Below are 72,089 nucleotides of genomic sequence, written 5' to 3' on the forward strand. Positions count from 1 at the left end.
AGGACATCTGGATGTCCTCTCTGAAACTGTCAGGATCTTGTTTGTCAATTCTAAGGATGCTTGCTGCATCTTAAACTGGTTTTTTTAGAATAGAGTAGAGTTGAGTAGAATGGCAATAGCAATAGCACTTAGACTTATATATCGCTTTACAGTGATTTACAGCCCTCTCTAAGTGGTTTACAGAGTCAGCATATTGCCCGCAACAATTTGAGTCCTCATTTTACCCACCTCGGAAGGTGGTGAGATTTGAATTGCCAAATTGCAGACAGCCTGCAATCAGCAGGAGTAGCCTGCAGTACTGCACTCTAACCACTGTGCCACCGTGGCTTAGAATAGAATAGAATGGAAGGGAAGGGAAGGGAAGGGAAGGGATTGGTTGTCCAATCTCTTCTTAAAAACTTCCATTGTTGGAACATTCACAAATTCTGGAGGAAATTTATTCCACTGATTAATGGTTCTAACTAAAACTTTTTTTTATAAAAAAATAATTAAAAAAAATAAATAACAAAAATCAAAACTGCCCAGAATATCATTGGGCTCCAGCTACCAGCCCTGGACGACATCTTCGAATCTCGCTGTTTGAGGAAATTGCATAACATTCTCAGAGACTCTTCCCATCCTGCTTACAATCTTTTTGGACTGTTGCCTTCTGGCAGAAGATACAGGACAATTAAAACTCGGACCGCACGTCTTCTGAATAGTTTTTATCCCAGAGCTATAATTGCACTCAACAATGAACTAAAGGGCCACCATCAGTTAGCTGTTGGACAGCATTACTTGGTCTGTTGTGTGGATGTTTGGGTGGTTTAGGGGTGGGGAATTTGTGGTGGGTGGGAGTGTGTTTGGGGATTGTTATGTGTGTTGGGTCTGGTCTTTGGGTGTTAAGTGAATTTTGTTATATGGGTATACTGGGTATACACGTACAATGACAATAAATTATTATTATTATTATTAAGCTAACTAAATGTTCTTCAAAAAGTCTTCTACCAAAGTTTCATGCATTTCATGATAACATAATGTAAAGAAAATAATGTCTTCCCTCACAACCAGAATAACACAGCTGGAAGTGACCTTGGAAGTCTTCTAGTCCTCTGTCCTGCTCAAGCAGGAGACCCAATGTCACAGCAGACAAATGGTTATCCAATCTCTTTTTAAAAACCTCCAGTGTTGGAGCCCTCACCACTTCTGAAGGAAAGCCATTCCACTGGCTAATTTTTCTCACCATTAGGAAATTTCTCCTTAATTCTAGGTTGCTTCTCTCCTTGGTTAGTTTCCATCCATTGTTTCTTCTCCTGCCTTCAGGTGTTTCGGAGAATGGTTTGACCTCTTCTTCTCTGTGAGAGCCCCTCAAATATTGAAACATTGCTATCATGTCGTCCCTAGTCTTTTCACTAGACTAGACATACCCAATTCCTGCAACCATTCTTCATATTCCCTATGACTATCATTAAGTGTTGTACCTTATGATTCTTGATGTATGTGTCTTTTATTTTATGAACAGAGAGAGCATATGCACCAAGACAAATTCCTTGTTTGTCCAATCACACTTGGCCAATAAAGAATTCTATTCTATTCTATTCTATTCTATTCTATTTTCTATTCTACTCTACTCTACTCTACTCTACTCTACTCTACTCTACTCTACTCTACCCTACCCTACCCTACCCTACCCTACCCTACCCTACCCTACCCTATCCTATCCTATCCTATCCTATCCTATCCTATTCTATTTGTATGCTTTAACCTCCAGCCCCTTAATTATCTTTGTTGCTTTTCTCTGCACTCTTTGTAGACTGCAGAAAAGGTACATTTGAAACACAAAGTAGCCAGAAACCAATTATATCTGAAACACATAGATTTTATACAAAACTCTTTATTTACTCTCAAAACGCTTTCACTTCTATAAGCAATTTTTGAGGATTGTGGTTAAGATTATAAGATTCATGGGAGGAAGAAGAAGAAACAAAGAAAAATCCTTACATTGGTAAATCATACTGTATGAGAGACGGGTGTTCCTTAAAGTCAATTTCATTAAAATGGTAAAAAAACTGAGACATCATCCCCCCAATGATAAAATCACCAAGCTGGTACCACTCATGTGGAACAAGGAAAGCATCACTTGCAGGGCAGCTCAGGGTAATCTGTTTGTGCCCCCAAAATATCAGAAGGAACAACATTTTGACTCTTTAGTTATGGTGAAAATGTCCATCTCTTTTTATCAAATGCATAGGAAAGTAATCCAACGTTCGTCCAATGATTGAGCTAAGCTTTATATCTGAAAGTTCACCTAATGACAAAAATCCATCACTATCTATTTGACGATCCAAATGAGTGCATATTCATATCTTGGCTAGCACCAGGATATGAATAGATATTCTGGCATATCGGACATGTAGAAAGGACCCTATAGCAATGAATCCAACTGATCCATTTCCCCCTTTGTGACCATCTCCCTGTGGGTCAAGAGATACTTCATAAGCAAACAGATGCTTGCATCTTGATTGTTGTTGAATTTAAACATGCTTTTTCTCAGCAAGTCTGGGCCTAAGTAAGAAAATATCATAATTCCCGTAGGAAGCAATTATTTTGTTATTGGTGAGATCATAAGTGTCTGGTGCTTTGATATGGAGAAGATGCCAATAAAAATAAAAAATAAAAGAGAAGGATGATAAAAATAGGCTTCGTTGTTCAAATTCACGTTCATTCCTTATGAAAGGATTAGAGCACGTACAGAGTGTAACCTAACTTAGCTTTTTTTAAAAAAATTTACTTTACTTTACTTTTTTACTTTTATTTGATTTGTATACCGCCCTACTCCCGGAGGACTCAGGGCGGTGAACAGCCAACAATAAAATACATACATACAAAATTTAAAAAGCAGAAATAAAATCGAATTAAATAGTTTGGCCCAGACAGATTAAAACCCCAATTAATTTAAAACCAATTTAGACTTTAAGTATTAAAGATATGAAAAACGTTAAAATATTAAAATTGTTTAAAAATTTGATTTATATGCCGCCCTTCTCCAGAAACTCAGGGCGGCTTACAATGCGTTAAGCAATAAAAGCAATAAAGTTTTGATTCCCTGAGCTCCATAATGCGCTACCTGCAAAGATAAAACCTGCCAAGTAGCCTAGCTAAGTAACTTGTTGTGAAATGCAAAAGGTGAATTCTGCCTGTTTGCTGTAATGTAATGTGAGATAAAGGGACCTGGTGGCTCAGTGGCTAAGATGCTGAACTTTTCAATCGAAAGGTCGGCAGTTCAGCGGTTCGAATCCCTAGTGCTGCGTAATGGGGTGAGCTCCCGTTGCTTGTCCCAGCTTCTGCCAACCTAGCAGTTCGAAAGTACATAAAAAAATGCAAGTAGAAAAATAGGGACAACCTTTGGTGGGAAGGTAACAGCATTCCGTGCACCTTTGGCATTTAGTCATGCCGGCCACATGACCACGGAGATGTCTTCGGACAGCGTTGGCTCTTTGGCTTTGAAACAGAGATGAGCACCGCTCCCTAGAGTCAGGAACGACTAGCACATATGTGCAAGGGGAACCTTTACCTTTACCTTTAATGTGATATAATAATGCTAGCAAACTCGGCTATATGCCAGAAAATGTATTCTTTTCCCTTTCTGAGGTGCATTGTTATTAAGCACTGAGAAAATCATGAAAACAATGGATAGAAATTATGTTTTTAACACTACGACGATCTGTGCAAGCTGTGTAAACTATAAGAAGTTCGAGCAGAAGGTGTGTGGTTTTTTTTGGCACTCCTGCTTTTTCTCTCTCTGCCTGCTCTATTTAGGCAAGAGATTAAAAATGCCCAGTTTTGATCTTGATCAATAATAAAGCTGATTATCAATTGCTTCGTCTTCAGAGTTTCATTGGATTAATGGAGAAAATGCATTAATGAATTAATGCACAAAAACCTAGCACTTACAATGGAGCAGGACTCCCATTTACCATGTAAAATGAACAGATTTGTTTAATAGAGAAGACGAATTTTTTTTTTTTACCTATTAAGGAATGACAGTAAAACCAGATAGATATTTGGATGAGGAGTTCATCCACGTTTCCAGGCAGAGAATGCTAAGGTGAATCAACAGCAATACTGACATCATGGAATTAACACACACACCCAGACCCAGACACAATTTATTATTTTTTAAAATAATTCAGGGCATAGAACATATCAAACACACCTTCATCTTCCTATTTCCCCCCCCCCAAAGTGTGAGGTGGGTTGGGCTGAGAGAGAGAGAGACTGTCCTAAAGTCACCCAGTTGGCTTTCATGGTTAAACTGGGACTTGAACTCATTGTCTCCTGCTTTCTAGCCTGGTATGGTATTTTATTAGACATTGCATAATAGAAAGGGCTCAGTGGGATCCACAAGCTCAGCAATGGCTCAGTGGCTAAGACACTGAGCTTGTCGATCAAAAGGCCCACAGTTCAGCGGTTTGAATCCGTAGTTCCACATAATGGGGTGAGCTCCCGTTACTTGTCCCAGCTTCTGCCAACCTAGCAGTTCAAAAGCACATCAAAAATGCAAGTAGAAAAATAGGGACCACCTTTGGTGGGAAGGTAACAGCGTTCCGTGGGCCTTTGGCATTTAGTCATGCCCACTACATGACCATGGAGACGTCTTTGGACAGTGCTGGCTCTTCGGCTTTGAAACAGAGATAAGCACCACCCCCTAGAGTTGGGAATGACTAGCACATATGTGCGAGGGGAACCTTTACCTTTACCTTTTTAATGGAAAGGGTCTCGTCCAAAAGAGTAGTGGAAGACACACCCAAAACAAACCAAATTAAATCCAAAATTATTATGGCCAACGGCCAGCATATGCTTTTATTGGATTGTGTTAGATGGAAGACTATGTTTTACATAATACCTCTAAATTGCAACATTATTAAAATTGGATGATTAAGTACAGTAGAAAGACATTGGTGGATGGCGAATGAATGGTTTTGACCCTTTGTGAAAGCTTTTTCAAAAACACAGTTAAATGTATGTTAAATGTTCAAAAAAAAATTCTAACTTTTACATTTCAAAGAAGACCAATCAATTCAAAATGGATACCCTACAATACTGTGTTAAATACACATCCATAAAATATTCATTAGCTTTCCCCCATATTTATACAGTGGTTTATAAAGTGAAGCTATAAACACCATGAACTGAAAGCTGCAAACCTTTAGATATCCTTAAAGTAAAGAGCTCAAATCTCCTAAGAATATAAAGAGATAGATGCTCAAAATCTTGTTAGCTTGATGTATTCAAAAGAAAAAAGGATTAGGTTAAACAATTTTGGAGAATGTCTGAAAATGTAGCAAAATGAGTACTTCATTTGGAATAGGCAACAATATGTTTTAATAATAAACCCAATCCTACTGCTATATAAAATAATTATGTCTATAATTTCCTGTAGATAGCAGGCTCTCTACTCTTTTTTGTTAATCATTTTCCGTAGCCAGAAAGAACACATGATGTGCTAATTCCGCCTTATGAGTTGCTCTCTGTGGTTGAGGTCAGGCCGCAAAACAATGATGTAGCACTTTGGTAAGAATATGCATCCCAGTAATGCAGCACTGGAGGACAAGATGGAGAAGACCTCCACAGCTACCATGGCTTTGCCTTTTGTGCTCAGATAGGCTGGAAAGAAGGAGATCCACACACTGCAAAAGGCCAACATGCTGAAGGTGATGAACTTGGCTTCATTAAAGCTGTCAGGTAATTTACGGGCAAGGAAAGCCACAATAAAGCTGGAGATGGCCAAGATTCCCATGTAGGCCAAGACACAGTAGAAGAAAAAAGCTGACCCCTCATTGCATTGTAAAATCATTTCTTGGAGCTCTGAGTGCATGTCCAACTCAGGGAATGGAGGTGATGTTGACAACCAAAGTATACAAACACATACTTGTAAGAGAGAGCAGGAAAAGACAATAGAAAAAGGCAATCTTTTCCCCACCCATCTCCTCATCTGAGATCCTGGTTTAGTGGCCATGAAAGCCACAACCACAGTGATGGTTTTGGCTAGTACACTAGAAATGGCCACTGAGAAAGTGATGCCAAATGTTGGTTGTCGGAGAAGGCAGGTCACTTTGCCAGGTTGGCTGAGGAAAAGCAAAGAGGAGAGAAAACAGAGCAGAAGAGAGACAAGGAGGGTGTAGGTGAGCGACCGGTTGTTGGCTTTGACAATGGGAGTATCCCTGTGCTTCATAAATGTTCCAAGTATCCAAGATGTCAAGAAGAAGAAACAAAGAGCTGCGGAGACCAAGCTAATTCCTAAGGGTTCTTCGAAATTTAGAAAGACCAGCAGTTTCAGGATACATCCTTTCTTTCCTTTATTTGGATAATGATCTTGTGAACATTCAAAACAGTCATCCGCATCTGGAAAGAAAAGCCAATGAATTTATCACCTATCCATTTCATATTTTTGAAAAACTTAGCCTGAGTTCTTATTCTTTCCTATAATGTGCCTTTCTGATAAAGGGATATGATCGGTTGCCTGTATTTTATCCTGACTTTAGGAATCTTTTGTCATCTATGAGAGGAACATGTGTTGGTTTTCCAAATACCCACCCGGTGTGCCTTGGATGATGGAATAGCTGATCCATTCACAAGACTTCTTTTGTCTAGTGAAACTCCATTGCTTTCACATATTCTCAGGTTTTCACGGAAGTTAAAACTTGGAAAAAGGCAGATCATGTTGAAAAGAAATGTTGCATTTGTTACAGAACTGACCTTTATCAGTTTACAGAACCCAGATTGTTGTTTCTTTACCTTTACGCCACCATTTACTTAAAGTTTAAGTTGAAATTTAACTCAATTGTGCTTATTTCTATACTGTCTTTAAAAGAGGAGCTGATTTGCCCACAAATCAGTGGTGAAATCTGAACCAGTTTGCTACTGGTTCACTGGCCGTGCATGGGCGCTGCGCACCAAGCACATGCTGCACACACACATGCACAGTGTGTGCCATATGCGCACTGTGCGCACATGTGCAGTACACACCTAAAGAAGGTTTGGGAAGATAAGTAGAACAGTGAGGGGGAATCAGCTGTGCCGCATGATTTAGCTTTGCTATAAAGCACAATTTCCTGTTTTCAAACAAAGCTAAACTGCTCGGCACAGCTGTTCGTTGGAGATACCAGTTCGGAGGAACATGTAACTTTTTTTAACTACCGGTTCGACAGACCCGGTAGCTATTTTTTTTTAAACTTCTGGTTCGCCCAAACTGATAGTTTTTATCACTACTGGTTTGCCCGAACCGGGGCAAACCAGTAGCATTTCACCTCTGCCACAAGTCATACATTAATTCAGCCCAAAAGAACAGATCAAGGAATTTCTCAAGTAAGCCCATGCACCTAGATTCAAACAGATAGTGCCTTGGGCTTGGCTGCATGCCAGAACCCTTCCCTGGTTCCTGCTCCCATATCAATGGTCAGGCAACAGCAGCTCTCAGACCAAGGTATGTGTTTCCCCAGAGGTGTTGCTCTTCCTCAAGTGGTGGATGTCTCAAGTGCTGGACAAGGGCTGTCTCTTCCGGGAGCCCAGTCGCATCACGATAACATCAGATGCCAGCCTCTTTGGCTGGGGGGGCTCATCTTCAGGGCCACATGGCTCAGGTCCGCTGGACCCCAGCGGACCTGACCCACAACATTAATTGGCTGGAGCTTCAGGTGGCACACCTTGCCCTTCACCACTTCAAGACCCTAGTACAGGGCCAACACGTTTTCTCATTCTTACGGACAACATCACAGCCAAGGCACACATAAACCATCAAAGAGGCACTCATTCCAGGAGCCTCATGATGGAAGTGGAGCTCCAGGGGAGGTGGGGAGAAAAGCATTTGCTTTCCCTCAACGCGAAGCATATCGCGGGGGCGGCAAATACTCAGGCGGATTGCCTCAGCCGGTCCACAACAGGCCTAGTGGTCTTCTTTCTTGATAAGAATCAAATATTTCACTCATGTCTTTTTCCACCATTGGAAAGTCTACTCTGCTGGTCATATAATACGCTGGACATCTCCCACTCATAAACTGGCTAGATCAGACATGGCTTAGCTGGACTTATTAGTAGGTCGAGGCCCAACATATATTTCAGGAATCAACATCACAACACCCTGTGTACTGACCTGGCTCCCAAACATGACAAACCATCTGTAGTTAACTAAACATTCCTATATTAGGAGTGCCAGCAGCCCCAGTAAAAAGCTGACGGACGGCCCAGGTCCCACCTCTGTCTCTATCCCTGACAGCTCCACTCCCTCTTCTCCCTCAGAGCTCCAAGATTGCCTTGATGCTGGCCCCGACTCCCACACTGCCTCCTCATCTGATTCAGCTGCCGGAGGGGCTGGCGGTTGACATGGAAAATTCCTAGCATCCAAAGTTCATTAAAATAACAAATGACCATCGGTGTTCACAATATGTGTTACTGTTGCATGAGCACAGAAAACATAGGGACTAGAAGATTGATGCAAAGGAGAATGCAAGTGTGAACAAAAGCAACTTCTACTCTAATACAAAATAAGGTTTTTGTGATGACGGTGAGCTTGTTGATCGAAAGGTCAGCATTCAGTGGTTTGAATCCCTAATGCCGCATAATGGGGTGAGCTCTTTTTACGTGTCCCAGCTTCTGCCAACCTAGCTATTCTAAAGCATGTCAAAAATGCAAGTAGAAAAATAGGGACAACCTTTGGTGGGAAGGTAACGGCATTTTGTGTGGCTTTGGCATTTAATCATGCTGGCCACATGACCACAGAGACGTCTTCGGGCAGCGCTGGTTCTTCGGCTTTGAAACAGAGATGAGCACCACCCCCTAGATTCAGGAATGACTAGCACATATGTGCAAGGGGAACCTTTACCTTTACCTTAAGATCTGCCTGCCTGCCTGTTTTATGTTTAATTTAAGAAATAACAACGTGTTAAAGAAAAATATATATGGTGAAACTGATAACCTACCAGTTTGATTAGAAATCTTTCCTTCTGGGCATGGAACACAGTCATAGCAACAGAACTGACTGCCTTCAGCCCCTCTCTTCCAGTATCCAAGGAAACAGTGGTCATTACACAAAGAAACAGGAAGAACCTACAGATATAAACATAGACATTGATTTGAAAGAATCCCGTTTAGACTATGGAAATGGTCTACATTGAATTATGCAAATGACCTTTAACATTGCTAACATTTTACAGAGGGAATGTGTTCCTTTGTATGTGAACAAGATTGAGCCATGGTGGTGCAGTGGTTAGAATGCAGTATTGCAGGCTAACTCTGCCCATTGCCAGGAGTTCAATCCTCACCGGCTCAAAGTTCCATCCTTCCATCCTTCCGGGGGCATTAAAATGGAAACCCAGATTGTTGGGGGCAATATGCTGACTGTGTAAACCACTTTGAGAATGCTATAAAGCTTTATGAACACTAGTGGGTTCCTCTTATCTTCGCTACAGTTCGGAACCGGGAGCGCATGTGGGGGGGTTTCACTTCGCTCGTGCATGGAAGTTCTGCACATGCGCACAATCTTCTGTGTATGTGCAGAGTGTCCGTGGTGACATCCAGGCAGGTGGGTGGAGCCTCCTGCCACCGCCACTACCGGTTCGCCAGAATTGAGGCGAACCGGTAGAAACCCACCACTGATTATGAAGTGATACATACCATATTTTTTGGAGTATAAGATGCACCTTTTTCCCTAAAAGAAGTGGGCAAAAATCTGGGTGCGTCTTATACTCCGAATGTAGCCCTGTCCAGATTTTCAAATGGAGGTTTCAGAGGCTGAAAAAAGCATCAGAAACAGAGCTTCAGAAAAGCCTCCAAACAGAGCTTCAGAAAAAAAGCCTCCAGACAGAGCTTCAGAAAAAAAGCCTCCAACAAAGCCTCGGAAACAGAGCTTCAGAGGCTTTTTTTCTGAAGCTCTGTTTCAGAGGCTTTCAGAGGCAGAAAAAAAAAGCAAAAAAAAAAAAAAGCAAGGCACAGAGTTCACAACCAACGAACCTGTTGTTAAAATTCACCTCTGGGAACAGCTGATTGGGGGTATTCCGTCAATCAGATTTTTTCTTATTTTCCTCCCCAAAAACTAAGGTGTGTCTTATACTCTGGTGCATCTTATCCTCCGAAAAATACAGTAAGTCTAAGTGCTATTCATACCTGGTTAAAACCAGGGTGCCAAACAATTGTATTCTCAATGATAACTTCTTTTCCTTTTGGAGCCTTAGGGTGTAACTTTCCCACTTTAACTCTCTGAAAGGATCTGTTTGGGAAAGTGATCATGTTGATGATGTCAAAGCCACCTGGGCCTTCTCTTCTGTCTTTAAAAAAGATTCGTTCTCCAGCTGAGTTGTTAAAAGAAATCTCTTGAAGAAATTTGTGGAGCTACTTGAAAGAGAAGAAGAAAGAGGGAGTTAAAAAGGAAACAATGCATCGGGAATTGATTAAAGTTTCTCTTTCTTTTACTCTTTCTTCCAAAGGAATCAAACAACATTCCTTCTTCTCTTCGCATAGAGAAGAAGAAAATCTCAACACGCAAAGTACAATCTATAACTGAGATATGGAGCTCAGTCTATTAATTAATTATCCTAAGTACTTTAAAGCCAGCAAACTCAGCAATTCATCTGGTAATTTACCACAAATCTAAAAACCAAGATCATTTGATGGAAACAATGCACCTCTATTACACTAGAATAACTGTCATAAACTCTACGTCCCCAGGCTCACAAACCTGTCTTCAAAAAACTAATTAAAAAATGAAATGTTCCCATTTAAGAAACATTTGTTGTGCCAAGAAACAAAATTCAGCAGATGTTTCTCTGTTGAATTCTTGGAACCAGAGCTGATGAATTTATAAATCGGGCAAGAAGAAATGGTGGTTAATGGAATAATGATAGATGCACAAATTCCATTGATGAAGCCAAAAAATTGCAAAAGCAGTATTATTTTGAAAACTCTTTTATTTTATAACATGGATCATATCTTATCAAATCGCCACCGCTACCGGCTCGGGAGAACCGGGCCGAACCGGGAGGAACCCACCACTGATGTGCATGCTTGGGGGGTGGGGGTATGTGAGGAGGGTCATGCGTGCATGTGTGGGTGGGGGCACATGTGGGGATGTGTGCATGCACAAGGGGCAGGGCGAATGCATGTTGGCCGTGCACACATTGCATTTTGGGGGTTCATGCATACGCTTTGAGTACTTGGTCCGGAAAAGGTTACCCATCACTGCTTTAGGAACTCTATTGATATGTGGCCATAGGGCAGGGCAAACAAGTCATATCAGATTGTGGTTGAGAATGACTATTCGCTAAGACAAAACATAGGTATGGCATGGGGAGATTACCTGCCAAGGCTGCAGATCTGGAAATTCAGCCCTTTGAATTTTTGTCCATTTGGGTCTTGATCTCACTGCCTCATGCAAAGAATGTGCCACTGCATAAACAGCATTGTAGATACTATAGCTTTGGCCAGTCATCTGAAATTCAAAAAATGGTGTAGGCAGATCCTCCAAATTCTCTTCCCCACTACAAGTTCCACTGATAGTTGAAGGGAAGTCTGTCTTTGAAAATGTACAGTCAAACAATTGTTGCCAAACTTCTTGAAGAAATGCATCTTTCTGGGTTGAAGGTTTGAGGACTTGAAGAAATTCTTTGAAGCCTCGAACTTCTCTTGAATGCACAGTAAAGGAAAGAGCCCCATGGTACACCTGGAGATCCCAACTCCTTTGAGTTCCCGTCAGGATGAAATCAATCGGATTCATCAGGATCCAAACCTTCCTAAACAATGCGCTCTCCTTATTTTCGGGATCACGTAGAAACATGACAAAACTGAGCCACACTGTTGTGAAGGATTCTCCGTAGACAAGAAAAACATTCGCTTTTCGATCCCTCAATTTATTTGAAATAATTGAGACTGAATCTAAGAATTCTGGGAAATCTTCCAAGTGGAGATGTTGCGGAATTTTTTGTGTGAAAGCTAAACAGATCCCGTTCTGTGAAAACAACGGCTGCATTTTCTGCAAAAAATGTTCTCCCTTAGTTTCAAAAGCAAAGACTCCAATCCACCTCCATCCAAAATGGAGGAAAAGTTGTATAACTCCAGTGTACTGATAGTCCTCATTTGGGACCATGCAGTAAAGTGAAGATAATTTGGTACTGTGAAACTCTTCATGTGCGAAAGAGCCATAAGTCAACTAAAGGAAAAGAAATGAAAGAAGAGATGAAGGAAAGAAGGAAGAAAGGGAGGGAGGGAGGGAGGGAGGAGGGGAGGGAAGGGAAGGGAAGGAAAGAGAAGAGAAGGGAAGGGAAGGAAAGGAAAGGAAAGGAAAGGAAAGGAAAGGAAAGGAAAGGAAAGGAAAGGAAAGGAAAGGAAAGGAAAGGAAAGGAAAGGAAAGGAAAGGAAAGAAAAGGAAAGGAAAATTATTATTTATGATAATCAGTGGGAAAAGATTGCAAAATGACTCCTGGATGGAAACTGAACAATTGAAAAGTTCTCAAACTCCAGGTACATTCTGAAAGTTTTGATCAACAATGCCACAATAAAACCCCAAGGTGAAATATTTTCTCATTTCATGAAGATAAAGGGACTACAAAATAAATTTTGTTTGCTACTGGAAAGTTACAGATAGCTCATCCCTATGAGCAGCTGGATAGCTGCATGTGAACACTTCCTAGCTTAGAAAAAAAATTAAGAGCTAGATTTATTGCATTACCTTCTGCCTTTCTCTGCCCCAGGTAGGGTAAAATATCTTATGCAGGATAAACTATGCCCTTGACATTCTGGAGGAATAAGAGAAGGTTAATCATGTCCTCATTTACTGCAATTATTATTATTATCTCCAAAAGTATCACATACTTCTAATCCTTCAACAATGTTCAGACAAATCAGTTAAATTTTATATTGTTATTATTATCGGACACCAACCCAAACATAGCAAAGACAGTTGTCTCACATATTGCTGGGTGGCAAGTTGGAATCAGGAACTGAGTTGAGGGCAGCAGTGAAAATGCTGGCTAGCTTTAATGTGTGACACCCACCGGCACACGATTTATTGAGCTTTTCAACCTGGGTAGGCCAACCATGGATAAATCGAAGAAAAGAAAAGTTTCAGAAGAAAACAGAATGTTTAATCCAACTACATATGCTAGTTTGTGGCTGCTCAAGAAATAGACAGGTACAGGAAGGGTTTTGTGGTTCCCGGTGTTTTCTTTTCTGTGGGAAATGGGTTCAAATGGCTCTTCCGATTTCACCACCGGTAGTGGTCAACCCAGAAGATCAGATGGCCCTCTCAAATAAGATTAATTTTGTACTGTAATTTGGGATTTAAATTTTACTTTTCTAATCTATCAAATCAAAGATTTTGATTTTCCTGTTGGATTACTTTGAGCCATCTTATTGGACTGTGGGGGAAATTGCAGAAGGGAGAAAAGAAAGTGGATTTAATTGAAGTTCTGCAGAAAGGCACAGCAACAAAACCCTGATCTCTGATATTCATTACAAATGAAGTCAAATGATCCTTTTCAGACACCTGCCAAAATTACCTGTGGAATATTGAAGCGATTTATAGTTTCTGCCATAAAGGATGAAGTAGGAGCACCCAATCCTCCAATAATGGCCATGAGATTCTTCTGGCTATCACAGCTGTAGTTAGGGACAAATTCTTGGGACTTGAAGAGCAGGTCCAGAGTGGTGCGATAGGTCATCCTTGGATTGTAGTAACTGTCATAGATGTGGAACCCAAGAGTGACGTTAGGTAAGATCTGGGAGTCTTCATTGATCTCCTTCACAGCAAAGGCCAAGGCGAGGACGTGTTGATAGAATTTGGTTATGACGCTGCAAATAAATTAAATAACCCATTGAAAAAACAATTCTGCAATTCTTGTAAGGTTGCATCATTTCTACATGAATAACCAACAATCTCTCTTGGAAGTAGGAATAGAACAGCCTTTCTAAAATACTCAATAATTTCCACAGAGTTCAATTTTATATTTGACATGGTGGTTTTCATGATTAGCAGCAATTATATACTACCATCCTGGCCAATAGATGGGGAAGAAATGGAGGTAGTGACAGATTTTATTTTCCTGGGCTCCAAGATCGCCGCAGATGGGGACTGCAGCAAAGAAATTAAAAGATGCTTGCTCCTGGGGAGGAAAGCTATGACAAATCTAGACAGCATTCTAAAAAGCAGAGACAAACAAAAGTGCGTACAGTCAAGGCAATGGTTTTCGTAGTTGCAATATATGGCTGTGAAAGTTGGGCCATAAGAAAGGCTGAGCGCCAAAGAATTGAGAACTTTGAACTCTGGTGCTGGAGAAGACTTTTGCGAGTCCCTTGGATTGCAAGGGATCAAACCGGTCAGTCCTAGAGGAGATCAACCCTGATTGCTCTTTAGAAGGCCAGATCCTGAAGATGAAACTCAAATACTTTGGCCACCTAATGAGAAGAAAGGACTCACTGGAGAAGAACCTAATGCTGGGAAAGATTGAGGAGAAAAGAAGAAGGGGATGACAGAGAATGAGGTGGCTGGATGGAGTCACTGAAGTACTTGGTGTGAAATTAAATGGACTCCAGAGGATGGTAGAGGACAGGAAGGCCTGGAGGAACATTGTCCATGGGGTCACGATGGGTTGGACACGACTTTGCAACTAACAACAACAACAATATACTGCAAGAAATAAAAGCAGTGACCTTTTTTAAGTTAACGAATATAATTCTAACAATTTTGGCACTAAGTAGAATAGGAATATCTTCAGCAAGTATCACCTACTGTATGTATGTTTTGTGAGGGGTGATCATGCATAACCTTTTTTAAAATTACCTCAAGATCGTTAAATGTCCTTCAGTAGATATCTTGCCCCAAACTTTCATGCCTTTCATGAGAAGGACTTTAATATAATGTAAAGAAAATGATTTCTTCTCCCCACAATACAGTACATTTGAAAGACAAAGAAGGCTTATTATATACATATACATATACATTTATTCTAAAAAGCTTTTACAGAAATCAGCAATTTTGGGAGGACCTGGCTAAGAGAAGAAAAAACATGGGAAGAATAAAAATCCTTACAGAGGTAAGTCATACGGTTTTAGAGAAGGGTGTTCCTTAAATTCAATTTCATAAAAGTGGTAAAAAATGTGAGACACCATCCCACCAATGACAAGCTCACCAGGCTGGTACCACTCATGTGGAACAGGGAAAGCTTCACTTGCAGGGCAGCTCAAAGTAGCTACTTTGTGCATCAGGAACATCAGAAGGAATAACATCATCATGCTCTTCAGATGGTGAAAATATTTGTGTGTTCTATAATATCTATAGGATGCATTTACCCCAATGGTTCCTCCATGGTTTAATCCATTATCTGAGAATGCCCTTAATCCATTGATTTCTATTCAAAGAGCCATGTGGGGGCCAATTTTTATCTTGAATATCACAAGGATTGGAATATATATATATATTCTGGCAAAGGAGAAAGGCAGTAAGAAACTTGAAGCGATGTATCAGACAGGATCCTTATTATCCCTGGTGCCAATCTCCCTGTGGTTCAAAGTTAATTGCTGCTAGCGACGGCCTCCCATCGACCTGTGCGCTCCCACAGAGAGGGCCTCCTCGGGGTGCCATCAGCCAAACAATGTAGGCTGGTGACCCCCAGGGGGAGGGCCTTCTCTGTGAGGGCACCTACCCTCTGCAATCAGCTGCCCCCAGAGATAAGGAGAATCCAAGACCTCGGTGCCTTCCGCCGTGCCCTTAAAACCTTCTTTTTCCAGCAAGCCGGGCTGGCCTAACACTTTTTAAAATGTTTTTAATTGTCTGTTATTGTTTTTAATCATGGGGCCAAATTTATATATATCTTTTTAATTGTATTTTAATGTTTGTAGTTTATGTTTTTTTACTTGGCTGTTCACCGCCCTGAGTCCTCAGGGAGAAGGGCGGTATACAAATTTAAAAATTAATTAATTAATTAATTAATTAATTAATTAATTAATTAATAACCAAACAGACACCTTAATTATTGTTGAATTTAAATGCTTTTATGCAAAGCCTTTGATATTTTAGCCTAGCTAAAAATATATATATAGTGATTTCTCTAGCATATTGTTTTTTTTTTTTTTATGGAGGACCATGGTGGCCTACAGGTGAAGCTTTTACCTCACAATCAGGAGGCTGGAAGTTTGATCCTAGGTAGCGGCAGATGTTTCTCTCTCTGGGTCCAAAGAGAAAATATCTGCTGTGAGTTCCATGTAGGCATCAGGAAGGGCATCTGGCCAGCAAACTCTCATTTCCATTCAGTTGCCCTGATTCCACCCTAATACAAGGGATTATAAGGGATTAAAAGAAAAAAAACAACTTTTATTTTTCATGAGGGAATAAGTGGCTGATGGTTTAATTATTTTTTAAATGAACACAGGCCAATATAAGTAGTCTAAGTTAGAGAACCACAAACCGCAATAGGAAATATTATACTGATACACAAAGAAGATAAAAAAAAAATGTTGTTATTGAGTGTGGCTGTCAGAATTTCCATGGCTCTGTTTCAGGAGGTTGTGTGTTCTACCAATGAACCCTTGTTTCATGTATAGTGTCATATGAGGACATCTGGATGTCCTCTCTGAAACTGTCAGGATCTTGTTTGTCAATTCTAAGGATGCCTGCTGCATCTTAAACTGGTTTTTTAAGAATAGAGTAGAGTAGAGTTGAGTAGAATGGCAATAGCAATTGCACTTAGACTTATATACCGCTTTACAGTGATTTACAGCCCTCTCTAAGTGGTTTACAGAGTCAGCATATTGCCCGCAACAATTTGGGTCCTCATTTTACCCACCTCGGAAGGTGGTGAGATTTGAATTGCCAAATTGCAGACAGCCTGCAATCAGCAGGAGTAGGCTGCAGTACTGCACTCTAACCACTGTGCCACCGTGGCTTAGAATAGAATAGAATGGAAGGGAAGGGAAGGGAAGGGAAGGGATTGGTTGTCCAATCTCTTCTTAAAAACTTCCATTGTTGGAACATTCACAAATTCTGGAGGAAATTTATTCCACTGATTAGTGGTTCTAACTAAAACTTTTTTTTATAAAAAAATAATTAAAAAAAATAAATAACAAAAACCAAAACTGCCCAGAATATCATTGGGCTCCAGCTACCAGCCCTGGACGACATCTTCGAATCTCGCTGTTTGAGGAAATTGCATAACATTCTCAGAGACTCTTCCCATCCTGCTTACAATCTTTTTGGACTGTTGCCTTCTGGCAGAAGATACAGGACAATTAAAACTCGGACCGCACGTCTTCTGAATAGTTTTTATCCCAGAGCTATAATTGCACTCAACAATGAACTAAAGGGCCACCATCAGTTAGTTGTTGGACAGCATTACTTGGTCTGTTGTGTGGATGTTTGGGTGGTTTAGGGGTGGGGAATTTGTGGTGGGTGGGAGTGTGTTTGGGGATTGTTATGTGTGTTGGGTCTGGTCTTTGGGTGTTAAGTGAATTTTGTTATATGGGTATACTGTGTATACACGTACAATGACAATAAAGTTATTATTATTAAGCTAACTAAATGTTCTTCAAAAAGACTTCCACCAAAGTTTCATGCATTTCATGATAACATAATGTAAAGAAAATAATGTCTTCCCTCACAACCAGAATAACACAGCTGGAAGTGACCTTGGAAGTCTTCTAGTCCTATGTCCTGCTCAAGCAGGAGACCCAATGTCACAGCAGACAAATGGTTATCCAATCTCTTTTTAAAAACTTCCAGTGTTGGAGCCCTCACCACTTCTGAAGGAAAGCCATTCCACTGGCTAATTTTTCTCACCATTAGGAAATTTCTCCTTAATTCTAGGTTGCTTCTCTCCTTGGTTAGTTTCCATCCATTGTTTCTTCTCCTGCCTTCAGGTGTTTCGGAGAATGGTTGGACCTCTTCTTCTCTGTGAGAGCCCCTCAAATATTGAAACATTGTTATCATGTCACCCCTAGTCTTTTCACTAGACTAGACATACCCAATTCCTGCAACCATTCTTCATATTCCCTATGACTATCATTAAGTGTTGTACCTTATGATTCTTGATGTATGTGTCTTTTATTTTATGTACAGAGAGAGCATATGCACCAAGACAAATTCCTTGTTTGTCCAATCATACTTGGCCAATAAAGAATTCTATTCTATTCTATTTTCTATTCTACTCTACTCTACTCTACCCTACCCTACCCTACCCTACCCTACCCTACCCTACCCTACCTTATTGTATCCTATCCTATCCTATCCTATCCTATCCTATCCTATCCTATCCTATCCTATCCTATCCTATCCTATTTGTATGCTTTAACCTCCAGCCCCTTAATTATCTTGGTTGCTTTTCTCTGCACTCTTTGTAGACTGCAGAAAAGGTACATTTGAAACACAAAGTAGCCAGAAACCAATTATATCTGAAACACATAGATTTTATACAAAACTCTTTATTTACTCTCAAAATGCTTTCACTCCTATAAGCAATTTTTGAGGATTGTGGTTAAGATTATAAGATTCATGGGAAGAAGAAGAAGAAAGAGAGAAAAATCCTTACATTGGTAAATCATACTGTATGAGAGACGGGTGTTCCTTAAAGTCAATTTCATTAAAATGGTAGAAAAACTGAGACATCATTGCCCCAATGATAAAATCGCCAAGCTTGTACCACTCATGTGGAACAAGGAAAGCATCACTTGCAGGGCAGCTCAGGGTAATCTGTTTGTGCCCCCAAAATATCAGAAGGAACAACATTTTGACTCTTTAGTTATGGTGAAAATGTCCATCTCTTTTTATCAAATGCATAGGAAAGTAATCCAACGTTCGTCCAATGATTGAGCTAAGCTTTATATCTGAAAGTTCACCTAATGACAAAAATCCATCACTATCTATTTGACGATCCAAAGGAGTGCATATTCATATCTTGGCTAGCACCAGGATATGAATAGATATTCTGGCATATCGGACATGTAGAAAGGACCCTATAGCTATGAATCCAACTGATCCATTTCCCCCTTTGTGACCATCTCCCTGTGGGTCAAGAGATACTTCATAAGCAAACAGATGCTTGCATCTTGATTGTTGTTGAATTTAAACATGCTTTTTCTCAGCAAGTCTGGGCCTAAGTAAGAAAGTATCATAATTCCCGTAGGAAGCAATTATTTTGTTATTGGTGAGATCATAAGTGTCTGGTGCTTTGATATGGAGAAGATGCCAATAAAAATAAAAAATAAAAGAGAAGGATGATAAAAATAGGCTTCGTTGTTCAAATTCACGTTCATTCCTTATGAAAGGATTAGAGCACGTACAGAGTGTAACCTAACTTAGCTTTTTTTAAAAAAATTTACTTTACTTTACTTTTTTACTTTTATTTGATTTGTATACCGCCCTACTCCCGGAGGACTCAGGGCGGTGAACAGCCAACAATAAAATACATACATACAAAATTTAAAAAGCAGAAATAAAATCGAATTAAATAGTTTGGCCCAGACAGATTAAAACCCCAATTAATTTCAAACAAATTTAGACTTTAAGTATTAAAGATATGAAAAACGTTAAAATATTAAAATTGTTTAAAAATTTGATTTATATGCCGCCCTTCTCCAGAAACTCAGGGCGGCTTACAATGCGTTAAGCAATAAAAGCAATAAAGTTTTGATTCCCTGAGCTCCATAATGCGCTACCTGCAAAGATAAAACCTGCCAAGTAGCCTAGCTAAGTAACTTGTTGTGAAATGCAAAAGGTGAATTCTGCCTGTTTGCTGTAACGTAATGTGAGATAAAGGGACCTGGTGGCTCAGTGGCTAAGATGCTGAACTTTTCAATCGAAAGGTCGGCAGTTCAGCGGTTCGAATCCCTAGTGCTGCGTAATGGGGTGAGCTCCCGTTGCTTGTCCCAGCTTCTGCCAACCTAGCAGTTCGAAAGTACATAAAAAAATGCAAGTAGAAAAATAGGGACAACCTTTGGTGGGAAGGTAACAGCATTCCGTGCACCTTTGGCATTTAGTCATGCCGGCCACATGACCACGGAGATGTCTTCGGACAGCGTTGGCTCTTTGGCTTTGAAACAGAGATGAGCACCGCTCCCTAGAGTCAGGAACGACTAGCACATATGTGCAAGGGGAACCTTTACCTTTACCTTTAATGTGATATAATAATGCTAGCAAACTCGGCTATATGCCAGAAAATGTATTCTTTTCCCTTTCTGAGGTGCATTGTTATTAAGCACTGAGAAAATCATGAAAACAATGGATAGAAATTATGTTTTTAACACTACGACGATCTGTGCAAGCTGTGTAAACTATAAGAAGTTCGAGCAGAAGGTGTGTGGTTTTTTTTGGCACTCCTGCTTTTTCTCTCTCTGCCTGCTCTATTTAGGCAAGAGATTAAAAATGCCCAGTTTTGATCTTGATCAATAATAAAGCTGATTATCAATTGCTTCGTCTTCAGAGTTTCATTGGATTAATGGAGAAAATGCATTAATGAATTAATGCACAAAAACCTAGCACTTACAATGGAGCAGGACTCCCATTTACCATGTAAAATGAACAGATTTGTTTAATAGAGAAGACGAATTTTTTTTTTTTACCTATTAAGGAATGACAGTAAAACCAGATAGATATTTGGATGAGGAGTTCATCCACGTTTCCAGGCAGAGAATGCTAAGGTGAATCAACAGCAATACTGACATCATGGAATTAACACACACACCCAGACCCAGACACAATTTATTATTTTTTAAAATAATTCAGGGCATAGAACATATCAAACACACCTTCATCTTCCTATTTCCCCCCCCCCAAAGTGTGAGGTGGGTTGGGCTGAGAGAGAGAGAGACTGTCCTAAAGTCACCCAGTTGGCTTTCATGGTTAAACTGGGACTTGAACTCATTGTCTCCTGCTTTCTAGCCTGGTATGGTATTTTATTAGACATTGCATAATAGAAAGGGCTCAGTGGGATCCACAAGCTCAGCAATGGCTCAGTGGCTAAGACACTGAGCTTGTCGATCAAAAGGCCCACAGTTCAGCGGTTTGAATCCGTAGTTCCACATAATGGGGTGAGCTCCCGTTACTTGTCCCAGCTTCTGCCAACCTAGCAGTTCAAAAGCACATCAAAAATGCAAGTAGAAAAATAGGGACCACCTTTGGTGGGAAGGTAACACCGTTCTGTGGGCCTTTGGCATTTAGTCATGCCCTCTACATGACCATGGAGACGTCTTTGGACAGTGCTGGCTCTTCGGCTTTGAAACAGAGATAAGCACCACCCCCTAGAGTTGGGAATGACTAGCACATATGTGCGAGGGGAACCTTTACCTTTACCTTTTTAATGGAAAGGGTCTCGTCCAAAAGAGTAGTGGAAGACACACCCAAAACAAACCAAATTAAATCCAAAATTATTATGGCCAACGGCCAGCATATGCTTTTATTGGATTGTGTTAGATGGAAGACTATGTTTTACATAATACCTCTAAATTGCAACATTATTAAAATTGGATGATTAAGTACAGTAGAAAGACATTGGTGGATGGTGAATGAATGGTTTTGACCCTTCGTGAAAGCTTTTTCAAAAACACAGTTAAATGTATGTTAAATGTTCAAAAAAAAAATATCTAACTTTTACATTTTAAAGGAGACCAATCAATTCAAAATGGATACCCTATAATACTGTGTTAAATACACATCCATAAAATATTCATTAGCTTTCCCCCATATTTATACACTGGTTTATAAAGTGAAGCTATAAACACCATGAACTGAAAGCTGCAAACTTTTAGGTATAAAGAGCTCAAATCTCCTAAGAATATAAAGAGATAGATGCTCAAAATCTTGTTAGCTTGATGTATTCAAAGGAAAAAAGGGTTAGGTTAAACAATTTTGGAGAATGAAAATGTAGCAAAATGAGTACTTCATTTGGAATAGGCAACAATATGTTTTAATAATAAACCCAATCCTACCGGTATATACAATAATTATGTCTATAATTTCCTGTAGATAGCAGGCTCTCTACTCTTTTTTGTTAATCATTTTCCGTAGCCAGAAAGAACACATGATGTGCTAATTCCGCCTTATGAGTTGCTCTCTGTGGTTGAGGTCAGGCCGCAAAACAATGATGTAGCATTTGGGCAGGAATATGCATCCCAGTAATGCAGCACTGGAGGACAAGATGGAGAAGACCTCCACAGCTACCATGGCTTTGCCTTTTGTGCTCAGATAGGCTGGAAAGAAGGAGATCCACACACTGCAGAAGGCCAACATGCTGAAGGTGATGAACTTGGCTTCATTAAAGCTGTCTGGTAATTTACGGGCAAGGAAAGCCACAATAAAGCTGGCGATGGCCAAGATACCCATGTAGCCCAAGACACAGTAGAAGAAGAAAGCTGACCCCTCATTGCACTGTAAAATCATTTCCTGGAACTCTGAGCGCATGTCCAACTCAGGGAATGGGGGAGATGTTGACAACCAAAGTATACAAACACATACTTGTAAGAGAGAGCAGGAAAGGACAATAGAAAAAGCCAATCTTTTCCCCACCCATCTCCTCATCTGAGATCCTGGTTTAGTGGCCATGAAAGCCACAACTACAGTGATGGTTTTGGCCAGTACACTAGAAATGGCCACTGAGAAAGTGATGCCAAAAGTTGATTGTCGAAGAAGGCAGGACAACTTGCTAGGTTGGCTGAGGAAAAGCAAAGAGGAGAGAAAACAGAACGAAAGAGAGACAAGGAGGGTGTAGGTGAGCGACCGGTTGTTGGCTTTGACAATGGGAGTATCCCTGTGCTTCATAAATATTCCAAGTATCCAAGATGTCAAGAAGAAGAAACAAAGAGCTGCGGAGACCAAGCTAATTCCTAAGGGTTCTTTGAAATTTAGAAAGACCAGCAGTTTCAGGATACAGCCTTCCTTTTCTTTATTTGGAAAATGATCTTGTGAACATTCAAAACAGTCATCCGCATCTGGAAAGAAAAGCCAATGAATTTATCTCCTATCCATTTCATATTTTTGAAAAACTTAGCCTGAGTTCTTATTCTTTCCTATAATGTGCCTTTCTGATAAAGGGATATGATCGGTTGCCTGTATTTTATCCTGACTTTAGGAATCTTTTGTCATGTATGAGAGGAACATGTGTTGGTTTTCCAAATACCCACCCGGTGTGCCTTGGATGATGGAATAGCTGATCCATTCACAAAACTTCTTTTGTCTAGTGAAACTCCATTGCTTTCACATATTCTCAGGTTTTCACGGAAGTTAAAACTTGGAAAAAGGCAGATCATGTTGAAAAGAAATGTTGCATTTGTTACAGAACTGACCTTTATCAGTTTACAGAACCCAGATTGTTGTTTCTTTACCTTTACGCCACCATTTACTTAAAGTTTAAGTTGAAATTTAACTCAATTGTGCTTATTTCTATACTGTCTTTAAAAGAGGAGCTGATTTGCCCACAAATCAGTGGTGAAATCTGAACCAGTTTGCTACTGGTTCACTGGCCGTGTATGGGTGCTGTGCACCAAGGACATGCTGCACACACACATGCACAGCACATGCCAAAGGCACACTGCACGCACATGCGCAGTACAAACCTAAAGGAGGTTTTGGAAGGTAAGTAGAACAGTGAGGGGGGGGATCAGCTGGGCTGCGTGATTTAGCTTTGCTAGAAAGCAGGATTTCCTGCTTTCTAGCAAAGCTAAACCACACGGCAAAGCTGATCGTCAGAGATACTGGTTCGGAGGGACCTGTAGCATTTTTTAACTACTGGTTCGACCGAACCAGTAACTATTTTTTTTAAACTTCTGGTTCACCCGAACTGATAGTTTTTATCACTACCGGTTTGCCCAAACCGGGGCAAACCAGTAGCATTTCACCTCTGCCACAAATCATACATTAATTCAGCCCAAAAGAACAGATCAAGGAATTTCTCAAGTAAGCCCATGCGCCTAGATTCAAACTGATAGTGCCTTGGGCTTGGCTGCATGCAAGAACCCTTCCCTGGTTCCTGCTCCCATATCAACGGTCAGGCAACAGCAGCTCTCAGACCAAGGTATGTGTTTCCCCAGAGGTGTTGCTTTTCCTCAAGTGGTGGATGTCTCAAGTGCTGGACAAGGGCTGTCTCTTCCGGGAGCCCAGTCGCATCACGATAACATCAGATGCCAGCCTCTTTGGCTGGGGGGGCTCATCTTCAGGGCCACATGACACAGGTCCGCTGGACCCCAGCAGGCCTGACCCACAACATCAATTGCCTGGAGCTTTGGGCAGCACACCTTGCCCTTCGCCACTTCAAGACCCTAGTACAGGGCCAACACGTTCTCATTCTTATGGACAACGTCACGGCCAAGGCACACATAAACCATCAAAGAGGCACTCATTCCAGGAGCCTCATGATGGAAGTGGAGCTCCTGGGGAGGTGGGGAGAAAAGCATTTGCTTTCCCTCAACACGAAGCATATCGCGGGGGCGGCAAATACTCAGGCGGATTGCCTCAGCTGGTCCACAATAGGCCTAGTGGTCTTTTTTCTTGATAAGGATCAAATATTTTACCCTTGTTTTTTTCCACCACTGGAAAGTCTACTCTGCTGGTCATATAATAGGCTGGACATCTTCCACTCATAAACTGGCTAGATCAGACATGGCTTAGCTGGACTTATTAGTAGGTCGAGGCCTAACACATAATCCAGGAATCAACATCACAACACCCTGTGCTCTGTCTCGGCTCCCAAACATGACAAACCGTCTGTAGTTAATTAAATGTTCCTTTTATTAGGAGCGCCAGCAGCCCCGGCAAAAAGTCTCTCTTTTTCTCACACACAGCAGGCTAACAAATCCTTCAGTGCCTGTGATGAGGTCACTAAGACTCGCTGCAATAGAACAGTGATGAAAATTCTCAGGGACAACTCTCACCCTGTTCACCACTTCTTTACCCTCCTACCATCGGGAAGGAGATATATAAGCATAGCCAGCCACACAAAAAGGCTGAAGAACAGTTTTTATCTGTGGGCTGTCAGACTCCTGAATGACAAATAACACCATAACTATGTAGTATGATGGACTGAAGGGCAGGTGCAATGTGTAACATGTTCACACTGGTGCAATAGGACTGGGTGTTTTGTTAATATGATTTATTGGATTAGGGATTTTCTGTCTTCACTGAGAGTTGTGCGAGGGGAACCTTTACCTTTACCTTAAGATCTGCCTGCCTACCTGCCTGCCTGTTTTATGTTTAATTTAAGAAATAACAACGTGTTAAAGAAAAATATGTATGGTGAAACTGATAACCTACCAGTTTGATTAGAAATCTTTCCTTCTGGGCATGGAACACAGTCATAGCAACAGAACTGACTGCCTTCAGCCCCTCTCTTCCAGTATCCAAGGGAACAGTGGTCATTACACAAAGAAACAGGAAGAACCTACAGATATAAACATAGCCATTGATTTGAAAGAATCCCGTTTAGACTATGGAAATGGTCTACATTGGATTATGCGAATGACCTTTAACATTGCTAACATTTTACAGAGGGAATGTGTTCCTTTGTATGTGAACAAGATTGAGCCATAGTGGTGCAGTGGTTAGAATGCAGTATTGCAGGCTAACTCTGCCCATTGCAGGGAGTTCAATCCTCACCGGATCAAAGTTCCATCCTTCCGGGGGCATTAAAATGGAAACCCAGATTGTTGGGGGCAATATGCTGACTGTGTAAACCACTTTGAGAGTGCTATAAAACATTATGAACACTAGTGGGTTCCTCTTACCTTTGCTACCGGTTTGGAACCGGGAGCGCATGTGGGGGGGGTTTCACTTCGCTCGTGCATGGAAGTTCTGCACATGCGCACAATCTTCTGTGTATGCGCAGAGTGTCCGTGGTGACATCCAGGCAGGTGGGTGGAGCCTCCTGCCACCGCCACTACCGGTTCGCCAGAATTGAGGCGAACCGGTAGAAACCCACCACTGATTATGAAGTGATACATACCATATTTTTTGGAGTATAAGATGCACCTTTTTCCCTAAAAGAAGTGGGCAAAAATCTGGGTGCGTCTTATACTCCGAATGTAGCCCTGTCCAGATTTTCAAATGGAGGTTTCAGAGGCTGAAAAAAGCATCAGAAACAGAGCTTCAGAAAAGCCTCCAAACAGAGCTTCAGAAAAAAAGCCTCCAGACAGAGCTTCAGAAAAAAAGCCTCCAACAAAGCCTCGGAAACAGAGCTTCAGAGGCTTTTTTTCTGAAGCTCTGTTTCAGAGGCTTTCAGAGGCAGAAAAAAAAAGCAAAAAAAAAAAAAAAAGCAAGGCACAGAGTTCACAACCAACGAACCTGTTGTTAAAATTCACCTCTGGGAACAGCTGATTGGGGGTATTCCGACAATCAGATTTTTTCTTATTTTCCTCCCCAAAAACTAAGGTGTGTCTTATACTCTGGTGCATCTTATCCTCCGAAAAGTACAGTAAGTCTAAGTGCTATTCATACCTGGTTAAAACCAGGGTGCCAAACAATTGTATTATCAATGATAACTTCTTTTCCTTTTGGAGCCTTAGGGTGTAACTTTCCCACTTTAACTCTCTGAAAGGATCTGTTTGGGAAAGTGATCATGTTGATGATGTCAAAGCCACCTGGGCCTTCTCTTCTGTCTTTAAAAAAGATTCGTTCTCCAGCTGAGTTGTTAAAAGAAATCTCTTGAAGAAATTTGTGGAGCTACTTGAAAGAGAAGAAGAAAGAGGGAGTTAAAAAGGAAACAATGCATCGGGAATTGATTAAAGTTTCTCTTTCTTTTATTCTTTCTTCCAAAGGAATCAAACAACATTCCTTCTTCTCTTCGCATAGAGAAGAAGAAAATCTCAACACGCAAAGTACAATCTATAACTGAGATATGGAGCTCAGTCTATTAATTAATTATCCTAAGTACTTTAAAGCCAGCAAACTCAGCAATTCATCTGGTAATTTACCACAAATCTAAAAACCAAGATCATTTGATGGAAACAATGCACCTCTATTACACTAGAATAACTGTCATAAACTCTACGTCCCCAGGCTCACAAACCTGTCTTCAAAAAACTAATTAAAAAATGAAATGTTCCCATTTAAGAAACATTTGTTGTGCCAAGAAACAAAATTCAGCAGATGTTTCTCTGTTGAATTCTTGGAACCAGAGCTGATGAATTTATAAATCGGGCAAGAAGAAATGGTGGTTAATGGAATAATGATAGATGCACAAATTCCATTGATGAAGCCAAAAAATTGCAAAAGCAGTATTACTTTGAAAACTCTTTTATTTTATAACATGGATCATATCTTATCAAATCGCCACCGCTACCAGCTCGGGAGAACCGGGCCAAACCGGGAGGAACCCACCACTGATGTGCATGCTTGGGGGGTGGGGGTATGTGAGGAGGGTCATGCGTGCATGTGTGGGTGGGGGCACATGTGGGGATGTGTGCATGCACAAGGGGCAGGGCGAATGCATGTTGGCCGTGCACACATTGCATTTTGGGGGTTCATGCATACGCTTTGAGTACTTGGTCCGGAAAAGGTTACCCATCACTGCTTTAGGAACTCTATTGATATGTGGCCATAGGGCAGGGCAAACAAGTCATATCAGATTGTGGTTGAGACTGACTATTCGCTAAGACAAAACATAGGTATGGCATGGGGAGATTACCTGCCAAGCCTGCAGATCTGGAAATTCAGCCCTTTGAATTTTTGTCCATTTGGGTCTTGATCTCACTGCCTCATGCAAAGAATGTGCCACTGCATAAACAGCATTGTAGATACTATAGCTTTGGCCAGTCATCTGAAATTCAAAAAATGGTGTAGGCAGATCCTCCAAATTCTCTTCCCCACTACAAGTTCCACTGATAGTTGAAGGGAAGTCTGTCTTTGAAAATGTACAGTCAAACAATTGTTGCCAAACTTCTTGAAGAAATGCATCTTTCTGGGTTGAAGGTTTGAGGACTTGAAGAAATTCTTTGAAGCCTCGAACTTCTCTTGAATGCACAGTAAAGGAAAGAGCCCCATGGTACACCTGGAGATCCCAACTCCTTTGAGTTCCCGTCAGGATGAAATCAATCGGATTCATCAGGATCCAAACCTTCCTAAACAATGCGCTCTCCTTATTTTCGGGATCACGTAGAAACATGACAAAACTGAGCCACACTGTTGTGAAGGATTCTCCGTAGACAAGAAAAACATTCGCTTTTCGATCCCTCAATTTATTTGAAATAATTGAGACTGAATCTAAGAATTCTGGGAAATCTTCCAAGTGGAGATGTTGCGGAATTTTTTGTGTGAAAGCTAAACAGATCCCGTTCTGTGAAAACAACGGCTGCATTTTCTGCAAAAAATGTTCTCCCTTAGTTTCAAAAGCAAAGACTCCAATCCACCTCCATCCAAAATGGAGGAAAAGTTGTATAACTCCAGTGTACTGATAGTCCTCATTTGGGACCATGCAGTAAAGTGAAGATAATTTGGTACTGTGAAACTCTTCATGTGCGAAAGAGCCATAAGTCAACTAAAGGAAAAGAAATGAAAGAAGGGATGAAGGAAAGAAGGAAGAAAGGGAGGGAGGGAGGGAGGGAGGAGGGGAGGGAAGGGAAGGGAAGGGAAGGGAAGCGAAGAGAAGGGAAGGGAAGGGAAGGAAAGGAAAGGAAAGGAAAGGAAAGGAAAGGAAAGGAAAGGAAAGGAAAGGAAAGGAAAGGAAAGGAAAGGAAAGGAAAGGAAAGGAAAGGAACGGAAAGGAAAATTATTATTTATGATAATCAGTGGGAAAAGATTGCAAAATGACTCCTGGATGGAAACTGAACAATTGAAAAGTTCTCAAACTCCAGGTACATTCTGAAAGTTTTGATCAACAATGCCACAATAAAACCCCAAGGTGAAATATTTTCTCATTTCATGAAGATAAAGGGACTACAAAATAAATTTTGTTTGCTACTGTAAAGTTACAGATAGCTCATCCCTATGAGCAGCTGGATAGCTGCATGTGAACACTTCCTAGCTTAGAAAAAAAAAATTAAGAGCTAGATTTATTGCATTACCTTCTGCCTTTCTCTGCCCCAGGTAGGGTAAAATATCTTATGCAGGATAAACTATGCCCTTGACATTCTGGAGGAATAAGAGAAGGTTAATCATGTCCTCATTTACTGCAATTATTATTATTATCTCCAAAAGTAACACATACTTCTAATCCTTCAACAATGTTCAGACAAATCAGTTAAGTTTTATATTGTTATTATTATCGGACACCAACCCAAACATAGCAAAGACAGTTGTCTCACATATTGCTGGGTGGCAAGTTGGAATCAGGAACTGAGTTGAGGGCAGCAGTGAAAATGCTGGCTAGCTTTAATGTGTGACACCCACCGGCACACGATTTATTGAGCTTTTCAACCTGGGTAGGCCAACCATGGATAAATCCAAGAAAAGAAAAGTTTCAGAAGAAAACAGAACGTTTAATCCAACTACATATGCTAGTTTGTGGCTGCTCAAGAAATAGACAGGTACAGGAAGGGTTTTGTGGTTCCCGGTGTTTTCTTTTCTGTGGGAAATGGGTTCAAATGGCTCTTCCGATTTCACCACCGGTAGTGGTCAACCCAGAAGATCAGATGGCCCTCTCAAATAAGATTAATTTTGTACTGTAATTTGGGATTTAAATTTTACTTTTCTAATCTATCAAATCAAAGATTTTGATTTTCCTGTTGGATTACTTTGAGCCATCTTATTGGACTGTGGGGGAAATTGCAGAAGGGAGAAAAGAAAGTGGATTTAATTGAAGTTCTGCAGAAAGGCACAGCAACAAAACCCTGATCTCTGATATTCATTACAAATGAAGTCAAATGATCCTTTTCAGACACCTGCCAAAATTACCTGTGGAATATTGAAGCGATTTATAGTTTCTGCCATAAAGGATGAAGTAGGAGCACCCAATCCTCCAATAATGGCCATGAGATTCTTCTGGCTATCACAGCTGTAGTTAGGGACAAATTCTTGGGACTTGAAGAGCAGGTCCAGAGTGGTGCGATAGGTCATCCTTGGATTGTAGTAACTGTCATAGATGTGGAACCCAAGAGTGACGTTAGGTAAGATCTGGGAGTCTTCATTGATCTCCTTCACAGCAAAGGCCAAGGCGAGGACGTGTTGATAGAATTTGGTTATGACGCTGCAAATAAATTAAATAACCCATTGAAAAAACAATTCTGCAATTCTTGTAAGGTTGCATCATTTCTACATGAATAACCAACAATCTCTCTTGGAAGTAGGAATAGAACAGCCTTTCTAAAATAGTCAATAATTTCCACAGAGTTCAATTTTATATTTGACATGGTGGTTTTCATGATTAGCAGCAATTATATACTACCATCCTGGCAAATAGATGGGGAAGAAATGGAGGTAGTGACAGATTTTATTTTCCTGGGCTCCAAGATCGCCGCAGATGGGGACTGCAGCAAAGAAATTAAAAGATGCTTGCTCCTGGGGAGGAAAGCTATGACAAATCTAGACAGCATTCTAAAAAGCAGAGACATCACCCTGCCAACAAAAGTGCGTACAGTCAAGGCAATGGTTTTCGTAGTTGCAATATATGGCTGTGAAAGTTGGGCCATAAGAAAGGCTGAGCGCCAAAGAATTGAGAACTTTGAACTCTGGTGCTGGAGAAGACTTCTGCGAGTCCCTTGGATTGCAAGGGATCAAACCAGTCAATCCTAGAGGAGATCAACCCTGACTGCTCTTTAGAAGGCCAGATCCTGAAGATGAAACTCAAATACTTTGGCCACCTAATGAGAAGAAAGGACTCACTGGAGAAGAGCCTAATGCTGGGAAAGATTGAGGGGAAAAGAAGAAGGGGATGACAGAGAATGAGGTGGCTGGATGGAGTCACTGAAGCAGTTGGAGTGAGCTTAAATGGACTCCAGAGGATGGTAGAGGACAGGAAGGCCTGGAGGAACATTGTCCATGGGGTCACGATGGGTTGGACACGACTTTGCAACTAACAACAACAACAATATACTGCAAGAAATAAAAGCAGTGACCTTTTTTAAGTTAACAAATATAATTCTAACAATTTTGGCACTAAGTAGAATAGGAATATCTTCAGCAAGTATCACCTATTGTATGTATGTTTTGTGAGGGGTGATCACGCAGAACCTTTTTTAAAATTACCTCAAGCTCGTTAAATGTCCTTCAGTAGATATCTTGCCCCAAACTTTCATGCCTTTCATGAGAAGGACTTTAATATAATGTAAAGAAAATGATTTCTTCTCCCCACAATACAGTACATTTGAAACACAAAGAAGGCTTAGTATATTTATATACATATACATTTATTCTAAAAAGCTTTTACCGAGATCAGCAATTTTGGGAGGACCTGGCTAAGAGAAGAAAAAGCATGGGAAGAATAAAAATCCTTACAGAGGTAAGTCATACGGTTTTAGAGAAGGGTGTTCCTTAAATTCAATTTCATAAAAGTGGTAAAAAATGTGAGACACCATCCCACCAATGACAAGCTCACCAGGCTGGTACCACTCATGTGGAACAGGGAAAGCTTCACTTGCAGGGCAGCTCAAAGTAGCTACTTTGTGCATCAGGAACATCAGAAGGAATAACATCATCATGCTCTTCAGATGGTGAAAATATTTGTGTGTTCTATAATATCTATAGGATGCATTTACCCCAGTGGTTCCTCCATGGTTTAATCCATTATCTGAGAATGCCCTTAATCCATTGATTTCTATTCAAAGAGCCACGTGGGGGCCAATTTATATCTTGAATATCACAAGGATTGGAATATATATATTCTGGCAAAGGAGAAAGGCAGTAAGAAACTTGAAGCGATGTATCAGACAGGATCCTTATTATCCCTGGTGCCAATCTCCCTGTGGTTCAAAGTTAATTGCTGCTAGCGACGGCCTCCCACCGACCTGTGCGCTCCCACAGAGAGGGCCTCCTCGGGGTGCCATCAGCCAAACAATGTAGGCTGGTGACCCCCAGGGGGAGGGCCTTCTCTGTGGGGGCACCTACCCTCTGCAATCAGCTGCCCCCAGAGATAAGGAGAATCCAAGACCTCGGTGCCTTCCCCCGTGGCCTTAAAACCTTCTTTTTCCAGCAAGCCAGGCTGGCCTAACACTTTTAAAAATGTTTTTAATTGTCTGTTATTGTTTTTAATCATGGGGCCAAATTTATATATATCTTTTTAATTGTATTTTAATGTTTGTAGTTTATGTTTTTTACTTGGCTGTTCACCGCCCTGAGTCCTCGGGGAGAAGGGCGGTATACAAATTTAAAAATAAATAAATAATAAATAAATAAATAAATAAATAAATAAATAAATTTTATTTTTTTATTTTATTTTATTGAATTTGTATACCGCCCTCCTCCCGAAGGACTCAGGGTGGTGAACAGCCATAGAATAAAACATATAGATACAAAATTTAAAATAGATTAAAATGAATTAAATAAATTGGCTGAACAAATTTAAAACCCCAATAATTTAAAACCAGATTTAAAATTTCCATTTAAAAGGGGAAAGACTTAGGTCAGGCCGGCTTGATGAAATAGGAAAGTCTTGAGCGCGAGACGGAAGGTACGCAGATCCGGGATCCTCCGTATCTCCGGGGGGAGCTCGTTCCAGATAGTAGGTGCCCCCACAGAGAAGGCTCTCCCCCTGGGGGCCACCAGTCGACATTGTTTGGCCGACGGCACCCGGAGGAGCCCCTCTCTATGGGAGCGTACTGGTCGGTGGGAGGCTATTGGTGGTAGCAGGCGGTCCCGTAAATAACCAGTTAATTAATTAATTAATAACCAAACAGACACCTTAATTATTGTTGAATTTAAATGCTTTTATGCAAAGCCTTTGATATTTTAGCCTAGCTAAAAAAATATATAGTGATTTCTCTAGCATATTGTTTTATTTTTTTTATGGAGGACCATGGTGGCCTACAGGTGAAGCTTTTACTTCACAATCAGGAGGCTGCAAGTTTGATCCTAGGTAGCGGCAGATGTTTCTCTCTCTGGGTCCAAAGAGAAAATATCTGCTGTGAGTTCCATGTAGGCATCAGGAAGGGCATCTGGCCAGTAAACTCTCAGTTCCATTTAATCGCTCTGATTCCACCCCAATACAAGGGATTATAAGGGATTAAAAGAAAAAAACAACTTTTATTTTTCATGAGGGAATAAGTGGTTGATGGTTTAATTTTTTTTAAATAAACACAAGCCAATATAAGTTGTCTAAGTTAGAGAACCACAAACCGCAATAGGAAATACTAAACTGATACACAAAGAAGATAAAAAAAATATGTTGTTACTGAGTGTGGCTGTCAGAATTTCCATGGCTCTGTTTCAGGAGGTTGTGTGTTCTACCAATGAATCCTTGCTTCATGTATAGTGTCATATGAGGACATCTGGATGTCCTCTCTGAAACTGTCAGGATCTTGTTTGTCAATTCTAAGGATGCTTGCTGCATCTTAAACTGTTTTTTTTTTAAGAGTAGAGTAGAGTAGAGTTGAGTAGAATGGCAATAGCAATAGCACTTAGACTTATATACCGCTTTACAGTGATTTACAGCCCTCTCTAAGTGGTTTACAGAATCAGCATATTGCCCCCAACAATTTGGGTCCTCATTTTACCCATCTCAGAAGGTGGTGAGATTTGAATTGCCAAATTGCCAACAGTCAGCACAAGTAGGATGCAGTACTGCACTCTAACCACTGTGCCACTGTGGCTTAGAATAGAATAGAATAGAATAGAATAGAATAGAATAGAATAGAATAGAATAGAATAGAATGGAATGGAATGGAATGGAATGGAATGGAATGGAATGGAATGGAATGGAGTAGGGTGGGTGAGGTGGGAAGGGAAGGGAAGGGAAGAGAAGGGAAGAGAGAAGAGAAGAGAAGAGAAGAGAAGAGAAGAGAAGAGAAGAGAAGAGAAGAGAAGAGAAGAGAAGAGAAGAGAAGAGAAGAAGAGTTGGAAGGGACTTTGGAGGTCTTTTATTCCAACCCCTGCTCAAGCAGGAAACCCTATCCCATTTCAGACAAGTGGTTGTCCAATCTCTTCTTATAAACATCCATTGTTGGAACATTCACAAATTCTGGAGGAAATTTGTTCCACTGATTAATGGTTCTAACTGTCAGGAAATTTCTCCTTAGTTGTAGATTGCTCATCTCCTTGATTAGTTTCCATCTAAGGCAATCCCTGAGATATTGGAACACTGCTTTCATGTCACAGCCTCCAGTTCCCTAATCACCTTTTTGCTCTTCTCTGCACTCCTTCTAGAGTCTCAACATCTTTTTTTTTACATTTTAAGGGCTGTGGTGGCGCAGTGGTTAGAACAAGGGTCTCCACCTTGGCAACTTTAAGACTTGTGGACTTCAACTTCCAGAGTGCCTCAGCCAGCTTTGAGGAATTCTGGGAGTTGAAGTCCACAAGTCTTAAAGATGCCTCCAAGGTTGGAGACCTCTGAGTTAGAGTGCAGTACAGCAGGCTACTTCTGTTGACTGCCAGCTGACTGCAATTTGGAAGCTTGAATCTCACCAGACTCAAGGTTGACTCAGCCTTCCATCCTTCCAAGGTGGGTAAAATGAGGACCCAAATTGTTGGGGGCAATATGCTGACTCTGTAAATCACTTAGAGAGGACTGTAAAGCACCGTGAAGCAGTATATAACTCTAAATGCTATTGCTATTGTGGTGACCAAAACTGGATGCAGTATTCCAATTGGGGTCTCAAAGGTAAAGGTAAAGGTTCCCCTTGAACATATGTGCTAGTTGTTCCTGACTCTAGGGGGTGGTGCTCATCTCTGTTCCAAAGCCGAAGAGCCAGCGCTGTCCAAAAACATCTCCGTGGTCATGTGGCCAACATGACTAAACTAAAGGCATACGGAACGCTGTTATCTTCCCACCAAAGGTGGTCCCTATTTTTCTACTTGCATTTTTCACATGCTTTGGAACTGCTAGGTTGGCAGAAGCTGGGACAAGAAACAGGAGCTCACCCCATTACGCCACTCTAGGGATTCGAACCGCTGAACTGCCGAATTTTCAATTGACAAGCTCAGCATCTTAGCCACTGAGCCACTACATCCCATTTTGGTCTTACCAAGGCATTATAAAATGGTATTAACACTTTAGATAATCTTGATTCTATCCCTCTGTTAATGCATATTTCATATTTAATCATATTCTCATTTGCAGCAGAAAATGTCAGGTATTTACTTAATGCATTTGCAGATGACAAAATCAGGCATATACGATAATAATCCTGCTTTAATTTTCTTCCTTAAAAGAAACTACTTTTAGGCTTAGTTTAAACATAATTTAAAGCTTAACATCTAGCAATCTCCCCAAAGAGTAGTGCAGTGGCCTAGAGGTTGAACTCTCACTTCACAATCAGGAGGCTGTGAGTTCAATCCTAGGTAGAGGCAGATATTTCTATCACTGGGCACAATGAGAATATATCAGCTGAAGAAAACTCTTCATTTTACAGGGTCTGTCTATTATCTATCTATCTATCTATCTATCTATCTATCTATCTATCTATCTATCTATCTATCTATCACCTATTTATCATCTGCAATAGAACATTCACAGTATTTCCGTCATATATTTTCATCTTTGTGGTCCCTCCCTATAAAAGACAGGGCTGCAGATTTATTTCAAGATTTCACCTTTGCCTTTCATGGCAAATGTCACAGATTGTCTTTAAAAAATTTTAATACGATATGTATTAATTTATTCATTGATTTTATACTGCTGTTCGTCTCAGAGAAAATTACTTTGAGCAGCATGCAATAATCCGGTAGAACAATATATAAAGATCATGAAGATTAGTTAAATCCATTTACCGTGTTTTCCCCGAAATAAGACCTTGTCTTATATTTTTTTTAACCCCAAAATAAGCTCTTGGCCTTATTTTCGGGGAAGTCTTATTTGGAGCAAAATGGGGCTCGTCTTGCTATCTTACCTGATTTCCAGCTCTGTCCTTAAGCAGAGGAAATGGTGGTGACCAGCTATGCATGCGTTTAAATATTTTCAGGGAGGGCTTATTTTTGGGGAGGGCTTATTTTCAGGGAGGGATTATTTATTGGGGGCCTTATTTTAATGCATTCACTCAAAATCCTAATTGGGCTTATTATCCAGGGAGGGCTTATTTTCAGGGAAACATGGTATATAATGATGATTTTAAAGAATTAGAAACTATAAAAGCTGAACTAAAAGAGCAGTAAATCAAATCATTCTTTATGATGGTAATTGACTAACATTTACATAAAGCAACTGATTAGCATATACTAATAAAGCATGTGGAGAAGGAAGAATACATTTCTTTTTTTAAAAAACAAAACTTTATTCATTCTTAAAAACATTTAAAACATACAAGTTTCTCTTAGTCAAGAAACAAATTTACATATACAGTACACAACTTCACCTACTAACTAATTTCTATTATTATATATACATATATACAAACATACAGTGACATATTTCATTTTCTATCCATCTGACAGTGCAGTTTTTAATTATATTAATTTCTTCTAAATTTCATCTCTACCCATTTCCCCTCCTCTGATTTATCCACTGGTACCATCTATTCCATTTTGTAAAATATTTTGAGTCCTCCTTGTCCTGTAATTCTAAAGTTAATTTGTCCATTTCTGCGCATGTGTATATCTTTTGTATTAGCTCCTGGTCGGTTGGCAATCTATCTATTTTCCAAAATTGTGCTACCGCTAATCTAGCCGCCGTAATTATTTGAAGTATTAAATATTTTATATCATTTCTAATGTTCTTTTTAATCATGCCTAATAAAAAAATTTCGGGTTCTAATTCAGTTTCGTAATCTGTTATTTCTACTATCCATGTTTTTATCTTGTTCCAATATTTCTTAATTTCTGGGCAGAGCCACCAAGCATGGTAAAATGTTCCCTGTGCTTTTTTGCGTTTCCAACAGGTTGGATTTACATTTGGGTACATTTCTTTTCACTATTTTTTTCACATTATTAAAATCTAATAAAAGGTTACAGTGGAAATGGAATGATGGATACAAAATGAATAGTTATGACCAGGTATTAAACATTTTTAAAAATACATTTATATTTCAGAAACTCTATGATTTTCTCATTTCAAAAAACCCTAACCAATCCAAAAGAGGAGCCTGGTGGCGCAGCAGACTAATAGCCTGTTATTAACATTCAGCTGCCTGCAATTACTTCAAGTTCGAATCTCCCCAGGCTCAAGGTTGACTCAGCCTTCCATCTTTTCTAAGGTAGGTAAATTGAGGACCCAGTTTGTGGGGGCAATAAGCTGACTTTGTATAAAAATGCAAAAGTATGAAGGCTATTGCTTTACGCATTGTAAGCCACCCTGAGTCTCCGGAGAAGGGCGGCATATAAATCAAATAATAAAAAAAAACAAAACCTGATACCACATGATACCATTTTAAATACATGCTTATAAAATGTGATTAACCCTTTACTACATTTATCAAGTGATTTTAAGAATTGAAAATATAAAAACCACATAAGTGGCAGCTGAAAACTTTGGACATCTTTTGAGTTAATATTTCCAGTTATTCTAAGATTAACCAAGAAAGTTACATGCTCATAGCCTTGTTTCCATTGGAAAAGGGGTTAGGCAAAAGAATTTTGGGAAATTACTGAAAATGAGCATGAGCACTGCTGTTGGAATGAGTGACCATAATAAATCTTAATAATTATTTTAATGACCCTGTAATCCCTTGCACTGAAGTGGAGTCAGGGCAACTGAATGGAGCTGAATGTTTATTAACCAGATGCCCTTCCTGATGCCTACATGGAGTTCACAGCAGACAATTACTCATTGTGCCCAGAGAGAGAAATATCTGCCATTACCTAGGATTGAACTCACAGCCTCCTGATTGTGACGGGAAGATCCACTGCTAGGCTACCACACTGCTCAACTCTTAATAATCATAATAATTCTCAATATCGACAGAAATAAAATTATATGTTGCCTGTTTTTCTACACTTTTCTGTCAGCAGTTTGTCATTCAAGAAATTACACTAAGTTTTAATTCCTCTTTATGACTTGCTCTTTGTGGTTTAGCTCAGGCCGGAAAATAATGATGTAGCACTTTGGCAAGAATATGCATCCCAGTAATGCAGTACTGGAGGACAAGATGGAGAAGACCTCCACAGCTACCATGGCTTTTCCTTTGGTGCTCAGATAGGCTGGAAAGAAGGAGATCCAAACACTGCAAAAGGCCAACATGCTGAAGGTGATGAACTTGGCTTCATTAAAGCTGTCAGGTAATTTACGGGCAAGGAAAGCCACAATAAAGCTGGCGATGGCCAAGATACCCATGTAGCCCAAGACACAGTAGAAGAAGAAAGCTGATCCCTCATTGCATTGTAAAATCATTTCTTGGAGCGCTGAGTGCACGTCCAACTCAGGAAATGGGGGAGATGTCAACAACCAAAGTATACAAACACATACTTGTAAGAGAGAGCAAGAAAGGACAATAGAAAAAGCCAATCTTTTCCCCACACATCTCCTCATCTGAGATCCTGGTTTAGTGGCCATGAAAGCAGCAACTACGATGATGGTTTTGGCCAGGACACTAGAAATGGCCACAGAAAAAGTGACACCAAACACTGATTGTCGGAGAAAGCAGGTCACTTTGCCAGGTTTGCTGAGGAAGAGCAAAGAGGAGAGAAAACAGAGCAGAAGAGAGACAAGAAGGATGTAGCTGAGGGACCGGTTGTTGGCTTTGACAATGGGAGTATCCCTGTGCTTAATAAATGTTCCAAGTATCGAAGATGTCAAGAAGAAGAAACAAAGAGCTGCTGAGACCAAGCTAATTCCTAAGGGTTCTTCGAAAGTTAGAAAGACTACCACTTTCAAGATACAGCCTTTCTTTTCTTTATTTGGATAGTGATCTTCTGGACATTGAAAACAGTCATCCATATCTGAAAGAAAGGTCAAGGCATGTTTTTATACATTCCATATTTTTGAAAATAATATTTTATGAGTCCCTCTCAAGTTTTTTTCCCTATTGGCTACCAGTTTGATCATGTTTCTATGGAACTGCAGTTTTTACATTGTTGTATCCGCTGTGAGCAGCCTAAAAGAAGTACAATGGGAAGGGCAATTATTCTATGAAATGCACTCCTGCTGAATAAATTTTCAAATTTATTAAAATTTAGGCCATTTTGACCTTTCCCATTTTTCCAAAGCACGGAGAAGAAATACAGTATATGAGAATGGATATAAGAGTTTAGCTCTTATGGGCAAACTTTATATTCAGAACAACAGATTGTGATTCACAATCTGTGAAATGAATATTCACCTTGAAGAATTCAGTAAACTATTTGCTACACTGAAATAGCATATTGTACCTTGCTTAAGTCTATCCATTGAAAACTTGCTGGGATATCTAACCTACCCTTTTGATTTGAAATCTTCCCTTCTGGACACAGAACACAGTCGTAGCAACAGAATTGTTTTCCTTCCAACCCTTTCTTCCAGTATCCAGGGGAGCAATGGTCATTACACACAGAAATTGGAATAACCTGGTGATAAACATAAAAGATTTTGCAAAGAGAATTTTTTAAGCAGTTTATAATGTTCTCATTTATGGTAGCGGGAAGAATATTTGAATTCCTCAAGGGTTTGTCCAGGTGTATTATAAGGTAAAAATTTCCCTCTGCAGTCATGTCCAACTCTAGACACAGTGCTCATCTCCATTTCTTGGCCAAGGGATCCAGCATTGTCCAAAGATATTTTCCATGGTCATGTAGCCAGCATGGCTATATGCCAAAGGCACAAGGAACGTTGTTACCTTCCCACCAAAGTGGTACCTATGAATCTACTCTCATTACCATGCTTTGGAATTCCTAGATGGGCAGGAGCTGAGCCCAGAATGGGAGCTCACCCTATTGCATGAAACACAGGTCTCAAACCCGGGCTATCATCTTTCCAGCTGACAAGCTCAGTGTCTTTAACCAGTGAGCCATCACATATTTATACTATCCATTAAAATGTTGACATTATAAGGATGTGCAAAGGGCGTGTTTGGAGAATGGCAGAGTAAATAAAGAAATACATGTGACTACAACTCCTGTGATTTCAAATGGATATGCAACCCGAATACTAATACCTGTCTTTTAAATTGTAATGTCATTTTGTAAATTTGATGAATGCTTGATAATTAAAATATTTGTACAGAATATGCCATTTTTCTTTCAAAAACACAAATTAGATTTCTAACGAGACTATGTTCAATATGGGATCATAATCGATCAAGGATTAAATGAGTCCACACCTGGTTAAAAGCTGGGTGCCACACAATTACCTCTTCATCAATGATTAATTCTTTCACGTTGGGAATATGAGGATCCATCTTTCCAACTGTGACTCTCTGAAAGGATCTATTTGGAAATGTGATCAAGTTGGTGATGTCGAATCCACCAGTTGCTTCTCCTTTCTGATTCAGGAACACTCTCTCCCCAGCTGAATTGTTGAAAGAAATGCCTTGAAGAAATGAATGGAGCTAAGAGAATGTAAGAGAGAGGGAATTAAAATCTAACAAATAACAAATAAGTACTCTTAGAATATAGATAATTTATATTTCAGAGAAAGACACTGTTCTAGTATTAATTTAATGTTACTTCCAGGGGAAAAATGAAACAACAGCAGTTAATAAATCAAAATCAAAACGAGGTATTGACATTATACAACTTGATTCAGATATGATTTGTATTCACTATTTAAACAAATTTGGACCATATCTAAATTTATCCTATATTGCTTGTTCTTGATTAGTATAAAGGTATGTGACATTCTGAGACATGACAAATTTCCTTTGGCCAGATTTTATCATCTGAGACTCAATTGTTTTGAAAGAGAGAGAAAAAGAGAGAGAGAGAGATTGTGAGAAAGAACAAAAGAGAGAGGGAGGGAGGGAGGAAGGGAGGGAGGGAGAAAGAGAGAGAGATTTTCTTTCAAACATAGAGTTGTTTCAAAGGGTGGAGGCCAGACCTGAAAAGGACTGACATTTGGTCCATTCCTCTTGAACATTGATGGAGATTGCATCCCAACTCTGAAATAATCATGAGCCAAGGAGAAGTAGATTAGAGAACTGGCTGAGGATAATTTTGGATAGCAATTGCACTTAGACTTATATACTGCTTCACAGTGCTTTGCACTGTAAGGGGTTTACAGAGTCAGCATTTGCACCCAACAATCTGGCTCCTGATTTTACAAACCTCAGAAGGATGGAAGACTGAATCAACCTTGAGCCAGTGGACTCAACCTTAATCATTGAAATACAAGATAGGTGTGGCATGGAAAGATTACCTGCCAAGGCAGCAGTTTCGCAAATTCAACCCTTTGAATTTTTCTTGTTTGGGATTTTGATCTTTGATGCAAAGAATGTGCCACTGCATAAACAGAGTTGTAGATACTGTAGCTTTGGCCAGTCATCTGAAATTCAAAAAGAGGTGCAGGCAGATTCTCCAAATTCTCTTCCCCACTACAAGTTTCATTGATCAACGAAGGTAAGTGTGCCTTTGAAAACAGACAGTCAAACAATTGTTGCCAAACCTCTTGAAGAAATCCATCTTTGCAGCTTGAAGGTTTGATGACTTGAAGAAATTCTTTAAAGCTTTGAACTTCTCTTGAATGCACTGTAAAGGAAAGAGCCCCATGGAACAACTGGAGATCCCAATCCCTGTGAGACCCTGTCAGGATGAAATCAATTGGATTCATCAGGATCCAAACCTTTCTAAATAATGTCCGCTCTTTATTTTCAGGATCACGTAGAAACATGATAGTTCTCAGCCACACTATTGTGAATGATTCTCCATAGACAAGAAAAACATTTGCTTTTGGATCTATCAATTTATCAGAAATAATTGAGACTGAATTAGACAATTGGGACAAATCTTCCAAGTGGATATGTTGTGGAATTTTTTGTGTGAAAGCTAAACAGACCCCATTCTGTGAAAGCAATGGCTGCAGTTTCTGCAAAAAACTTTCTTCCTTATTTTCAAAAGCAAAGAGTCCAATCCACGTCCATCCAAAATGGAGAAGAAGTTGAGTAAGTCCAATGTACTGATGCTCCTCTTTTGGGACCATGCAATAAAGTGGAAATAACTCAGTAATCTGAAAGTCTTCTTGGGCAAAGGAACCATAAGTCAACTAAACAAATGAAAAAGAGAAATTCATTATTCATGAATTAATGAAGTCTCTCTGCATTGAACATTTCTCCAATTCTAGATTATGTCAATTCTTCTGAACAAGAGAAGACACTAAAACCCCATGATGAAATATTTTCTCATCTTAAAAATAACTAGATTACAACCACAATCAGAGTTTCAAAATGTGTGTCTCCTTAGACCACCTGGAAACTTGCTAACTATCTGAGCTTGTGAGGTCACCTCAGTCTAAAGAAAGAATTCTTAAAAGCTAGATTTACTGGATTATCCTCTGCCCTTATTTGTAGTTACTAAGTCTGCATTACTATTAATCTTCTCATCGTTCCTATCACCCATCTCCTCCCACTTATGACTGTATGACTGTAACCTTGTTGCTGGTATCCTTAAAATTTATATTGACTGTTTCCTTAATATGATTTGATTGCTTATTTGTTCCCTATGACTATCATTAAGTGTTGTACCTTATGATTCTTGACGAATGTATCTTTTCTTTTATGTACACCGAAAGCGTATGCACCAAGACAAACTCCTTGTGTGTCCAATCACTTGGCCAATATTCTATTCTATTCTATTCTATTCTATTCTATTCTATTCTATTCTATTCTATTCTATTCTATTCTATTCTATTCTATTCTATTCACCTATGCATGAGAGACTATACCCATGAGGTTCTGGAGGAATAGAAAGGAATGATCATGTTTTCCTTTACTACAATTATTATAGAGATCTCCAAAAGAATTCTGTCACAGGAATTGGATATGTCTAGTCTGATGAAGAGGGATGCAGTGACGCAGTGGCTAAGACACTGAGCTTGTCAATCAAAAGGTTGGCAATTCAGTGGTTTGAATCCCTAGTGCCGCATAATGGGGTGAGCTCCTGTTACTTGTCCCAGCTTCTGCCAACCTAGCAGTTGGAAAGGATGTGAAAAATGCAAGTAGAAAAATAGGGACCACCTTTGGTGGGAAGGTAACAGCATTCTGGGCACCTTTGGCATTTAGTCATGCTGGCCACATGACCACGGAGACATCTTCAGACAGCGCTGTCTCTTCGGCTTTGAAACAGAGATGAGCACCGCCTCCTAGAATGACTAACACATATGTGCGAGGGGAACCTTTAGTCTGATGAAAATAACGCCTAGGGGAGACATTACAGCAATGTTGCAATATTTGAGGGGCTTCTACAAAGAAGAGGAGGTCAAACTATTTTCCAAAGCACCAAAAGGCAGGACAAGAAATAATGGATGGAAATTAACCAAAGAAAGAAGCATCCTAGAAGTAAGGATAAATTTTCTAACAGTGGGAATAATCAACCAATGGAACAACTTGCCTTCAGATGTTGTGAGTGCTCCATCACTGGAGGCTTTCAAAAAGAGATTGGACAATCATTTATCTGAAATGCTATAGGGGCTCCTGCTTGAAGAGGGGGTGAGACTACTAGAAGACCTCCAATGACCCTTCCAGCTCTATTATTCTATGGGCTAAGGAGCCTTTTCTATCCTCCTTTTGATACAACTCCAGATTTCACCATAGATAGTGGTCACACCACAATGTCAAGTGACTCTCTCAAATAAGATTGATTTTGTACTGTAATTTGTGATTTAAATTTTAATGTTCTAATATATGATTGTAAGAATAGAATAGAATAGAATAGAATAGAATAGAACAGAACAGAACAGAACAGAACAGAACAGAACAGAACAGAACAGAATAGAATAGAACAGAATAGAACAGAACAGAATAGAGGTATTGAGTTGTGGGATCAATTGCAGAAGGGAGAGCAAAGAAAGCCAAATTGAAGTCCTGCAGAGAAGCATGGCAAAATACTAACTAACCCTATAGCACCAATCCTTCAACAATTGCTAGGAAAAACGGTTGAGTTTTATACTAAACTACTGTTATCACACACCAAGCAAATCATAGCAAGAAAAATTGTGACCTATTGCTGCATGGAAGTCAAAACACATGTAAGATTGTAATAACAGATTTTGATTTCATTGGCTTACCTTGAGCCAGTCTATTGAGTTGTGGGAAAAACAGATGAGGGGTGATAAAAGTGCATTTAATTAAATTCCTGGAGAATGGTATAGCAAACAACTAGTATCTACTATTAATTACAAAAAAACTTTCCTCTCTCACTGCACTCTAAACTACCTGTGGAATTTTGTAGACATTTATGCTTTCTGCCATATAGATAGATGTATCAGGACCTAACCCTCCAATGATGGCCATGAGATTCTTCTGGCTATCACATTTGTAGTTTAGGACAAATTCCTGGGATTTGAAAAGCAGGTCCAGAGTGGTGCGATAGGTCATCCTTGCATTGTTGTAACTGTCATAGATGTGGAACCCGAGAGTGACGTTAGGTAAGATCTGGGAGTCCTCATTGATCTCCTTCACAGCAAAGGCCAAGGCAAGGGCATGCTGGTAGAATTTGGTGATTACGCTGCAAATAGTTTAAACACCCCCCCATTGAACAAAATAAGCTGACAATTCTTTTATAGTGAAAGCATTGATATAAGAGTAACAACTTCTGTCTCTTTTATAAGTGAGAAGATGAGAATCTTTGTAAAAAAACCTCAATAATTTGTACAATTTTCAACTGTGTACAGTGTTTCCATGATTTGCCACAAATAAGTATAGAACAAAGTCATGATTTTTTCCCCAAGCTATGACATTTATTTTAATCAGTTTGGCACTATATAGGAAGGATCACTCATTTAATATATGTATGTTATGCGAGTAGTGACTGCACAGACTAGATCATTTTAATTATCTTATACTCACTAAATATTTTCCAAAAGACTTCTTGTTAGACTTAATACAATGAAAAGAAAATGATTTGTTTTCCGAAAGTGAGATAACTTTGAAAGGCAATGAAACAAGTGTAAGTTTATATAAAAAACTATGCATTTATTCTCAAAGAGCTATTAGCCATATAAACAATTTTGGGAGATCTGGCTAAAATGAATGAAAAGGGGAAAAAAATCCTTACATTGGAAAATCATAAGGATTTATAGAAGGATGCTCCTTAAATTCAAGTTCAAAAAAGTGGTAAATTATCTGAGACACCATTCCACCCATGAGGAGGTCACCAGGCTGGTACCACTCATGAGGAATCGTGAAAGCATCAGTCGCAGGGCAGCTCAGAGTAACTGCTTTCTGCACCAAGAGCATCAGAAGGAACAACATCTTCAGGCATTTGTCATAGTGAAAATATTTGTGTCTCCTGTCCATAAGGAAGTTTGTATTTCAAGTGGTTCATTCAATGATTGAGCCAAGGTTGATATCTGATAATGCACCTAATCAGAAATCCGATCATTTTCTATTTGAAGTTCCTTGTGTGTGCAAATTTGTATAGTGACTATAACTAGGATTGAACAGATGTTCTGGAAAAGAATAAACTTGTTTTTAACAATGAATCTGACGGAACCATTATTATCCCTTTGTGCCAAACTCCCTGGGGTTCAAGAGTTACTTTATAACCAGATTGATACCTTAATTGTTGCTGAATTTAAATACCTTTATGCACAGTCCTGGATGTTTTGACTTAGCTAAAAAAAAAAATACTGCAATTCCTGCAGGAGATAATTATTTTGTTTTTGGTGAGGCAATAAGTGGTTCCAGTGATGGTTCAATTTTTTTTTTCAAATGAGCAAATGGTAATAAAAGTAATCTATGGGACATTGGCAATTAAAAACAGCCTCAAGTATTGAAATTCATGTTCATTCCTTACAATGGAACAGGGTTTCCATTTTCCATATAAAACGAATATATTTGTTTAGTAGAGAAGAGGAAATTTGTCAGACCTCTTAAGGTCTGACAAATAAGCCAATAATTTCTCTGGAGGTTTTGTCCAAATTTTCAGTCAAAGAATGTTGAAGCATGAAACAATAATAACATTAATACTGTTGGAAGAAATGTCCAACTGGGTGCAGTTCCAAGTGGGGAAAAAGATACTGGAAACATGGAGGCTGATTGGAAAGATGGTTTATTGATGTACAGGACCACATGGGTTTGATGTACTGGGCAGCTGACCACATGGAGTTGAGAATGGGAGTTATTTATTACCCTCTCTGGGATTTGAACTTGAGCTTCCTGTTCCTGTGCAAGTGCATTTATTCTATTGGCTGTTGTAGGGATCATGGCTACATGTAGGGGTGTTGATGCAATGAAGGGGCTCGGTGGGCAATTCCTGTCCTGGCTGAGAGCTAATCCTACCTGTGTTCAGAATATTCTGTCTTGAATGGATTACCAAATCTGCATTTTTAAAAGTTGTCCCCTTAGTTTCTTCTTGGGGTACTGAGTTTCTGCCTTGACAGCATGTAAAAATCCAGGACACGTGAGATCATCATTAGTTAAAACCATTCTGTAACAATTATTTAAAAGAATCAAAAGTTATAAAGCTAAAGCAGGAAAAGATCAAATCAAGTCAAGTCACTCTTTATGATGCTTATTGGCCAGCATATGTTTCTAATAAAGGATGAAACAACAACAACATAGAAACTCGATAACATTCACATTTCAATGATCCCACACCTATCCAAAAAGGATATCCCCCTGATACTGTGTTGAGTACATTTTCATAAAATGTAATTCCCTTTTTACTACATTTATGAAGTCATTTATGAATAGAAAATACAAAAACCATAAAAACGGCATGGTCCCATTCCCTAAGGAGGTACATTTGGAGGGACCCAGAAGAAGGACCTTCTCCATGGTGACTTCCACCCTCTGGAACATCGTCCATTCAGACATTAGACTGTCCCCCCGCTTTGACACTCTTCTGTAAAGCCCTGAAGGCCTGTTTTTGCAGCAGGCCTAGGGAACCCAGAGTGGAATTGAGCAGGGGTAAAATGTTCCCGATTCAGTCCGGTTCACCCAAACCGGTAGTAAAAAATGTAAAAAAAAAAAAAAAAGCTCCGAAGATCAGGTGAGCGATGCATGATTGTCGGAGGTTTTTTTTTTTTTTTTTTACTTTTTTAGCATTTTTTACTACCGCTTCTCTAGAATCAGTACTAAAAATGCTTTAGAAAAATAAAAAAAAAGGCTCTGTCGATCAAATCTGTGGCGCGTGATCATCAGAGCCTTTTTTTTACTTTTAAAAGCATTTTTTTTTACAACCTATTCAGCCGAATAAAAAGTAAAAGTAAAAAAAAAGGCTCTGAAGATTGCGCGCCACAGTTGATCACAACTCCCTGCGCACTCTTCTACTTACCCCATGCCTCCCTTTGGTGTGCACTGTGCACGCACACACACTCACATTTGGTGCATGGTGAGCACTGAACATGCGCTCACAGCATACCTTTGGTGCACAATGCTCATGCGCAGCCAGCGAACTGGTAGTAAACCAGTTCAGATTTCACCACTGCCCCAAAGGTGCTTTTTCAGGAGGCAACTGGATTTTCTTGTTTTTTCTTTTGAAGACGTTTTCAAAAGAAAAAAGAAAAAAAGTCCAGCGTCTCTGGAACTGTCTGTCCAAAGCCGAGTAATGCATGGCACACATGCAATGGAATGGCAAAAATAGCCCGGTTTAATGTTGAATACAGGGCAGTTTACAGGAAAATAGCACAAAAATGGATTCAGCTAGATGCTCTGCCTCCTCAGCTTTTTTGGCTGTGGGATGGATTGCAGCTGTAGCAGATTTGAATATACCGCCCATTCTCTTCCCCCCCTGGAGCCAGGGACACTAGTAAGTGATGTCATCCGACGTCACCAAGATTGGTCCTCTGACTGCTCGTTCTTCCGATGCCCCCTTCCATACACCACCTGTCACCTGTCACCTTCCATGTGGTTTCCTAATCGCACCAACCCCCTCCACCATTGGTCTCTTCCTGGGTATTCGCCTGACAACCCTCCCCATCGTGGCCAGGTTTCTGTGTCATCATGGTCATCATATAAGGCTCTGTGACGAGGAGTTCTTGACCCTCGACAGTTGCCTCATGACATGGATGACTGAGACTCTCAACAGACTTATTTGACTGTGCGTTGTTGCCAGAGGGGGATATAGTTTTTTATTATCTTCTATGTTGCGTTTTATTGACGATAAATTGCCTAGATTCACTGTGAGAAAGTAGGCAGTATAAATTTTCTACATAAATAAATAAGGAAACTGCAAATATTGGACATGATTTGATTCAGTATCTCTAATCTTCTAACACAAGAACTGGATACTCAATGTCTTGCTATCCTGGGGTGTTGAAAGACAGAAAATGTTTAATTAAAGAATGTTTGAGAATGATTGCAAATGCAGCAGCATGAGCATTTCTTTTCAAATTGGCAACTATAATAAATCTTAGTGTTCAGGATACTCCTCCATCCAGCAATCATCTGTTGTCAGAATTAAAGACTTCTATATGCCTCCTATGGATAGCAAACAATCCTTCTGTCTTTTTTGTGAGCAATTTCTCAAAGGCAGAAATATTACATAATGCGCTAATTCCTCTTTATCAGTTGCTCCCTGTGGTTGAGGTCAGGTCTGAGAACAATGATGTAGCACTTTGGCAAGAATATGCATCCCAGTAATGCAGCACTCGAGGACAAGATGGAGAAGACCTCCACAGCTACCATGGCTTTTCCTTTTGTGCTCAGATAGGCTGGAATGAAAGAGACCCACACACTGCAGAAGGCCAACATGCTGAAGGTGATGAACTTGGCTTCATTAAAGCTGTCAGGTAATTTACGGGCAAGAAAAGCCACAATAAAGCTGGCAATGGCCAAGATACCCATGTAGCCCAAGACACAGTAGAAAAAGAAAGCTGATCCCTCATTGCACTGTAAAATCATTTCCTGGAGCTCTGAGTGCATATCCAACTCAGGGAATGGAGGTGATGTTGACAACCAAAGAATACAAACACATACTTGGACAATAGAACAGGAAAGAACAACAGAAAAAGCCAATCTTTTCCCCACCCACTTCCTCATCTGTGATCCAGGTTTAGTGGCCATGAAAGCCACAACCACAGTGATGGTTTTGGCCAGCACACTAGAAATGGCCACTGAGAAGGTGATGCCAAAAGTTGGTTGTCGGAGAAGGCAGGTCACCTTGTCAGGTTGGCTGAGGAAGAACAAAGAGGAGAGGAAACAGAACAAAAGAGAGAGAAGGATGGTGTAGGTGAGGGACCGATTGTTGGCTTTGACAATGGGAGTATCCCTGTGCTTAATAAAAGTGCCAAGTACCCAAGATGTCAAGAAGAAGAAACAAAGAACTGCTGAGGATAAACCAATTCCTAAAGTTTCTTCAAAAGTTAGAAAGACCAGCAATTTCAAGATACAGCCTTTCTTTTCTTTATTTGGATAATGATCTTCTGAACATTCAAAACAGTCCATATCTGAAAGCAAAGTCAAGGCAAGTTTTTATACATTTCATATTTTAGAAACATTTTCAAATTTCTTAAAATTTAGAGCATTTTGACTTTTTCTATTTTTCAAAAAACAAAAAGAAGAAGTATATGAGAATGGATATAAGAGTTTAGCTGTTTTTGGCAAACTTTATATTCAGAACAACAGATTGTGATTCACAAGTATAGAAATGAATATTCACCTTGAAGAACTCACAAAACTATTTGCTACACTAAAGTAGTGTATTATAGTTTGCTTAAGTCTATCCAATGAAAACTTTCTGGAATGTCTAACTTACCCTTTTCATTTGAAATCTTCCCTTCTGGGCAAGGAACACAGTTGTAGCAACAGAATAGCTTTCCTTCCAATCCTTTCTTCCAGTATCCAGGGTAGCAAGGGTCATTACACTGAGAAAATGGAGTAACCTGATGATAAACATAAATGATTTTGTAAAGGGAAATTTTTAAGCAGTTTATAATGTTCTCATTTATGGTAGCGAGAAGAATATTTGAATTCCTGACTTCAAATTCACAGCGATATCGGACATGAGAAGTGGGTCTCCGAGCTCCCACACCAAGTTCTCCACATTAAAGGGCTCCAAAAGGAACTAAAGCCACCCTGGAGGGGTGGTGAAGAAAAGAGGGGCACCCTACAGGTCGCAGAGAGTCGCAATCTCTCCTGCTGAGAGCACCATCTACTGACAGAGGAAAATATACCATACTCAACAACCCTGTGAAAATTTTTGATTAGAAAGATAAACAACATTTATTTGGAAAACTGTGGTGATATTTACTGTTCTATACTTATCTACCTTATGACTGTGGGCGGTGCAATGGTGAGAACAAGGAAGATATCTAAGAAAAAGCAATTTTTGAATTATAATATATATATTTAAACTTATAGAGGGGACATAAGAGATATTTGGAGAGTTCCCTGGACTACCTGAACATCTGATTGAATAACCCTGGGATATAAAAGAAATGTGACTAAAGTATTCTTTGAGGAGCAACATTAGGCCTGAACATATGGTTATTGAACTATTGAGTAAAAGTGGATCTTATTAAAATAAGATAAGATAGTCCATATGGGGGAAATGAGTGGAAGTTCAAAGGACATATTGTTGATGTTCAGAAGCATTAAGGACTCTATGACAAAAAACTTCAGGGACATAAACAATTTAATGGAAAGCATAGATGGGAAAATAGAAAAGATTCTACAAGGTACAATGAATAAAGGCCAAGATGCCCAGGAGAAGGAGGAGAGAATAGAAAGAATGGAGGAAAAGACAGAATAGATAAATCAACAAGCAAAAGAAGAAGAGAAGATAATAAAGACTATAATGATGAATGAAACAAATCAGGGAAAACGTATTTTAAGAGATTTCAAAATGGAACGGGAAGATACCATTGAAAAAGAGATAGGAGTTTGGGCAAATACCCTGGAGGCTTGGCAGCATAAGAGGATAGAGATGGAGGGATATAGAAAGAGTAAACAGAAACAGTCGAAACATTAAAAATGTAGAGGTAGATAGAGACAAAGATTCAAGAGAGGAGTATGGGAGGTATGTCAAAAAACAAATAAGAATTGAAATACTAAAATGGGCAAGAGATGGATAGAAAGAAAAGGGGTTTCTTTGTTCCCCCCTTCTTGAGTCAACCTTGAACCTGGTGACATTTGAACTCGCAGTAATTGCAGGCAGCTGGCAGCTAAGTGCTATTTTAACAGCACTTTAGTCCGCTGCTCCACCAAGGCTCTTTTTCTTCTGATACTTCTTATAATAGAAGTAGAAGTAGAAATAAAGATACATGTGTTATAAAATTAATAAATGGATGGAAGATTAGAGGTTGAAAGATGGATTTAATATGTATGTATAAATAATATGGTGATTGTTGTCAGGATGGAGTAAGGGGTTAGATTTTAATACAATATGTGTACTATACTAGGATTACTAAGGATGGCCTGATTAAATAGAATAAATTAAAGAATTAAATGGAAAGATTAGAGGTTGAAAGAGAGTATTATTATGCATGCTTAAACAATGTTGTAATTGGCATTAGAATGATACATTGAAATATTGAATAATTTCATAATGAAGGTTTATATCTTAATACAAATTGGAGTATTAATACCAGGAGTATATAAGCTTAAACAAATATTATTGATATTAGTATTGTTATTTGTATCAAAATGAACAGTACTCAGATGTCACACTGTTCACGTATTGATGTTGATGTATATATAAAAATAAAATAAAACAAACATAAAACAAACAGACAAAAAATAATATTTGAATTCCTAAAGGGTATTTATCCAGGTGTATTTATAAGGTAAAGATTTCCTTTCCCTCTAGATAGGAAGGAGCTGAGGCAGGAAAGGGAGCTCATCCTATTGCATGGTGCTCAGGTCTCAAACCCAGGCTGCAAGCTTTCCATCTGACAAGCACAGTGTCTTTAACCACTGAGCCATCACATATTTATACTATCCATTAAAATGTTGACATTATAAGGACATGCAAAGGGCATGTTTCGAGAATGGCAGAGTGAATAAAGAAATATATGTGATTACAATACAGTATTATGGAAGCACTGTGACTCCTGTGATTTCAAATGGAAATGCAACCCAAGTATGAATACCTGTCTTTTAAATTGTAATACCATTTTGACAATGTGATGGAAGCTTGATCGTTGACAATATTTGTACAGAATATGCCATTTCAAAAATCACAAATTAGATTTCTAAAGTGGACTGTGTTCAATATTGGATTACAATGCATCAAGGAACAGTTGACTAAATGAGTCCACACCTGGTTGAAAGCGGGGTGCCACACAATCAGCTCTTCATCAATGATTAATTCCTTCACGTTGGGAATATGAGGACCCATCTTTCCAACTCTAACTCTCTGAAAGGATCCGTTTGGAAAAGTGATCAAGTTGGTGATGTCAAAACCACCTGTTACTTCCCCATTCTCATTCAGGAACACTCTCTCCCCAGCTGAATTGTTAAAAGAAATGCCTTGAAGAAATGAATGGAGCTACTTGAAAGAGAATGAAAGAGAGAGAGAGAGGGAGGGAGGGAGGGGGAGGGAGTTGGAAGGATAATAATGAAAAAGTGGCCAGTATCTTTAACTTTCACTTTCCATTGCTCTAACAAATAACAAATAACAACCCTTAGAATATAGATAATCTATATTTTAGAGAAAGACGCTGTCCTAGTATTAATTTAATATTACTGCCAGGGGGAAAATGAAAACAGCAGTTAATAAATCAAAATCAAAATGAGGTATTGACATTATACAACCTGATTCAGATATTATTTATATTCACTATTTAAACAACTAGACAATCAAACTTGGACCATATCTAAACTCATCCTACATTTTTTGTTCTTTGTTAGTAGAAACGTATTTAACATCATGAGTCCTAACAAACTCTGCTGCCCATTGAGTGCCAGCAAGCACTCTGCTGCCCAGTGCTTGCTGGCTGCCTGAAGAAAAAAAGCCTAGAAACTAGTGGATTGTGATTTCACTGAACTAGGGCTGCATAAAATTCTTGGTTTACGTAGGAAGAACCTGGCTATGGAGAGAAACACACATAAAGGCCTACGAAAAGAAAAGAAAACAAATACTGTACCTTTACAGGGAGGATACATGAGTTGAGGGTGGGGCTAACTGATGAGGACTAATATCTGAAATAGATCTATCTTAATCTCCTTAGTCTCCCAATGGGCAGCAGAGTGCTTGCTGGCTGCCTGAAGGTCTGGCTTCTGGATGGTGGTTATATTTCGTCTATGGGATGGGTTTGGGTTTGAATCTGGTGAGGATAATTGGTGGTGGTGTCATGTGTTATCTTGGGTCTGGTGTTAATCTTCATGGCTGGGACTCTTCTGTTGACTAGGACTAGTTTCCAGATGTCCAGTAGGTGGGAGATATCGTCACATTTATTCATGTTATGGGGATGTTTCTCTATTTCGATGGCTTCCATTATTATTCTCTTGTTCAGTGTTCAGTTTTGGAGATTAATTTGGTTCCTTCACCGATTCTGGTGACAAATCAGAAATAGATCTATAGAAGTCTCTCACCAGGCAGCAAGGGCCTGCTGGCTGCCAGAAAGAAAAAAGCCCAGAACCGAGTGGATGTGATTCCACTGAGCTAGGGCTGCAGAAAAACCTTGGTTACGTAGGAAAAACCTGGCTAAAAGAAAAACACACATAAATCCTACGAAAAGTAAGAATATATATATATACATATATATACATACATACGTGTGTGTGTGTGTGTGTGTGTGTGTTATTGTTTTAGCCAGGGTTTACATATATATATGTAAGTCTTTGCTTATTCGGGTTTTCTCCCACGTAAAACTGGAAGTGTCTTGGCGACATTTCGACGAAGTCTCATTCGTCATCTTCAGGCTGGTGTTTTCGGCATTCTCGCTAAAAGAATGCAAATGACCACTTGTCTGCAAGGAATGTAAATCCTTCCATTCGCCACCATTCAATCAGAGCTGAAGAAGTTTCTTGGATGAGAAGTGAAACGTCTTCAAAGAAAATCCAGAAAGTCCAGTTGCCTCTTGAAAAAGCACCTTTGGGACACTTATACTGCTTCCCTGTGCTTCACAACCCTCTCTAAGCAGTTTACATAGTCAGCATATTGCTGACTCCTCATTTTCCCAACTTCAGAAGGAGGGAAGGCTGAATCAAACTTGAGGGGGTGGGAATCAAACTGCTGAACTGCTGGCAACCAGCAGTTAGCACAATTAGGCTGCAGTACTGCTTTCTAACCACTGCGCCACCATGGCTCTGGTGAGAATTATTATTCACAATCTAATAAGAAAAATAAAAAAATGACAGGAAAATATTCATTGGGGGGGGATTGGCACAAAAAGTAGAAAGCCTGCCTTCAATGCAATTGAATTCTTCTTGGAACCGGATTGGATATATTAACAAGACTGGCCAATTCTATGTGGAAGTGAAAAGTTATTTATACAATGAAAACTGATGCATACAGTAAATCCCATTGACTATACTGAAATTAGGAAATCATTTAGGTTCATCCTCTTATTTTATAAAACGAATAGCTTTGTTGCCTCAGTTTCTCTATTGAGTTGTAGCCATAGACCAGGGTAAACAAGCTATATTAGATTATGGATCATTGTGGATAATCATTGAAATACAAGATAGGTGTGGCATGGAAAGATTACCCGCCAAGACAGCAGATTTGGAAATTCAACCCTTTGAATCTCTCTTGGTTGGGATTTTGATCTCACTGCCTCATGCAAAGAATGTGCCACTGCATAAACAGCATTGTAGATACTGTAGGTTTGGCCAGTCATCTGAAATTCAAACAGAGCACCAGGTAGATTCTTCAAATTCTCTTCTCCACTACAAGTTTCATTGATCGTTGAAGATAATTCTGTATTTGAAAATGAACAATCGAACAATTGCTCCCAAACCTCTTGAAGAAATGCATCTTTGTGGGTTGAAGGTTTGATGACTTGAAGAAATTCTTTAAAGCCTTGAATGTCTCTTGAATGAACAGTAAAGGAAAGAGCCCCATGGAACATCTGGAGATCCCAACTCCTTTGAGTTCCCATCAGAATGAAATCAATTGGATTCATCAGGATCCAAACCTTCTTACATAATGCACGCTCTTTATTTTCAGGATCACGTAGAAACATGACAGTTCTGAGCCACACTATTGTCAATGTTTCTCCATAGACCAGAAAAGTATTTGCTTTCTGATCTAACAGTTTCTCATCAATAATTGAGACTGGACCTAACAATTGGGACAAATCTTCCAAGTGGATATGTTGTGGAATTTTTTGTGTGAAAGCTAAACAGATCCCATTCTGTGAAAGCAATGGCTGCAGTTTCTGCAAAAAACATTCTTCCTTATTTTCGGAAGCAAAGAGTCCAATCCACGTCCATCCAAAATGGAGAAGAAGTTGAATAAGTCCCCCGTACTGATCCTCCTCTTTTGGAACCATGCAATAAAGTGGAAATAACTCAGTAATCTGAAAGTCTTCTTGGGCAAAGGAACCATAAGTCAACTAAAGAAACAAAAAAGAGAAATTCATTGTTCATGAAAATCATGGGACAAATGTGAAGACTGCTTGTTACAAATTTAATGAAGGTCTCCCTATATTGAACATTTGTCCAATTCTGTGTAGATTATGACAATTCTGATGAGAAAGAGAAGCAACTAAAATCCCATGATGAAATATTTTCTCATCTGAAATATAAGTAGATTACAACCACACTCAGTTTCCTAATACAGAGTTCCAGTATGTTCATCCTTTTAGAACATCTGGAAACTTGCTAAATATCTGAGCTTGTGAACTCTTCTCAGCCTAACGAAAACATTTTTAAGAGCTAGACTTACTGGACTACCTTTTCCCTTCTTTGTAGCAGATAAAATAAAATAGTTGCAACTGAAAGACTATGCCCATGAGATTCTGGAGGAATAGAAAGGATTAATCATGTCTTCCCTTATTACAATTATTATAGAGATATCCAAAAGAATTCAGTTACAGGAATGGGTATGTCTAGTGTGATGAAAAGAAGGACTAGGGGAGGCATGACAGCAATAGTGCAAATATTTGAGGGGCTTCTACAAAGAAGAGCTAGACTTACTGGATTACCTTCTTCTGTTATTTGTAGCAGATAAAATAAAATACTTATAGATGAAAGACTATGCCCATGAGATTCTGGTTTAATCATGTCTTCATTATTATACAATTATTATAGAGATCTCCAAAAGTACCACGTAGGCCCAATCATTCAACAATTTCAAGGAAAATCAGATGAGTTTTAAATTCAGTTATTACTATCAGACCAAACCAAGACATACCAAAGAGAGTTGTCGTCTATTATCAGGTGGCTTGGTGGAACCTGGAGCTGAGTTGAGGGCAGCAGTGAAAATGCTGGCTAGCTTGGAGTTGGGAATGGGCAGGAAGTGGCTGAAAGGTGATCTTCCCTAAAACCATGAGATATGATAGCAGTGTTCCCATATTTGAGGGGCTTCTACAAAGATGAGGGAATCAAACTATTGTGCAAAGCACCAGAAGGCAAGAGAAGAAACAATGGATGGAAACTAATCAAGGAAAGAAGCAACCTAGAACTAAGGAGAAATTTCCTAACTGTAAAAACAATTAACCAATGGAGCAACTTGCCTTCAGACATTGTGGGTGCTCCATCACTGGAGGCTTTCAAAAAGAGACTGGACAGTGATTTATATGAAATGGTACAGGATCCCCTTCTCAAAGAGGGGGTAGAACTAGAATATCCCCAAGAAACCTTCCCACTCTATTATTCTATGTTCTATGTTCTGTGTTCTATGTGCTAGCCGGCCTTTTCTATCCTCCTCTTGACACAGCTCCAGATTTCACCACAGATAGTAGTCAAATCATAGGTGACCCTCTCAAATAAGATAAATTTTGTACTGTAATTTATGATTTAAATTTAAATTTTCTAATAAAAGATTTAGATTTTCTTGACTGATTATTTTGAGCCAACATTTTGAGTTGTGGGAAAAATTTCAGAAGGGAGAGCAAAGAGAGCAAAATTGAAGTCCTGCAGAAAGGCATGGCAAAATACTAACTAAACCTATAGAACCAATCTGTCAACAATTGCTAAGAAAAACAGTTTAGTTTTACACTAAACTATTTTTATCATACACAAAGCAAAATTAAGTAAGAAGAGTTGTAACCTATTGCTGCATGGAAGTCAAACCACCTCTATGATTGTAATAAAAGGTTTTGATTTCATTGGATTACCTTGAGCCAGTCTACTGAGTTGTGGGGAAAACAGATGAGGGGTGATAATAGTATATTTAATTTCCTGGAGAAAAGTATGGCAAACAACTAGTATCTACTATTAATTACAAAAGACTTTCTCTTTCACTCCACCCCAAACTACCTGTGGAATTTTGTAGACATGTACACTTTCTGCCATAAAGGATGATGTATCAGGACTTAGTCCCCCAATGATGGCCATGAGATTCTTCTGGCTATCACATTTGTAGTTTGGGACAAATTGCTGTGATTTGAAAAGCAAGTCCAGAGTGGTGCGATAGGTCATCCTTGGGTTGTTGTAACTGTCATAGATGTGGAACCCGAGAGTGACGTTAGGTAAGATCTGGGAGTCCTCATTGATTTCCTTCACAGCAAAGGCCAAGGTGAGGGCATGCTGGTAGAATTTGGTTATTACACTGCAAATAGTTTAAACAAAATACGTTGACAATTCTTTTATGGTGAAACCATTAATATATGAGTAATAACCACTTCTGTCTCTTTTGTAAGTGAGAAGAGTCTTTGTAAAAACACTCAATAATTTGTATAGCTTTCAACTATGTACAATGTTTCCATGATTTGCCACAAATAAGTAGAGAACAATGTTATGATTTTTTTTCAAGCTCTCACATTTATTTCTATCAGTTTGGCACAAAATCTAATACAACCAGCAACTATCACTCTTTTAATAAATGTAAGTTATGCAAGGAGTGACTGCACAGACTAGATACTTTTAATGATTTTACACTCCCTAAATGTTCTCCAAAAGACTTCTTGTTAGACTTAATACAGTGAAAAGAAAATGATTATTAATATATGTAAGTTATGCAAGGAGTGACTGCTTAGACTAGATAATTATACTCCCTAAATGTTCTCCAAAGGAACTTCTTGCAGAATAGTTTCATACATTTCGTGATTAAGATTTTAACACAATGAAAATGACTTGTTTTCCCACAATCCGATAAGTTTGAAAGACAAGGAAACAAGTGAGTTTCTATACAAAACTATGCATTTATTATCAAAGAGCTATTAGTCATATAAGCAATTATGGGAGATCTGGCTAAGATGAGAAAGTGAATAGAAAGAAAAAAAATCCTTACAGTGGTAACTCATAAGGTGTTAGAGAAGGATGTTCTTTAAATTCAATTTCAAAAAAGGAGTGAATTATCTGAGACACCATCCCACCCACGATGAGATCACCAGGCTGGTACCACTCATGGGGAATCAGGAAAGCATCACTCGCAGGGCAGCTCAGAGTAACTGCTTTCTGCACCAAGAGCATCAGAAGGAACAACATCTTCAGGCATCTGTCATAGTGAAAATATTTGTGTCTCCTGTCCATAAGAAAGTTTGTATTTCAAGTGGTTCATTCAATGATTAAGCCAAGATTGATATCTGACAATGCATCTAATCAGAAATCCCATCATTTTCTATTTGAAGTTCCTTGTGTGTGCAAATTTCTATACTGACTATCACTAGGATTGAACAGATGTTCTCAAAAAGAAGAAATGAGGGAGGAAACTTGTAGCAATGAATCTGATGGAGCCATTATTATCCCTTTGTGCCAAACTCCCTGGGGTTCATGTGTTACTATAGAACCAGATTGATACCTTAATTGTTGCTGAATTTCAATACCTCGATGCACAGTCCTTGATGTTTTGGCCTAGCTAAATAAATAAATAAATAAAGATAGATAGATAGATAGATAGATAGATAGATAGATAGATAGATAGATAGATAGATATAGATATAGTGATTCCTGTGGGAGATAATTATTTTGTTTTTGTGAGAGAATGGGAACTCTGTTCCACTGTAAGGAATGAACATGACCTTCAACACTTAAGACTATTTTCAATTGCCAATGTCCCTTCCATTACTCTTATTAGCATTTGCTCATTTAAACAAAGTTGAAACATCAGTTGAACTCCTTATTTTCCATATAAAATGAATAGAATTGTTCAGTAGAGAAGAGGAAACATTTTTTTACATGTTAAGGTCTGACGAAAAAGCCAAAAATTTCTTTGGAGGTTTAATCCACATTTTCATTCAAAGAACGTTGAAGAACGAAACTATAATAATATTGTGTTGAAATTTGGGAAGTCGCATTAGCCATTGGCTTGAGTTTAATAATCTACCCCTGCAAATCTTTAGTTATTTATTTACTTATTTGTGTCCTGAGTTGTATTATTTTTACAAATACTCAAGGCAGAGAAGAGATCTAACATACCTTCCTCTTCCTATTTAGCGTATGATAGATATGATATGATATGGTATATGATATGATATAATGTGACATGATATAATATGATAGATATCATAGGATAGGATAGGGTAGGATAGGATAGATATGTTAGGATAGGAGTTTTTCAATATCTAAGGAGTTGCCACAAAGAAGAAGGGGTCAACCTATTCTCCAAAGCATTTGAAGGCAGAAAGAAGCAATTTTCCCTACAAAAGGAAAAAGGTGTGTGAGAGAGAGTGGCTGGCTCAAAATTAGCCAGTAGGCTTTCATGGCTAAGGTGGGACTTGAACTCATAGCCTTCCAATTTCTAACCTGATGCCTAAATCACTAGATCAAACTGACTCTCATATCTAAAGCTGGCTCTCAAATAAAATATTTCACTTTGAGTGAAAGCAGCAATCTTTTTTGAGAAGGGAACTCCAAAGCCACAAACCAGCGTAGAAAATATTGTGGTTGCTGGGTGTGACTTTCACAATTTCCATGGCTCTGTTTCAGTAGGTTGTGTGTTCTTCAGGGAATCCTTATCTTCCTGTATGTTGTCAGACAAGGACACTTGAATGTCTCCTCTGAAATTTTCATTGCTACCTTATGAAATTAAAAGTCTGCAAAGTATTTCCAGAGTGCTGGTTCTTTTATTGTTGGTTGTCCAAAAGGTGACTTTTGAAAAGGCAACTGGACTTTCTTTGCTTTTGCTCAAAGACATTTTACTTCTCATCCAAGAAGCTTCTTCAGTTCTTGGTCAGAATCAGAACTGAAGAAGCTTCTTGGATGAGAAGCAAAACATCTTCAAGGAAAAACCAAGAAAGTCCAGTTGCCTTTTGAAAAATTACTTTTGGGACAACCATGACCTGGATGACTAGAAATCTCCATAGACATTGATTCTTGGTTGTTCATCCTGAGATGCAAAATCTAAATAAATATCAGGATCTTGTTTATTAATTCTAAGGATTTTTGCATTCTTTTTGTATTATTAAAAGTATAGGTTACAGTGGAAATAGGTAGATGATAGAGAGAGAGCATGATTTTTTTAAAAAATGATATTTCATAAACTCTGTAATATTCTCATTTCAAAGACCCCAGGCCAATTCAAAAAGGATATCCCCCTGATACCGTGTTAAATACAACTTCATAAAATACAATTCCCTTTTTACTACATTTATGAAATCATTTATAAATAGAAAATATAAAAACTATGAAAATGGCAAAGTCCTGCCCCTAAGGAGGTACATTTGGCAGGACCAAAAAGAAGGGCCTTCTCCACGGTGGCTCCCACCTTCTGGAACATCATCCATTCAGAAATGAGACTGTCCTCCATTTTGACGCTCTTATGCAAGGCCCTGAAGGCCTGGTTGTGCCAGCAGGCCTAGGGAACCCAGAATGGGATGGAGCCCATCAAGTGGCTTATTTGACTGTGAATTGTTGCCTGAGGGGGATATAGTTTTTTTAAAATTACTTTCTATATTGCGTTTTATTGTTGTAAGCTGCCTAGAGTCCCTGTGAGGAAGTAGAGGGTTATATAAATTTTCTACATAAATAAATGAATAAGGAAACTGCAAACATTGGACATGGTTTGATTCAATATCTCTAATCTTCTAACACGAGAGCTGGATTCTCAATGTCTTGCTATCTTGGGGTCTTGAAAGACAGAAAATGTTTAATTAAAGAATCTTGGAGAATGATTCCAATTGCAGCAGCATGAACATTTCTTTTGCACTTGGCAACTACAATAAATCGTAGTTATCACGATAATATCTCCATCAATGCTCTGTTGTCAGAATTAAGGATTTCTATATGTCTCTTATGGCTAGCAAACAATCCTTCTCTTTCCTTTCCTTTCCTTTCCTTTCCTTTCCTTTCCTTTCCTTTCCTTTCCTTTCCTTTCCTTTTCTTTCTTTTCTTTTCTTTTGTCAGCAATTTCTCAAAGCCAGGAATATTACATCATATTTTAATTCCTCTTTATCAGTTGCTCCCGGTGGTTGAGATCAGGCCGCAAAACAATGATGTAGCATTTTGGTATGAATATGCATCCCAGTAATGCAGCACTGGAGGACAAGATGGAGAAGACCTCCACAGCTACCATGGCTTTTCCTTTTGTGCTCAGATAGGCTGGAAAGAAGGAGATCCACACACTGCAAAAGGCCAACATGCTGAAGGTGATGAACTTGGCTTCATTAAAGCTGTCAGGCAATTTACGGGCAAGAAAAGCCACAATAAAGCTGGCGATGGCCAAGATACCCATGTAGCCCAAGACACAGTAGAAGAAGAAAGCTGACCCCTCATTGCACTGTAAAATCATTTCCTGGAGCTCCGAGTGCATGTCCAACTCAGGAAATGGAGGGGATGTTGACAACCAAAGTATACAAACACATACTTGTAAGAGAGAGCAGGAAAGGACAATAGAAAAAGCCAATCTTTTCCCCACCCATCTCCTCATCTGAGAACCAGGTTTAGTGGCCAAGAAAGCCACAACCACAGTGATGGTTTTGGCTAGTACACTAGAAATGGCCACTGAGAATGTTATGCCAAAAGTTGGTTGCCGGAGAAGGCAGATCAGCTTGCTAGGTTGGCTGAGGAACAACAAAGAGGAGAGAAAACAGAGCTGAAGAGAGGCAAGAAGGGCGTAGGTGAGTGACCGATTGTTGGCTTTGACAATGGGAGTATCCCTGTGCTTCATAAATATTCCAAGTATCCAACATGTCAAGAAGAAGAAACAAAGAGCTGCGAAGACCAAACTAATTCCTAAGGGTTCTTTGAAATTTAGAAAGACCAGCAGTTTCAGGATACATCCTTTCTTTCCTTTATTTGGAAAATGATCTTCTGAACATTCAAAACAGTCATCCATATCTGGAAATAAAAGCCACTGAATTTATCACCTATCCATTTCATATTTTTGAAAGACATAGCCTGAGTGGATTCCAGTTCTTATTCTTTTCTATGATGTTCCTGTCTGATAAAGGGATTTTATCAGCTCTCTGTATTTTATCCTGAATTTTAGGAATCTTTTGTCTTCTATGTGGTTGAACATTAGTTGGTTTGCCAAACACCCATCCCGTGTGCCTTGGACGATAGGATATCTGACCCATTCACAAGACTTCTTTTGTCTACTGAAATTCCTTTGCTTTGACAGGTTTTCAGGTTTTCATGGAAGTTAAAACTTGGAAAATGGCAGATCATGTGGAAAAGAAATGTTGCATTCATTACAGCTAAATTGAGATTGATCAATTTACAGGACGCACAATGTTGTTTCTTCAGTTTTACACTATCATTTATTTAAACTTTAAGTTTAAAGCTAACTTCATTGTGCTTATTTCTGTACTGTCTTTAAAAAAGGAGCTTAGCGGACTTCCGGTTGGCACCGCAGGCTCCGTGGACGGTCATTTATGACCGCCAGCCCTGTGTCTCTGTAAAAGCCGCTTTGACAGCGCAAATTGGCTGTCTAGAGGCTGAAAAACTCTCCTTCGGGAAAAGAAGGAGAGGAGAGCTGGTGGGCAAGAGTAGAGCTCCCCAAAAGCCCTCTGGAACATTTCCAGAGGCTTGGAGGGTGAGCACTCCTCAGCCAGCCCGCCAAGAAGTTCCAGAGCCAGGACGACTCTGCAAAAGCAGAGCGAGAAGCCGCGATCCGATCCTGCTTTTAAAAGTGAGTTTGATTGACTTCAAGCGCAGGCAGAGCGGAAATCAGGAGAACAAGCCTTAAAAGTACAGAGCTTAACTCCAAAGTTACTTTGTTTCAATTTGAATCTTAAGCTGGAGGCAGAAGATGGCGTCTTTGTTATGGTTTTAAAAGTGAAAGCCAGAAACGAAAGTGCTTGAGAACTTTGCGCTGGGAGAGTGGATTAGCTGGCTATTAACTGCTGGGAACTGAGAGTTTGTGGAGGAAAGAGAAAAAAAAAAAACTACTCTGCCTGGCAAATTAGAGACTATAAATTATAAACATCTTTAAAGACTTTGTGGCTTTTAAAGAAAGGAGGGGGGTGAAAGAAAAAAAATGGCTTCTAGACAAGTGAAACCAGGAGTTGTTAAAGGAGGGGGAGGTTCTCCAGTTGTGTCAGTGGTGACACAGAAAGCACAATTTCCGGCTGATTCACAGAGCCAGACCCAGAGTCAAGATGCAGCACTTAATGATTTTAAGGAAGTTATGAAAGAAGCCATGAATAATCAAGCAACAGCAATAGTGAAGCAATGAATAATTTAACACTACTTGTTGAAGGGAAATTTAAGAAAATTGAGGAGGATATAAGCTCGATCAAGGAAGCAGTTGCATATGAACACGATAAAATAAGAGAGGATATTGTTTTTGCTGTATCAGGACTCTCAATCCTTGTTATCCAGCTTGATGGGAAAGTTGAAGGAATTAATGAAGCCAACTTAAATTTGGAAAGCAAAATGGGTGATGTCATGACCAGAACAGAGAAAGTGGATGATGAATTGGTAATGTTACAATACAGATCTATGGAGTTTGCTCTGAGACTGAGAGGCCTGAAGGAAAATGGTAAATAAAATTTAAAAGACATTTGTGCTGATGCTGTGGCGGAGATAATTAAAGAAAGACCAGAAGATGTGGCAATCCAAATTGATAAAATTTACAGGGTTAATTCCTGGTTGGCAAAACAAAGACAGCTGACAAGAGATGTGGTGATTTATTTTACAACTAGGAGGATCAGAAATGAAATTCTACAAGCTTCTTACAAGAATAAAGTTCAGGTGGCTGGGCAAGAGGTGGTGGTTTTGAAAGAGATTCCTCCAAAGATGTTGAGAAGTAGAAAAGACTTTTTGGTAAATGAGTTGAGAAATCAACAAGTGGCATACAGATGGGACATTCCAATTGGTCTAATAGTGACTTATAATGGAGAAAGATACCGGTTAAACACAGTTTGAAAGGCATAAGATTTCTATGTAAATGTTTTACAGGCTGGATACCCACCCTCACCAGGGGTGGGGGAAGGAAGAAAATGGAGATGTTACAACAAGAAAAAGATGGAAAACAGATACAAACCTATGCTGAAGTTGCAGCTGGAGGAATTATCATGGAAGAAGATTAGGATCTTGGGGGCTTATCCCCAACTTTGGAACCACCTAAGAAGGGAGAGCCGAAAGCACAACGATTGGCCCGATCAACTTATAAATTGCAACAACAACAATCAAAAAGGCAACAATCTCAAGATTTATCTCAAGAAGTCCAAAAAACAGAAGCAGTGGGGGGGGGCTAGTCCGAAGAGTAAGGTGGAGGAGGAGCTTCAGCTGATGCTCACAAGGCTTCGAAAGGCTAAAGATGGCAACTAAATTCCTATCTTGGAATGTCAATGGCCTAAACTCACCACAAAAAAGAAAGAAAGTATTTCACTACTTAAAACAATTTAACAATGATGTTATTTGCTTGCAAGAAACACATATTAGATTATCAGACCAAAAATATTTGATAAATTCAAGATTAGGTACAAATTTTGTGGCATCAGCGCCAGAGAAGAAAAATGGAATAGTTATATATGTAAGAAAAGGACTATCAGCTAATTTAATTGAGGCAGATGATCAAGGAAGATATATTGCAATTGAATTATTAACACAGACTGGAAAAATGCTTTTTATTGGAATATATGCCCCTAATCAGCAACAAGACAAGTTTTATAAATTTTTACATACTAAAATAATACAATGGAACTATAAATCTTTTATTTTAATGGGTGACTGGAATGGAGTAATTGACACGCAGAAATATAAAAACTACCTAAATCTTTTTTTGATATGATGGAAGATATAGAATTGAGAGATATCTGGAGAGAATGTAACCTGGAGGAAAAAGATTTTACTTTTTTTTCTGATAGACATCAATCCTTCTCCAGGATTGACTTTATACTAATCACAAATGATTTTATTTCCAGGGTGAAGAAGACGAAGATATGTCCAAGAACTTTAACTGATCATAGTCCGGTTTGGGTTGAAAATGAACAGGAGAGGGGGGAAAGGAGGTTTTGGAGGTTAAATGAAAACTTATTTAGATATGAAGAAAATGTAAAGGAGCTTAAAAAACAAATGAAAGAATTCTTTGTTATTAATATGAATAAGGGTACTCCTATGGAAATGGTCTGGGATGCTAGCAAGGCTTATATGAGGGGTATCTTAATACATATGAACAATAAATATAGATTAAAACAACAAAAGAAGCGTAAAGAGATAGAGGAAGAAATAAAAAAGAAAGAACAATTACTTATATCTAATCCAGGAGATAAGAAAGTAAAAGAAACAATAAATATACTAAGAGGGCAATTTAATATGTTAATGGCTGATCAGGTGGCAACTAGTTTACAATATGCTAAACATAATACATTTTGTAATTCCAATAAACCAGGTAGGTGGTTGGCCTACATGTTGAGGAAAAAACAGAAATCACGAGTCATTAGTAAGATAGAATATAGAGGTAAGGAAGTTTACCAACAGAATATGATTAAAAAGGCTTTTTTGGAATTTTATACAAAGTTATATGCTAGGGACTCAATACAAGGTATAGATATAGATAGATATCTAAAGGAAGGGAATATTTTGGAATTAACGTTGGAACAGAAGGAAGGATTGAATCAACCAATAACTTCTGAGGAGATTGTTGCGGCAATTAAGCAGTTAAAAACAGGGAAAGCTCCAGGAACGGATGGACTAACAGCTGTTTATTATAAGAATTTACAGCTTGAAATGGTAGAGCCACTTGGAACTCTACTTTGTAAAATTCAATTAGGAGGAGGAGTTCCACCCTCTTGGAGAACAGCTTTTGTTTCATTGATTCCGAAGGAAGATCAAAACTGTATCAAACCTGAAAATTTTAGACCAATTTCACTTTTGAACACGGATTATAAAATTTTTGCTAAGATATTAGCGAATAGATTAATGCCAGTTATGCAACAAGTTATTCACAATGACCAATCAGGTTTTATAAACGGGAGGCAGATGAAATATAATGTTAGGCAAATTATAAACTTATTGGAATATTTGGAAAAAAATAACCAGGTCCCTGCAGCGTTCATATTCTTGGATGCAGAGAAAGCATTTGATCGATTGAACTGGCAATTCCTGTTTAAATAATAGAAAAAATGCACTTTGGGGAGTATTTCATACATTCAACTAGAGCAATATATCAGGAACAAACAGCACAAATAATAATTAATGGAGGTTTAACAGATGTGTTTAAAATTGAGAAAGGTACGAGGCAGGGTTGTCCCTTGTCTCCATTGTTGTTTATTTTAACTTTAGAAGTTTTGTTGAATAAGTTACGTGATTCTGACAAAATAAAGGGAATTGTAATTAGACAGCAGGATTATAGACTAAGAGCATTTGCAGATGACCTGGTTCTTACTTTATCTCAACCTATAGAAGCGGCTCCCTATATGCTGGACATAGTAGCTCAATATGGCAAAATATCTGGATTTAAAGTAAATCTACACAAGACAAAGATGATAACTAAAAATATGACCATAACTCAAAGAGTAGATTTAGGGAGAATAACAGGGTTTGAAGAAGTTAAAAAGGTTAAGTATCTAGGAGTATATATTGCAGCCTCAAATACGAAATTGTATAAAAACAATTATGAAATTCTTTGGCAAAAAGTACAGAAAGAAATGGAAAAATGGAAAAAGTTACAACTATCACTACTGGGAAGGATAGCAGCAATAAAAATGAATGTACTACCTAGGTTTTTATTTTTGTTCCAAATGATACCAGTGCTTAAAAAAGATGGAAATCTGATGGAATGGCAGAAAGGGGTTAATACTTTTATCTGGGCTGGGAAGAAACCAAGAGTGAAACTGAAAATTATACAGGATATACGTGAGAGAGGAGGTCTTAAAATGTCTAATTTAAGATTGTATTATGAAGCAGCAGCTTTATCACAAATTAGTGATTGGTTTAACTTAACTGAAGAAAGAATGTTAAACATAGAAGGTTATGATTTGTTATATGGATGGCATGCTTATTTGTTATATGAAAAAAAAGTGGATAAAGTGTTTAAGGGTCATATACTCAGAAATGCATTGTTGAGGGTTTGGAAAAAGTACCAATATAAGTTGAACTATAAGATACCTATATGGACAAATCCCAGACATGCAATAGAAAATATAAGTATAGAGCAAAAAATAGAGGTGATTACTTATAAAGAGCTTCTTCTTTTGGAAAGGGGTAAGTTGCAACTGAAACCTTTAGATGAATTAAAAGAAGAAGGGATAATTTATACTTGGTTTCAGTATGGTCAGCTTCAAGCTAGATGGAGGGAAGATCAAAAAATTGGGGTTATGCAAAATGAGGAAAATCTGGTGAAACAGATTAGAGATCAAAGTCAGATGCATATTAAAAGGTTGTATAATGCATTATTGGAAATAGACTCAGAAACGGAATTGGTTAAGGACTGTATGATAAATGGGCACAAAACTTTCAGGAACCAGTGATGATGGAAACGTGGGGAAAGATTTGGGTCAGAAATGTTAAATTTACGCAAGCACAAAATTTGAGAGAGAATTTTAGACTTCCTGTTTGCTGCTGGCCGCCGCCAGACGTTCCTTTGGGATCGTCAGCTTCCACTGCCTGTCAGAGCCGCCTTCACAACGGAACGGCGGCTCGAAAAAACTCCGTTCCCATGAGGAAACGGAGATAGAGCCGGCAGGGGTGGGTAGAACTCTCTGCAGAGTCCCAAAAGTTTTTCTTTTACTTTTGGGATGGAGCGGATGAGATGCCCCATATCCCCAGCCGCTGCTCCGGGCTTTGGGAGACCTCTGCTAATGCAGAGCCAGGCGTCAAAAGCAAGCCTGCGAATTTGACAGATTACTCAAAGAAAATGTGAGCTGGACCTGTAATACTGAAGCGCAAGTATTTTACTTATCTTTTAAAAATTACTTAAGAGAATAGAGGAAGAGAAAGAGGAAAAAAGTTTCTTTTTAAAATGGCGTCTGCCGCGGCTGGAGAAGAGTTTGAGAGGGAAAGTTCTTCCGTTTTTTATTATTACAATGTAGCGGAATAAATACCACTGGCTACATTTGTAGACAAAACTCCGCTCCTGTTTTTGTTTTTCTCTTTTTTCCCTGGAGGCTTGAGTGTTGCTGGCTGGAAGTCTTTTGTCTTGTTTTTTTTTTTTCTTCTTCTAACAAAGCCTGCTTAGGCGGAAACATGGCACTGAAGCTTGTGAAGTCAGACAAACAAATAGGTGGGGGGGATTCCCCCACTAAGAATTTAAAGCAACAAGTTTTAACTCTTCAGTCCCAGAAACCTGATTTTAATATAATAGAATTTCTCTTAGAGGAGATTGAAAGAAGGGATGAGATTGTGAATCAGCAACTTGAAAAATTTAAGCAGGAAACTAAGGAATTGGTGAAATCCAAGTTTGACTTTTTGCAGCAAAAAATTTTAAAATTGTCAGAATTCATGATTCGGTTGGATACAAATACTAATTTACTAGAGTCAAAAATGGATGAAATTCAAGATAAATTGGACAATAGAATTCAAAAAATTGAAAATGATTTGTTAAATATTCAGGATCATAGTTCAGAAGAAAAATTTAAAATGGATGCTGACCAAAAGTCTGGTAATGTAGAATATCTGGAACAGAGGATTCAAAAAGAGGTTCTAAAGATACAATATAATTTCACAGAATATGCAATAAGACTTAGAGGTTTGCAGGAAAATAACAGAGATGACTTAAGGAAAATATCTTCTGAATTTCTAGCTGGGATTTTAAAGATTCAACCTGAGGAAGTGTTTTGTAGGATTGACAGAGCTTATCGAATAAACTCCTGGACTGCCAAGCAAAGGCAATTGCCTAGAGATGTGGTAATCTATTTTTCAGATAAAGAAATTAGGAATAAAATTGTGCAAAATTCCTTCAATTCTAATTTGCAATTGTATGGAAGAAAGATTTGGATTTACAAGGAACTCCCACCTAAGATACTAATGGAAAGGAAGAAATTTGGCTTTCTGGTGTCTGAGTTAAAAAGGAGAAATATTCAATTCCGGTGGGACGTCCCAGTTGGTATTATATTGAGATATCAAGGAGAAAGATACCAGTTAAATACTGTTGAAAGGGCGGAAGAATTTTATCAAAATAGGTTGAAAATGAATTTAACGTCTTCAGATATAATACAGGATAAGCAGAAGGAGCTGGAACTAAAGACAGAGACTGTACTAGATAAATTGCCTTTGGATTTATCGGATACCCCAGCTGGATTATCTACAAATTTGAGAGAAGTGCCATCTGATTTTAATGTGATGACTTATCAAGGCAAGGACAAGCATGGAAACCAATTAGAGGATATACAAGGGATAAAAAAGAAATGCGAGACACAAAAAATTAGGATGGAGGTCAAACCCACAAAAAGAAAACAAAAAAAGAAATAGGTTGTACAAAAATAGAAATTTCTAACCCAAGCAACAGTGAAGCCAGTGATTTTAAAATATGAATGATTATGTGAAAACATAGAGGAGGCGACATATTGGTCAATATCATCCTGAGGATAGTGGCAGATCTCTGCATTGCCGTAATTTTGGGACATGGAAAGAGCCTCAAATTGATGGTTTTGAATTATCTACTTTGAAACTTCTTTTTGTGTTGATAAATATATTATAATTATCTTGAATTATAAGGCAAGAGAATCACATTGGGACATGCAGAAGATCGGGTTGTTACCCAATACGATGATGGAAATTAATAATCCTGATGAAACCCACAATTATTATTATATGGAATACAATTATAATGTCACTCGGGTGGTTGTTTTTACTTTTATATATATAAGAAGATGTTTACTACTGATGGGGGCAGATATGATTGGAGATCTTGAATAAACTGTTGCATCCGCAAGCTATGTCACCCTATTATGGATGTTGGTTTTAATAATCCAGTGGAAAGACTTCAAGAAGATATTATATGGACTATAAATTTAAAGTTATTGTCTTTTCTTTTTTTATTTAGATATAATGGAATATATATATATATATATTTTTAAGTAGTGTGGGCAGTGAATTAAAGATATCAAGAATTGTTGTGTATGGTAAATTTGTAAGACAGTGGGTGAATAAGCTAGCTACAGACTGATTAGTTTAAGAAAAGGGATTTTTAAGTGATACATTTAGGGGAGTGGAGGAAATGGATAGAGTGGAATAAATGTTAAATTAGATTTTATGGGGAGCCCGCTTTGAAATGTTATTAAAGTAGGACTTATTGTATAGTTTTAAAGTGGAAGGTGGTTTTGAATTGTTGCAATAATGCATAGATATAAAACACTATTATGCTAAATTAGAGTTATTTTATAATAGTTATAGTATAATGTGTTTGTTTTTTTTTGTTTTTTTTTTTCTCTTCTTCTTTTCTGAAATGTATGGATAAAGGGGGATTTATAATACTTTTAGTAAGTAAAGGTCAGTATTTTGAGGAGGGAGTAAGTAATCTGTTATGAATTAGGGTTTTTTTTTGTTACGAAGAAGTCACAGGGGGGGAAGGGTGGGGAGGGGGGGTTAGGGAGGGGGGGGAGGGGGGGAAAAAGGGGGAAAAATTTGTATTTGAAAACCTTTTCAATAAAAAAAAAAAAATTTGAGAGAGAATTTTTATAAAATGTTTTACAGATGGCACTTAAATCCTAAAAAATTATCCTGTATGTACTCGAATTTGCAAGCTAAATGTTGGAGATGTGAATGTAATGATGCAACCTATTATCATATATGGTGGACCTATAAGAAAATCAAGGCATTTTGGATAAAAATTTGGTGGGTGATGCAGAACATTTTGAAAAGAAGGTTGAAACTTACTCCTCAATTGTTTCTATTGGGTATAACTATGGACTGTACAGTTTCAGAGACTAAATTGATTTTGAACTTAATATCAGCAGCTAGGCTGCTGGTAGCTCAATATTGGAAGAAGGACTCTTTGCCTACTATTGAAGAGTGTATATTGGGGGGGGGATGAAGGGGGGGAAAGGGGGGGAACATGGGGGAAAATTTTTTTTTGTATTTCTTCTTTGTAAAACTTTTCAATAAAAAAAAAAGGAGCTTAGCTGCCCACAAATCATACATTAAAGGTAAACGTAAAGGTTCCCCTCGCACGTATGTGCTAGTCGTTCCTGACTCTAGGGGGTGGTGCTCATCTCCGTTTCAAAGCTGAAAAGCCAGTGCTGTCCGAAGATGTCTCCGTGGTCATTTGGCCAGCATGACTAAATGCCAAAGGTGCACGGAATGCTGTTTACCTTCCCACCAAAGGTGGTCCCTATTTTTCTACTTGCATTTTTTTTTAATGTGCTTTCGAATAGCTAGGTTAGCAGAAGCTGGGACAAGTTACAGGAGGTCACCCCGTTACACAGCACTAGGGATTCGAACCGCTGAACTGCCGACCTTTCGATCGACAAGCTCAGCATCTTAGCCACTGAGCCACCACTTAATTAATCATACATTAATTTAGCCCAAACGAACAGATCAAGGAATTTCTCAGTTAAGCCCATGCTCATAGATTCAAACAGAAACATAGAAAACTGAGGGTGGAAAAGTCCCTCCTTTTTCTTCATAAGGATCAAATATTTTACCCTTGTCTTTTTCCATCACACTTTTTCTTTAATCCTGAGTCTACTCTGCTG

At 38.9% G+C, this 72,089-nt stretch overlaps 5 protein-coding genes across 5 annotated transcripts in view; all 5 read right to left on the bottom strand.

Moving 5' to 3' along the window:
- Positions 1-5,352: 5,352 nt before the first annotated feature.
- LOC148113623 (vomeronasal type-2 receptor 26-like) lies at positions 5,353-13,604 on the bottom strand. The gene is made up of 3 exons (XM_087892124.1): positions 13,527-13,604; positions 8,958-9,084; positions 5,353-6,384 (listed from the first exon to the last, which is right to left on the bottom strand). Exons 1-3 carry the CDS (start codon positions 13,602-13,604, stop codon positions 5,486-5,488), a joined length of 1,104 nt encoding a protein of 367 aa, XP_087748250.1. The 3' UTR covers positions 5,353-5,485.
- Positions 13,605-21,986: 8,382 nt separating this feature from the next.
- Positions 21,987-22,957, bottom strand: LOC148113624 (vomeronasal type-2 receptor 26-like; the record flags this gene model as incomplete). The annotated part of the gene is made up of 1 exon (XM_087894413.1): positions 21,987-22,957. A coding segment is annotated over one exon (918 nt), but the record flags the coding sequence as incomplete, so codon positions are not given.
- Positions 22,958-37,991: 15,034 nt separating this feature from the next.
- LOC132709220 (vomeronasal type-2 receptor 26-like) lies at positions 37,992-42,059 on the bottom strand. Its single transcript, XM_087892141.1, has 4 exons — positions 41,280-42,059; positions 40,246-40,473; positions 39,367-39,493; positions 37,992-38,890 (listed from the first exon to the last, which is right to left on the bottom strand). The coding sequence occupies exons 1-4, from the start codon at positions 42,057-42,059 to the stop codon at positions 37,992-37,994; spliced, it is 2,034 nt and encodes a 677-aa protein (XP_087748267.1).
- Positions 42,060-48,570: 6,511 nt separating this feature from the next.
- Positions 48,571-52,357, bottom strand: LOC148113625 (vomeronasal type-2 receptor 26-like). The gene is made up of 3 exons (XM_087892155.1): positions 52,280-52,357; positions 49,775-49,901; positions 48,571-49,466 (listed from the first exon to the last, which is right to left on the bottom strand). Exons 1-3 carry the CDS (start codon positions 52,355-52,357, stop codon positions 48,571-48,573), a joined length of 1,101 nt encoding a protein of 366 aa, XP_087748281.1.
- Positions 52,358-61,447: 9,090 nt separating this feature from the next.
- LOC148113626 (vomeronasal type-2 receptor 26-like) overlaps positions 61,448-72,089 on the bottom strand; it is a 12,061-nt gene continuing 1,419 nt past the window's right edge. Inside the window, exon 2 of the mRNA XM_087892165.1 lies at positions 61,448-62,346. Coding sequence (XP_087748291.1) covers positions 61,448-62,346 — 899 coding nt within the window. The remainder of the gene's footprint in view (positions 62,347-72,089) is intronic.

The sequence above is a fragment of the Pantherophis guttatus genome, chromosome 4 (genome assembly GCF_059756535.1).
Source record: "Pantherophis guttatus breed Tessera chromosome 4, ASM5975653v1, whole genome shotgun sequence".
Taxonomy (NCBI): domain Eukaryota; kingdom Metazoa; phylum Chordata; class Lepidosauria; order Squamata; family Colubridae; genus Pantherophis; species Pantherophis guttatus.

Bases quoted from the DNA above. Each gene is read 5' to 3' on its own strand.
- LOC132709220 (XM_087892141.1), bottom strand. From the start codon at position 42,059: ATGGTCCCAAAAGAGGAGCATCAGTACATTGGACTTACTCAACTTCTT. The intron at 39,494-40,245 runs GTGTGGACTCAT...GTTTATCACCAG, and splicing joins GGCACCCAGCTTTTAACCAG to GTTATTCCAATTTCTGTGTG. The intron at 38,891-39,366 runs GTAGGTTAGATA...CCTTTCTTTCAG, and splicing joins GAAGATTTCAAATCAAAAGG to ATATGGATGACTGTTTTCAA.
- LOC148113623 (XM_087892124.1), bottom strand. From the start codon at position 13,604: ATGGCCATTATTGGAGGATTGGGTGCTCCTACTTCATCCTTTATGGCA. The intron at 9,085-13,526 runs GTAATTTTGGCA...TTATATCTGTAG, and splicing joins ATCGCTTCAATATTCCACAG to GTTCTTCCTGTTTCTTTGTG. The intron at 6,385-8,957 runs GTAGGTTATCAG...TTTTCTTTCCAG, and splicing joins AAAGATTTCTAATCAAACTG to ATGCGGATGACTGTTTTGAA.
- LOC148113625 (XM_087892155.1), bottom strand. From the start codon at position 52,357: ATGGGTCCTCATATTCCCAACGTGAAGGAATTAATCATTGATGAAGAG. The intron at 49,902-52,279 runs GTGTGGACTCAT...GTTTATCATCAG, and splicing joins GGCACCCCGCTTTCAACCAG to GTTACTCCATTTTCTCAGTG. The intron at 49,467-49,774 runs GTAAGTTAGACA...CTTTGCTTTCAG, and splicing joins GAAGATTTCAAATGAAAAGG to ATATGGACTGTTTTGAATGT.